Below are 59025 nucleotides of genomic sequence, written 5' to 3'. Positions count from 1 at the left end.
GGGGGAGATGCCCACAGGTTCTGGCCCGTGTGGCCATCTGCACAGCCCACGTGTCCTCCTGGCCACCTGCCTATCTGCTTTTCTGCCTGCCTCTCCCTGCCCGCCGGCCTGTCTGCTCAGCCACCTGTTTTCCCGGGACTGACCGGGACCTCTCTGATCTCTGCGTGTCTGTCCTTGCCTGCCTGGCTCGCATCCCCTCTATCTGCCTGCTGATTGTCCTGTCTGCTGGCCTGTGGCTGACCTGCTGCTGCCCACATGCTGGCCGCCTCTCTGCCCTCCTGTTGGTGTGAGATAGAGATCTGTCACCTTGGGAGGCACAGAGTGATCCTCAGATGAACCATGGGAAAGACAGGTCTTGATGGGAGGTCAGGGGTTGAGAGAGCCGGAGTCTCTGGGTGGGGCCTACGGGGGCCGGCATATTCAGGGCCTAATGCCAAGCCGACTGCTCCCCTCCCCAGCAGCCAACCTGGAGCTGGCCCCGCTGCTCTGCTCCTGACACTGGGGACTCACCAAGGGCTCCTACACCCAGCCTGTCCTCTAACTGCTGCCCCAGCACCCAGGACAGCTGCTGGGAGGAGGGCAGCCTGAGAGTTTACAGAATGAATAGTAATGGCTACTGAGGACACTCTCGGTACCTGACACTCTGCTAATGGCTGCGCTGCCAACCCCTCACAACCTCCCAGGAACCAGGTAGTTTGTAGGGTGACTCCATTTTACAGACGAGGATAGTGGGGTTCAGAGAGGTTGAGTCATATACGTGCAGTCACATGGGTGTCAGAGGTGGGGGGCCTTCCTTTGAACCTCAGAGCCCTGTTCCCAACCATCTTCACAGGTCACGGTTCTCCCGTCAGCCCCAGTGCTGCCTTGTCACGATCCTTTGTGCTGCCCCTTTTATGCTCCTGAATGAAACGTATGACTGATATACCCACCTCTACATCTAATTTATTTATTTTTTAAAAATATTTTTTATTTATTTTTCAGAGAGAGGAAGGGAGAGGGATAGAAAGTTAGAAACATCGATGAGAGAGAAACATCGACCAGCTGCCTCCTGCACACCCCCCACTTGGGATGTGCCCGCAACCAAGGTACATGCCCTTAACCGGAATTGAACCTGGGACCTTTCAGTCCGTAGGCTGAAACTCTATCCACTGAGCCAAACCGGTTTAGGAATCCACATCTAATTTAAAATGCACACGCATGCATGTCATAATACAAAAGAAACACAGGATAACGATACGTATCTGCGAAGGCGGCAGCTCTGAGTGTAGTCACTCCCACTGGGCTACTGTGGAGGTGGTAGTGTCGGAACGGTGAAGAATTCTTGGTAAAATTCTGAACAACAAGAAGTACAGACTTCTTCCACTCTGCCCAGTAGTTGCATTCCTCGAGAACTCAGTGTACGCTATGTACACACGAGGCCTTTGTGTGTTTATGTGTAAAGAGGAGTTAGATTCTTGGCTCTGGCGATTATAAACAAGTTTTCACCCATGTTGTGCAGGAGGTAGAATCTGCCTTTCTTGTAGGGTTGTCTGGAGTCCCTGCCCCCACCCTCTCAATGCCAGTGGCAACCTCCCCCTCCCCAAGTCACAGTGAGAGCCAGCCCCCCAAATCCCCAGCCCCACATGGACACACAGAGGAGAGTCCTGCCTGCCGGGAGCTCAGCACTGGAGCCCGGGAGACATACACTCACTAGTCGAATAGGTGATAGAATGTTGGGCTGTGCTGAGCACAAAGAAGAGTGAAGGAGGATAAAGGGCTACAGACCAGGTGTAGCTCTCTCACCAAACCCTGACCTCCCACCAAAATCTCTGAGGAGCTGACATTTTGAGCAGAAGGAAGTGAGGGAGGGAGCCATGCAAATCTCGGGGAAGAGCCTTCCAGAGAGAAGAGCCAATGAAAGGCCTTGTGGTGGAAGCGGGGCTTGGCTTGGTCAGAATCAGCAAGAAGGCCCCTGCGGCTGGGGCTCGGGTGGGGGGTGGGGCGTGAGGGGCTGAGAAGTTAGGGAGGAGGCCAGGTTAGAGCCTGGTGTTGTAGAGCTGTCTAAGCCTCAGACAGGCCTCTGGGTGGCCTGGGGCAGAGGCCATCAGGGGGGTGTGAGTAGAGGAGAAGAAAATAATCCCTTTAAAGGCACACTGACTGCTGGGTGGCTGGGCTGCCACAGGGCACTGGGAGGACAGGAAGTGAGAGAAGGGGCTCAGGCCTCAGATGGTGGTCGCAGGGAGGCCAGGGGGTGTGGGGGAGAGAGACCAGTGATCACAGCTGACGTGGTTTGGGAGCCTGAACAGCTCAGCTGTGGAGAGAGACGCCACCTCCTGACTTCCTTTCCCAGGGCAGCCGGCCGGCTTCTCTCAGAAACTGCTTCCCCCGAGGGCAGGAGACCAGGCAGTGACTTCAACTGGCAGAAGCTTCTCATTTTGTCTGATTTCTCAGGAGCATAAGAGAGTGTTGACCACACGGTTCTGGCGTGCGAGCTACGTGCCCTTCTAGGTGCTGGGATACAAGAGTGAGCAAGACAGTGCCTGACTGCCCTGGTGGGTTTGGCTCAGTGGGTAGAGCGTTGGTCTTCAGACTGAAGGGTCCCAGGTTCGATTCCGGCCAAGAGCTCATGCCCAGGTTGTGGGCTCAATCCCCAGCGGGGGATATGCAGGAGGCAGCCGATCAATGACTCCTTCATCATTCATGTTTCTCTCTCGCTCCCTCTCCCTTCCTCTCTGAAATCAATAAAGAAATATACATATAAAGACAGTGCCTGCCCTCATGCAGCCTGCCGTTTGGGAATTGCTGAAGGTAAGCCTGATGCTTGTAGGAGTTTAGGAGATACCAGGTACACAACAAAGGCTGACCAGGTGTGGACGGGAGGGAGGCTGAAATGTAGCTAAGGTCGGGGTGGCAGCTGGCAGTGCTGGGCTGGGAGGGAGGTACGGCCAGGGCAGCTCGGCAGGTAGATGGGGGGCAGGTAGATGTGGGCCAGGTGAAGTGGGCAAAGTTCCCATCCATGCGGGAGGGGACAGGAGGATGGGAGCCACGTGGGTGTGGGGCTGTGGGTGTGGAGGAGGCCTGGGCGTCTGCTCTGAAGCGTTCGCAGGGTCTTCTCACATCTTGGAGAGGTGCCCCTCTGGCTGTGTGGACAGACTGGGAAGAGGCTTCTCCTGCGAGGACCTCTGCTCCTGCTGTGACCCGGGCCTGGGCCTGGGCCTGGGCCTGGGCCTGTGTGGATCCTGGACACAAAGGTAAGTCTGCCTGGGCCCAGTGGTGGCCCAGGGAGGGGCCAGACTACCTCTAGCTTCACGTGCCAGTGCTCAATCTGTAAAGTCTAAATTTAAGCAAAGGAAGGAAGGAAAGAAGAGAGGAAGGAAGCCCCTTGGCTCCGAGGGAGGGGAAGGAGCGGGTGGTTCAGGAAAGGGCCTGGCCTGGCCCTTATTACCCCAGCTGCCCTGGGAGGGCATGTGGGCACATAAGTGGTCTCTGTCTGGGTAAGTCCTCCCCGTCCTAGATGGGGGCTTGGCAGGGGGAGAGGATCAATCCTCTGCAAGCAGCAGGCACGCCTACTTCCTGCACAGGTCCGGGGCCGAGCCAGGCCAGGTGGGGAGCTCCCCTTGGGCACTTTGGGGGAGGCTGGGCCAGCCTGTGGGAGAAAGCTCGGCAGTTCTGGCCCTTCCCCCATCCAAGCCAGTGAGGGCCTGTGGCCAGTGGCTGCTGTGGTGGTGGGGGTGGGGCGCCTATCCAGCGCACCTGGTGGCAGAGCCAGGAGCTGCAGGAATCCTGTCCCTCCTGCTGGGATGGAGGGAGAACGGCTGGCGGGAGACACGCAGGTGAGGAGGGCAAGAACAGCACGCGGTACAGCCACGGTGGCTCCAGATCAGGAAGTTTTATTGCTGACATGCAGGAAGAGTCCCCATGTAGTACAAAAATACGTCTTTATACAAATTTTTTTGTGACTTTTTCTGTTTTGTTTCTTTACAATTGGACTTCTCTCAGCGTGTGACAGTCAGTGAGGGCAGACCCAACCTCCTCTTGTCTGCTTTGCTAGCAATGCAATCAGCCATGCGGCTGAACTCTGTCTGAGAGGGCTTCGTAGACCTGGAGGATATTGCTTTGAAGAGGAGGAGAAAGACCACACGTGGCCAGCAGCCCAGAGGGCACAGCTGAGCCCTCACAGGAGGGAGTCCCAGGGCAGGCGCCCTGGACTGGACTGCATTTCTACTCCCGTAGGAGACTTCTTTTTGAAATAAATATAGAAGGAGGGCATCCGACCCACAGCAGGACACCCTGGTTCTCAGCGACAGCTGAGAGGGCAGAGCCTGGTGCCCACGGGGAGTGAGTGCGGGGCTCAGCGGGCTCCCTCAGACCCACTGAGGCAGAGGCACGAGATGCCCAAGTGCTGGGAGAAGGGTATGGGGAGGAAGGGGCATGGGTGGCCCTGCTACTGCTGGCAAGAGGTGGCCCCATTTTTTCCAGATGGGGAAACTGAGGCACGAGGAGGTTTGGGAACTTGCCCAAGTCACTCACAGTGAGTCAGCTTTTGGGAGAGGGCAGCTCACACTGGGAGACAAGGTCGCACAGACCTTGCACAGACCTTGCACTTCCCATCGGGGAGCAAGGACAGGCAGGAAGGGCCCGAGGGCCAGGGCTGCCCGGAGGGGGACACTTGGCCTTTCCAGGGGGGATGGTGGGGAGGCCGGGGAAGGTCTGCTTGGCACTGGGCAGGGCCAAGTCCAGTGAGGGAGCATGGGACGGGGGCATTCTGGTGAGAACAGCATTTCTGGCAAGACAGGCATCCACTTCAAAATCTCGGCTCAAAAAGGGCAGCAGGGCTGTTCTCAAGCCAGACAGGGCCCCCAGTTCCCACAATTCTTCCCAAGAGGCCTGCAGCCCCAGGGAGGACCCTGGCCGGAGTCTGCTGTTAGGAGGCAAGGGCAGGAGGAGCGATGTCCCCACATTCTCTGAGCAGAGTGGGTGTGGGGAGCGAGAGGGCGTGCCCGCAGGGCGCCTGTCCTGGACAGCCCTGCGCACCCTCCCAGCTGCCCGGCCCCTCGTTCACATCTGTGTTGGCGTGACCTCGGTACCGCGCGGAGGGTGGGGAAGGAAACCAGGGTTAATGCGAGTGTCAGCACCTCAGAGCAGCTACTGAGATGGGAGAGAGAGAGCCAAGCCGAGAAAGGCCTCCCATCACCAGAAGCGAGGAGGGACTGGTGGGAGGAGGTGGAGAGGGGCTGGCAAGAAGGGGCTTCTGAGCCTCGGGGTGAGGAGGGCCCACCTGTGAGCTGTGGGCGCCCTGCTGTCTAGCCAGGCCGGGGGCAGGGAGTAACCATGGCCGAGCCACCTGACGATGGGAGAGAAGTTGGTTTCAGTATAAAAATAAATATATTTGAATTTCACTGAAGATGAGGTGAAGGTTTTCCAAGTTTGGCCTGAGGGGCCTGGGGTCCGAGGGGAGGGAGGACAGTGGCCGGGGGAGGGGCCGGGAGGGCGGTGGGGAGTGGGCATTCGTTCGGAGAGCCAGCAGCGAGCTGCACTTCCAGCTTATCGGACTGTGGGGAGCAGCGGCCGGGCGGCGGCTGGCGGGCTCCCTCCTCCTCCTCTCAGTCCAGAGACAGCATGGTTGGAGAGACAGAGGTAGATTAAAATGTCATGATTAAAAGCAGATTAGTTATCTAGGCTTCTCTGATTAAAAAACCAAACAATCAAGCAATCATTCCAAAAGGTAGCTTCGTGGTACCTCTGCTGACCCCATGTGTGACCTGGGCTGTCCTGGCGGCCCTGTGCCAGCCCGGAGAGTTCGGCCCTCCAGGGCCCGCCCCAGCAGGGCACGGGCTGGGGCCGGGGAGAGGTGGTGGTGGTGCCGGTGCCCAGCCTGGGGCTATTTCCGCAGGCAGCGCTGTGCCAGGATGGCTGCGTCCAAGGGGTTCATGGGCTGCGCGTCGTGGCCCAGCCGGCGCACCAGCGGCGCGCTGCCGAACTGCCGCTTGGGCACCCAGCTCCGGGCCTCGTGGATGGAGCTCTTCTCCTCGGCCAGCAGCAGCTGCTGCCGCATGTAGTTCTCGAACTCGTACTGGGAGCACTCCTCTGTCACCTTCGCCTGCGAGGCACAGAGACAGAGACAGACAGAGAGAGGAGGGGGCGATGGGCAGAGAAGAGCAGGGAGTGTGTCAGATCACCGGGCTCAGAGGTCCGTCCCCAGGCCCCACACCCTTGGACCCCATCCAGCTGAGGCAGAGTGTGGGCCCCTGAAGCCCCCAGCCGACCTGGACCTCGCCTTGCTGGCCACCCTGGGTGTCACTCCAGCTGAAGCAGACCTGGCACCTGAGCCATATCCCCCACACTGACTCCAAAACCTTGGCTTCCTCGCCTGCGAAGTGGACAGTAAGCTCCCCTCAGAGATTGTCAAGAGCCTGGGAGGGGCCAGTGCAGGGCGAGTGTTAAAAAAGAGGCCTCGGGCTGGCTGGTATGGCTCAATGGCTGGAGCATCAGCCTGTGCACCGTAGGGCTGCAGGTCCGATTTCCGCTCAAGGGCACATACCTGGGTTGTAGGTTTGATCCCCAGCCCTGGTCCAGGCATGTGCAGGAGGCAACCAATCTGTGTCTCTCTCATATCAATGTTTCTCCCCCCCCACCGCCCCCCTTCTCCCTTCCACTCTCTCTAAAAAATACTCTCAATGAGGATTAACAAAAAAGGAGGCCTGGGGCAGCTGTGCTTCTTTATCCTGCCCCACACCGAGCCCCCAGAGTGGCCCAGGCAGACAGGGACCGACTGAAGTGGAAGGTTCTGGTGCTAATCAGCTGAGGGGGAAAGCAGGGCTATGGAGTCAACTTGGGTTCAAGGCTCAGCTCCACTACTTCCAAGCTGTGTGACTTTGGGAAACCTATTTACCTCTCTGAACCCCAGTTCCCACTTGTGAGACGCGGATGAGAGCGTGGCCACACAGGACTGAGGGAGACGTGCCGTGGGCATTCCGCGTGTGCCCTGGTCATCACCTCAGCTGCTGAGCATGGTGGGCCGGTGGGAGCTGGGGGGCAGCCTGGGGCTCTCTTCCCAGGGCCAGGAGGCTCTGTTGTGGCCCCAGGCTGGTGCCTCCCGGTGCTCCCTGCCCAGTGTACCCCTCCTAAGGGCCTAGCCAAGCTCTGTCCTCCAGGGGGCACCCTAAGATCATCCAATCGCTGCTGCCTGTGCCCAGTCTCTGCCCTCTGGGCCCAGCACTTTCTCCAGTGTGGGGAACAGAGGAAGAGAGAAAACGGGGAGAAAATGAATCATTTGGAAAATGAAAAGCAGGAAGGCTGAGAGAGAACCATGTGAGTCAGAGGGGCAGAGAAATGTGACTGTTTAAAGGGCCAGCCCGTGGCAGGAAGGGGAAGCTGAGGGAGGGCCAGGCAGGGCCAGGCAGGGCCGCTGTGGGGCCTCCACCTCAGCCGCCCTTTCTCAGGCCACAGAACCTCCAACTGAGCTGCACACGGGGCAGGCCCAGGCAGCACAGGCCTGAGGTCTCCCTTTCCCACTCTAAGAGCTGGGCACAAAGCTGAAAAGGCCCTGCAGCCTGCTGGGAGCTGCCACCTCTGTCCCTGCCTGGCTTGCCTTCCTTGCAGGCTGGACCCCCAGGACTTGGGCAGCAGCCTGTCTGTCCTTCCCAACTCACCTCCTGGGAGCTGTCCGCATTGCCCATTTGGTCGTCGATGTCAGGGACCACCTGCAGAGGCCCGCTCAGAGACGACAGGGACTGCCTGCAGGGGAGGCAGGCGCGTCACACGTCAGCTCGGCTCCAAGCCGCCCAGCCCCTGCTCCCCGGTCCTCACTGCTCTGAAACTTGGTTGGAGTCAAAAGACCTGGGTTGGGTCCCAACTCAGTCCCTTCCTGATGTGATCAACTCTGCTTCTCCAAGCCTCCGTTTTCTCATCCAATAATGGGGGACAATTTCCACCTCACAGGCTGTGTGTGGTTAAGAACTCAGTGAGATAACATCTGGCATCAATGGCGGACAGGAGGTGCTAGAGCCAAGTGCTGCCAGGACCCTCCCAATCTTGCCCCAGGGGAAAATCTGGAAACTGGACTCTGCCTGGCGGAGAAACAGGCCCACCCTCAGGCTTCTTTCCTGGCAGGATGGGCAGAACCCAGCCGGCACCAGTCCACTCACCACGAAGCGATGATGGCACTGAGGGCTTCCAGGACGTCGGCGGCAGCCAGGCGCTGCTGGGGGTCGAGGACCAGCAGTTTCCGGATGAGACACACGGTGCTCTCAGAAACCCGCCCGTCCCTGGTGCAGGAGGGGAAGAGGGGGAGGCCCAGGTGGGTGAGCTGGGCCGAGCTCGGACCCAGGATTCCAGGCCTCGTTGTGTTGTCTCTCCCATAAGCCTCAGCGGCAGAGCCCCCCTCCCCTCCCCGGGGACCAGGACTCACTCCGGGATGGTGTACTCGGCGGCCTTGATCTTGCGGAAGAGCTCCTGGGGGATGCTGTCGTAGAAGGGGAACTGGCCGTAGAGCATGGTGAACAGCACCACGCCCAGCGCCCACATGTCACTCGGCTTGCCCCGGTACGGCCGGCCTGTGGGCACACAGAGGCACCACTTAGCACACACCCCAGAGAGAGACTGCCCTGCGCCTCCCACCGCTTACCAGCTACCTGCTGAAACCTATCCAGGGACCCCTCGACCTTGCCACCTTCTTTCCCTTCCGGTCACCCTGCCCCCTTTCTCCCAGAGCGGGCTCTTACCCAGTCTCCACCTCCCCTCCCTCCCCCCACTGCCCGTCTCTTCAGGCGGATTCAGCTCTTGCTCTGGAGACCCAGCTGGGGGGGAGGAAGGGGGAATGGACGGTGATATCCCACCTCGGGAGTGCCTCCTGCCTCTTCCTCAAAGCACCAGCCGGGCTGCCAGCTCTCGGCCCAGCTCCTAGCAGAGCGGCTCACAGAGCAGGAGGGCCATGTGTGTGGCCCTGGACAAAGCTGCGCGGCTCTGGACAGTCAGCCACACCCATCACGATTCCCTCATAGCACTGAGCTCTGAAGGACCCCCTTCTTTGTCTGTTCCCCGTCTCCCCATGGGAAGGCACACTTTCACATGCAGGGGCTTCTGCTTCGCTCCCTGCTGAGCCCTGCACCCAGCACGCACTCTCATTGGCTGAGCCCTGCACCCAGCACGCGCTCTCATTGGCTGAGCCCTGCACCCAGCACGTGCTCTCATTGGCTGTGCCCTGCACCCAGCATGCACTCTCATTGGCTGAGCCCTGCACCCAGCACGTGCTCTCATTGGCTGTGCCCTGCACCCAGCACGCACTCTCATTGGCTGTCCAGTTGGGTCAACTCTCAGGGCTAACACTGGAAGAAACACTTCCATCTCATTAACCCTCTACCACAGCTCTGTGGGTTAGATATTTTCTCTTTGTCCACAGAGTAAACGAGGCCCAGGGATGTGATCTGTCCAGGGTCACACGGCTGATGGAAAAGCGCTGCTTCTCCCATTGCCTGGGAATCTGTGCATCCACCCTCAGCAGCAGAGCTCCTCCCACGCGCAGCCGCTGCCTGACTGCACACCTAGGATGTGGGATCGACGCCAGCCTCGGAAAGCCCTGCTGCCAGTGCCCAGGACACCAGCAGGCCCCGCGGCCCCAGGTTCCCTGGACACAACTCAGCCCTCTGTGGAAGAGACGTTGCTGGGCACCAGGTCAACCTCCGCTGGGTCCCCCAGCCTCCTGGGTGGCTGGAGGACACTGGTTCCCAAGGGCCCCCCTGGCCCACTGAAGGTCAAGAAGCTTAAGGGGTGGGACTGTGCACGGAGGCGCTGTCAGACCTCAGCCTGTGCTTCAGAAGGTATCACGGACCTCCATCACCAAGCCTGTGACTTCTCTAAGTGGGGGAGAGAGACAGCGACCCCATGAGGCCCCTGAGGCTGGCGAGGCAGGCAGTTGTGTGATGAGCTTCTGCCCAGCTCTTTCCCGGAGGCAGCATGGCCCCGCCCTTTTCTAACCCCGGATGCTGACCTTTGCTCCAGGCCCTGCTCCACGTGGGAAAGCAATAGAGTTCACTGGGCCACTGTGCTTAGCTCTGTGCGGCTCCACAGGAGGTACTGCCTCTCCTGCAGCAGCAGGAAGGGGGTCCCCACCAAGATGCCCCGGATGGAGCCTCAGCCAAGGAGGGAGGGAACTGTGCCAGCCCGAGCTGCCCCGCAGGAAGAGCAGGACCTTCCGCTCTGCCCTGGACAGAGATGACAGCTGGGCGCCGCCTCCAGCAGACAAGCTCTGGCCATCAGGCGACCTTTCCCTGCACTTTGCCTTCTGGGAAAACACTAATCTTGAAGCTTTCCTTTAGTAATGATGATGCCAGCTAATGTTTACTGAGCCAGACTCGAGGTTAAGGCCTCATCTAATCCCACAGGGACCCAATGAAGTAGATGTTATTAGCTTCCCAACTTTACAGATGAGAAAGTAGAGGTCCAGAGAGGTAACTCTCCCAAGGTCCCAATTATTAACCAGACCATAAACTCTACGAGGGCAAGGCCAACACTGCCTTCATTCAGCTCCAAGGCCTAGGCTGTGCTTGGCACACACAATACACTGAGTGGCCACATTATTATAATCTCTGAACACATAATAATCTGGCCACTCATACACACACACACACACACACTAGAGGCCTAGTGCATGAATTCGTGCATGGGTAGGGTCCGGCCAGCCTGGCCAAGGGGAGGGGACATGGATAGTTGGCCGGCCTGACTGCTGGTCGAACCCCTGGTCAAGGGGACAATTTGCATATTAGCCTTTTATTATATAGGATATACACTGAGTGGCCAGATTATTATGCATTCTGAGATCATAATAATCTGGCCACTCAGTGTAAAAGGAGCAGCAGACCTGAGACCAGAACCCACATGCAGGCTGTACTTAAGCATCACACTTCATCCTCTGAACAATGTGGGAGGCAGGACCGTTTCCGTGAGGAGACTGAGGCTCAGGGAGGGGGTGAAGGCCAAGTCACACAGCTGATTAGTTAGCAATGCCAGTGTCAGAGCCCGGGCCCTGGTCTCCCAGCCTGGGTCTCTTTCTGGGGCAATGGTGTCTCTGTTTCATCCTACAAGATGGGGATACGTCTGGAAGGACCAGAGAGAGAAGCCACAGGCAGCAGCCAGTGGCTGCACGTGGAGGCCACCTTAGCCTGGCATTGCTAAGGACAGTCCTGACTAAGAGCCCTGTCACCCTCAGGCCTACACACACCACAGAGCTGGTTCTCCCTCCTGGCTCCTTTCATCTAGAGATGCTTTGGGGATTCTCATGGAGGGTGCCCAGCTGGACTGGGGGTTGCCCAGAGAGTCCTCCAGCAGAGGCCAAAGGGATTCCAAACCTCCCATCCCCCCATTCCCCAATCTGGGGAATGGTACCACTACCCTCTACGGACGGGTAGCCCTGGCATTCCAGCACAAGCCTGGGCTGGGGAGGCCTCCGAGAGGACTACAGATGCTATGGTCAATTACAGCAGCCAGCTTCCCAGGAAGGCAAGCACGACTCTGTGACTGCGAGGAGGGTACACCTGTGTGTGCTGGTGGGTACACACCCCGGGGACAATCCTGGGCCTTCTTCACATGGGAGAGACTCCGCTGACATAAGCCCTTGATCCCCTACGGGATCAGGAGAGACCCAATTTGGTAAAGAATGAGTGGGAAAAGGAAAGAAAACCTGGTGAAACAGGAGCCTGGGCGTGGGCAGGAGGCAGCCCTGGGGTCCAGCCTTCGGGTTTACAATTAGCTATGACTTTGGACAGAGGCTGAATCTCTCTGAGCCTTGGTTTTCTCATCTGTAAAAAGGAATACCAGCAGGATGAGTGAATGCATGACGGAACCAAGGGAGTTAAATCTGTAATGCAAATCTCATCCTGGCACCCTCATCAAGACCTGTTCAATGGCGTCCTTTTGCACTTGAAATAAAGGATGGCGTTTGTTTCTCAATGAGGCCTCCATCAGCCCTTTCCCGGTCTGGCCCCCGCCCACCTCTCTGGCCTTGAGCCAGGCTCACTTTCTGAGCAACAGCCACAGGGGCCCTCAGTGGTTCTCCTGCAATGTGCTGTGCTGCCTCCACCCAGTCACACTCCCCAGGATTCCCACTTATCCTTCCCATCTCAGTTCAAACGTCACTTCCTTGGGGAAGTCCAAGTGCCTTATTTACATGAACAGAAATCCTCCCTGCCAAGCACTGATCTCAGAGATTGACGAAATGTGCACTGGTGTGGCACTGCTGTCTTCGTCCTCCATGAGGCCCCGAGGACAGTACTGGCCGAAGCCATCAGGAAGCCCACAGGCAGGGTCTGCGGAAGGAGCGAACTGCTGGGTGCCTGGCTGTGTGCTGGCCGGCCCACTGCCTGCGCACCGCACCTACCGCTGAGCACGTCGGGACTGATGTAGGCGGGGCTGCCCCTCTGGTCCTTCAGCAGGTCCCCCTCGCTCACGAGGTGCTTTCCGAGGCAGAAGTTGGTGATGGTTATCCGATGCGTCCTGGGAGTGGGAGGCAGAGAGTGAACACACCTTGGTTCCCATGGCACCACTGCTGCCCGCACCTCCTGTCCAGGGAGCAGAGGACTCATGCCACATCCGCTCTGCTCCCCGGCCCTCGCTGCCTTCCCGGGGCTGTGTGGAGAGTGCTTGTGGGGCTCACTCTGGCCATTCACTCTGGTTGCCACCTGCTGAGCCGTCCAGGCAGGGATCTGAGTCATTCTGACCTGGTGAGTGTTTAAGGGGGGGGGCTCCCCTGAACCTGCTGCCCTAGCTGAGTCTCAAGGGGGACAGCTTGGGGTTTGGGACAATTTGCAGGGAGTCCCCAAACAACCTCACATCACACCTAGATTGGGAGTGACCGGGATAGTTCAATTCCCGCATTTCCACATGAGGAAAAGCCAGCAGGGCTGCGAAGCCCACCCTTAGGTGCTACTTTGGTCTCCTTTTGCTGAGCCCTCTGGTCACCCCCATGTCATTATCAATCCGCATCATGGCCTCAGTGCCTGGTGATTACTGTTTTCATTCACACGCCGAGGAGGGATTTCAAAGACAATGAAACTAAGGCACAGAGAAGTGCAGGGACTTGTCCAGGGTCACACAGCTAGTGTGGAGAGAACAGGATCCAAACCTGGGTCTGTCTGACTCTAGAGCCTGCCCTGTAGACTAACATACCCAGGTGCCCACTGTGTCCTGGTCAACCCCAGTCCCTAACTTTCTCATTCCCCGCCTTGCCCTTCAGATTCTCCCCTGACCTAGAAAGCCATGGATCCGCCCATTGGAGTTGTGACTGAGAGCAGCTCTGGCTCTGATCCTTTCTCGGAGCTTCACAGTGTGAGCAATTGGCCCAGAGAGGACACCTCACATCACATGGGGCGGGGGTTTCGGGGGGCAGTCCCCTTCCAAAAGGCCGGGAAAGGCTTCTTTGCCCCTGCGGGGACGGCCAGTGAGGAAGGGTCTACTGCCTGGCTCCGATGCCAGCCGCCGGCAGGGAAGCACACGAGGGGCTGTGGGCCGCCTCTCCAGGATGGAGGGGAGTCGGCTCAGTGCAGGTCGTATGGGACTGAGGGCGGAATTCCCCAGAAGCTGCGTCCAAAAGTCTCCCGAGCCTTTCAGCTCTCTGGGGAATTCTGCTGGCACAGGGCTTGGTGCAAAACAAAGGCCAGTCTGTGCTCTGCATTCCGAATGGAAATGTCGACTCTCCTCTCCACACAGGCCCGCCCGTCAAATGCCACAGAAGTCGGACTGGTGGCCCTAGGGCAGCTGGAGCCCGAGAGAGCAGGCAAAGGGTCCAGGCAGGGATCACAGCACATCAAGCCGTGGACCGCTCCCCTCTGAACCACCATGTCACTGTCCTGAACTTGGGACTGCTCAACCTCTCAAGTGCACGGTCCCCAGAGCAGAGGCACTGGGTTCCTCTCCGCTCAGAGATGGCTCGGCAGCTGCAGCGCCTCCTGCGGCGCTCTCCGAGGCTTGGGACCCTGGGGGAGGACAGTGCGGCGGGCAGTTTGGTGGGCTTGGGAGTCAGATCCTGGGTCCATTCCTGGCTTTGCCACTTCCTGGTTGTGTGGTCCTGGGCATGTTATTTAGCCTCTTGCTAAATCTCAATTTCCTCATCTGTGAAACAGGGAGGATATTAGCACCTAACTCCCAGGATGTGTTAGTGTTTAACAAGATAAGAACTTAATCCCAGGGAAAGCACTGGCCCAGGGCCTGGCGAACAGGCACTGATTACTAACTGCGAGCTCAGATGAGCATGTCATCCCCCGACAGTGGGCAGAAGCTGCCAGAGGAGAACGCTGGGAAAGGCACCGTGTCTGAGGGGGCAGGAGAGAGGTGCCACTTTGTGTCCACAGGCCCTGAGCCCACGTGCCTCGGCCAGCCCTCTATTAGTATGCGTGGGGCGGGGTGGGAGGGCCGGAGGAAAACGCGCCAGGGACTGCAGGGCGGGCAGCAGGGTCCACTTGGCTCGCACTGCTCTGCCCGCCGAGGACCCTGGAGCCTCTCCCACAGGAAACCACATGGTCAGCGCCAAGACCTCCTGAAACTTGGCGGCGCTCCCTGCCGGGCCACCACCTCCCAAGTTGGCTGGGTGGTGCACAGATCCCTGGGAGCCCAGACCCCCCAGGCTCGTCAGTCCTGGCAGAGGGGCGAGGGAAGTGAGGGATGAAGGGAGCTCTGTGTCAGCAGGATCCCTCTGAGTGAGTCACTCTTCAGCTATGGCCCTTTGGGCTACCACAGTGTTATTCTCTTTTTCTAGGAACTTGGTGTGCAACTTGACTACCCAAAAAGAAAGGAGGAAGAGGAACCTACAGCAAACCTCACATAACCCCAAGAGGGGATTTCAGATTTCAGCCCGTGCCTTTCATCCACAGAAGGGCGGACTTGCCACTGTGCTGCCTGGCAGACACTCCTCCCGTTTCCTCCCCCGGGAGCACCCTCTGCCGTGAGGGCCCGGCAAGGCCTCCAGCTTGTGGGCCTGCCTCTCCAGCTGGAGTTAGGGCCTGGCCTGAGGGGCATGGAGGGGTGGAAGCACCTCCAGGTTGACTTTGAAAGGATGAAAGCAAGGTCTGGAGAGGAGAGGGGCGGGCCCTGGACTCTCAGTGTGGGTCTCTCTGCACCTCACCACTCTGCCCTCTTCCAGAACAGCTGGGAGTCAGGGAGAGGGGCCAGAACCTCTGTCTGCCCAGCACAGAAGGGATTGTCAGATTAAAGGACTGCAGCCAAGACGAAGGGTCTGAATGAGGTAGTGGTGCTCTGCAATCGGAGGAAACACACACACACACAGGCATTACTCAAGGGAGGTGTGACCTTCGGATTACCTTCCCTGACTAAAGGGGCCTAGAGAACGAAGAGGAGGAAGCAAATCCATCGCGGAGACTAAGAGGCTTGAGGCGCCGGGGTGGTCACGGTGCAGGAGCCCTGACAGCGTTCCTGCCACCCTCGGGTGAACCACCAGACCCCTTCCAAGACCAAGGCACTCTCTCCGGCTGCCGGGAGTGTTGGTTTCTGACTACTCGTGGCTGTGTCCTCTCTGGGAAGTGCCCTTACCAAAGGAGACTTATGCCCACCCCGGGCATGGGCCACATTCAGTGTCTGTGGGTGCAGGCCCCTGTGCCCCTTGCCTCGATCTGGGATCTCTGAAGGGCCACCTGGCTCTCAAGCTTTCCAGGATGAGACCATGTCAGGACCGCACCAGAGTTCAGCGTCTCCTCTGCCTGATCCCGCCCCTCCTCCCTGAGAGCTCTCCCCAGTAAAACTGCACACACATCTGAGTCTGCTTCCTGGGACCTAGACCTATTTTGTTCATCTATAATTCCTTCACCCATGTGTCCTTTTTTTTACAGTTACTTACTGAGCACCCACCAGAAATGGCCAGTGAATGGACCAGGGAGGGTCTCTGCACTCCTTCCCAGAGCTCTGTCTGTGGCCTTGAAGCCTCCTTCCTCATATTCTATGCAGCAAGAAAATCTAAGCGGGCATCGCACCCCCACCACTGGGATTCCTGGGAGAAGTGGGCACGGGAGTCCTGAGGGCATGGGACAGCTGGTGGCTGCAGCACGTAGCCTGCTCCAACCCCTCGGTTACCTCCTGAAGGAAGAAAAGCAGGGCTCACCTTTTATTGAGCACCATGTTCCCGAGCTTCAGGTCTCTGTGCACGATGTTTTTCTGGAAGACAACAAAATGGTTTGCACCAAAAAGGTGAGTGAGGGCTGGGGGCAGGCCCAGCCTGTAAGGTGTTTGGGAAGGTAGGATAAAACTCTGTGACATGCCTTTTAAGGCTCTGCCTTGATTTGTAAGCCAAGGCAGACCAGGACCATTGTAAGACCTCATCAGCCATGTGTATGGATGGGGTAATAGGTGAGCCCAGGCAATCGTTGCCCCATCCAGGCGGCTTCCCAGCTTTCTCTCCTCAGGGCAGCAGCCAGTGGGAAAACCCAGTCCTCTCTCCACCTCCATCAAACATCTTATTGAAAAGCAACAACAAAAAACTAAGCCTCTGCCTGGAGCCGGAGTCAGAGATGAACTCTCCTGACTCTGGAGACCAAGTTGCAGGCTTGGCTCACAGAAGATGTGAGCCTGCAAGAGGCTCTCCTAACCTGGGCATTGGGGTACCTGACACCCCCAATCTTAGGAAAAGCTCAGAGGTAGGCTGTGGCCCCAGTGGATAGCTCACAGTCATCACCAAAGATGGGAGGCTCATGTTTAGTTCCTCACCCGAGAGGGATCCCTGCTCTGTGCCCAGTACAGCACCCTGCCCCCCAAACTCCCGGATGGTGGGCTGAGGCCTGCAGCACTGTGCCTCCCCAGGCATACTTGTCATCTGGCCACTTTCCTTCTGCACACTTCCAGCTGTTCCAGCTGCACAGCACACTGGGTGAGGGCGGGACAGAGCTGCTGCCGTCAGCAGCAGCAGGAAGGGTGGCGTTCTGTGGCTTGCGGGCCCAGGACGCTCTCGGCCAGAGGAGGGGCTGCAGAGGGGCGCAGCCTCACCTGGTGCAGGGCTTCCACCACGCGCACCACGTCGTAGAAGATGACCACGGTCTCCCGCTCGCTGAGCCTCTTCTCCTTGATGACATAGTGCTGCAGGTTGATCAGGTCGGCGGTCTTGTCGCTGAAGTCGTGCGCACAGAGGCAGTCCAGAACGAGGCAGATGCGCTTCTTCGTCTTCTTAACCATTCGGCTGGATTCTGCGTCCTCAACGATTTCACAGGTTCGGTCCTGAGAGGCAAGGGGCTGATGGAGCTTTGGGACTCTCCTCTGGAGCCCAACACACAGAGCAATGAGGGAGCCTGGGAGAAGCCTGCATGTGTGCAGGCGATGAAGGCCTGAGACCTGGGCAGCATGGACTATGGGGCAATGCCTGGCTTCCCATGTACCAGGGCGAGGCTGAGCAGGGATGAGGTTATAGTAGCTCAGGTACAAGCTTCATGCTTTGACTCTAATACTAAGGGCTTGGATCAGGGCTGAGCATTTAAAGCCAAACCGTCCTCTGAGTCCAGAGTCCAGGCTGTAAACCAGGACCCTGGACACCTTCCCCTCCGTGGCACTCCAGGGCTCCCAGCAACAGCCACAGCACACTTCCTCCAACGTCCAAGTGGTGGCTGTCAAGTGTTTTGTGTGTTCCAGACAACTGATTCACATGGGCAGCCACGGAACACTGGGTAAGAGTATGGCTGTGGACCTGGGGCAGCCTCTGGCTCCTCACCTGCAAATGGGAGCCGGTAGCCCCTGCCTCACAGGTCCCTGGAAGTAAGACAACCAGACTGAGTGCTAGACCCCCCTCTCCCCTCTCCCCGCCAGGGCTCAGTAGGTGGGCCCTCCTACCAACACTGTACAACTTGCGATTGCAAGTTCTGGACCCACTCCCTTGCTGAAAAGGCATTTCAAGAAAGAAAAAAACAGGCACAACACGGGACCTTTATCCTATCGGCTTGAGGAGGCCCTCGGTGTCATCCAGCCCCTGAGAGCTCCTGGGACTGAACATCCACACCTCTTGTTCTCCCTTCCCCAGAGACCCATCAGGGTCTGGCACAGAGACAATTCTAGAAACACTAATCACCCAGGTTCTCTTGTCTACAATGATAGGAGCCAAGGCCAAGCTTTGGAAGCTGGCAGAAATGAAGTACTAAGAAATCACAATCTCCCTCAGTTCTACTTCATGCTTAAGGGAAACACTAGTTTTCAGAGTTGCCTAATGATACTGAGTTGCCTGTACTTGTGCACCTCAGAATGAAGACCTTAGTGGGGTGTATGTGTGCGGCTGAGAGGCATTCTAATTTATTTTATTTCGGGAAATCAAGCCGACAACGAGGTTTTACTGCCTGAAATAACAGCCACGATGAGTGCAAACGGCGCAGCTCAGTGCTTTGCACACTCACTCATCTTCCCACCACCAAACAAGGTGGGCATCACTGTCCTTATGCCCAGGTCAAAGATGAGGAATCTGAGACTAGGGGACCTGAGTGACTTGCCCGAGGTCACACAACCTGACCCCAGGACTGCTGGCTCCAAAACTTGTGTGCACCACCCCCTGCCACCACGCTGCCTCTCCTGTACCAGGTCCATCGGAGCAAGAAGGGGCCCTGGCCAGTGCGTCTGGCTAAGGGCACGGCAGAGGCCCTGCTGAGTCCTGAGTAGGCGGCCTCCTGGGCATCTGAGCTGCTTTTCCACTTCTGAAGACACAATTTCAGTTCCACCCGAGGGCTCTTTTCAGGGTACACATTGCTAATTAGCACCTTTCCTGAGGGACCTGGGACATCGGATCATGGGCTCAGGGACGCTTGTTGAACAAACTGGAATGCCTGGGCGGACAGGACTGCTGGCACCAGAACAACTGAGGTGGCTCAAAGGGCCCGTTCTTCCTCACAGCCCTCCCTTCTACCCTGGCTGGGCCAAATCCTGACAAAACAGTAGAAAGAGCCTGTATCTTTAAATGACTTCCTGCTTTCTTCTTTTCTCAGAAAATCAGCTTTTCAAAGAAAGGCTGTAAGATGTGAACTGTGTGCCTTCCTGCTAGGGTGTGATCATCACAGCAGGACTGTGGGGCTGACCCAGTCTGACCTCTAGCCTAGTGGTCACCAACAGGCGGTGGTGGCCCGTGAGGTCCGAAATGTTGGTGACTGCTGCTTTAGCCTGCCCAGCCCAGAAAGTCATGATGCACCCAGCATACAGGGGTCACAAGGATGAGCTGCTCCAAGGACAGGTGTGGCCCTAGCAAGGACCCGCCCAGGGTGGGGGGTGTCAGGGAAAAGAGGGGACAGGCAGCCACTCACCTGGAAGAGCCCGTGGTGGTGAACCACGCCATCCTGTGTGTGGAGGAGGGAGAGCAGAGAGTACTCGGTGTGTAACAGCATCTTGCCTTGCCTCTCCTCTTGGCTTTCTATTCCTTGGTCCCCCCTCTCCTCAAGGGTAAGGATCTTTAGGAAGGCACACACACAGAAAAAAGGAAAACAACCCAAAAAACCTTACTTTACAGAGCAGAGTGACCAGATCAGGGAAAGCAGGTCACATTCTCCCATGCAATACTTGCACATACCCGCCCCACCCCCCCCTACGAAGTGCAACAGTTTTTCTTAATGTGATGGCAACGTAATTTATGCACAGATAAAGCTCGTTAAATCAAGAGCTGTTCAGAGAGAGGCTGTGAACCTGATTGCTTCTCAGGAAGAAATGGTGCCACTCTTGCTCACAAGTGGTGCAGGTGCGCAGGGAGAGGAAAGGGAGCGGGGCGGCAGGATGGCCCGGGTCCCCGGTACCCTGCCCCCGGTGCCTCACTTACCTTCAGCTGATAGAAGTCATCTGTGCCATCTTTCCTCGCCAGACACTGCACTATGCTTGGCACCGGTGAGTTGCCCAGACGGGGACCTGTGGCATAGACAGCAGCTGGCTTACTGCTCAAAAGCCTATCTATAGTGGCACCATCACCACATGGTCTCTGGCTAGTCAGTGGGCCCCACTGAACTCACCCACAACAGCTCTCCTGGGGGAGAGTTTTCATGGTCTTCCCTCCAAAAATGGAGGGTATGTGTGCATGTGCCTGAGGTACACTGGGCTTTCATAGTCCCATTCTAAAAAAGAGGGGTTTTCAGCCGTGGGTGCAGGCTGGACTCTCTGAGGAGCATGTTGTCAAGAAGAGCTCCTGGCTGCAACGTGCCCCTTGGAATCAGCAACTCCAGGATGAGAATCCAGGAAACCACAGCTCTGACAGGTTCCCACGGTAGCCTGATATAGCCACCTGGCCCCAGTCCAAGGACTGGCTTTTGGGAACTTGGGATTTCTGGAGAAGTGTACCGCTTGTCCTGTGACAGCACCCTGCCTGAGCCTTCTGCTACAGCAGATGATATCACCATGTCACTGCTCTGCTAACAACTCACAACAGTGCTCCACAGCTCGTACTATGCAATCTTTTGTCCAAACTCCTTTTTGGACATCCAAGGTCTTGCATGATTTGGTTCCTGCTCATCTTTCTAACTGGTTGTATTTCTCCACTCCACTCTAGCTACACTGGCTTCTTAATTCCTAAGACAGTAAGCCCTTTTCTGCCTCTGGGCTTTTGCATTTGCTGTTCCTTCTGTTGAGAATGCTCTACCCCTGCTTTTCACATGGTTGGCTCCTTCTTCTCCTCAGGTATCAGCTCAGTGTCATCTCCTCACACAGAACTTTCCTGGTCTATACTATCTCCCGCCCTTCTTGCTCTCACATCACCGTGTTTACTTCCCTAAAGGCGCCTGCCAGGCCTCCCAGTGATGACCTTGTGTTGTTTACTGTTTCTTTTTGCAACTAGAGTGCTAAGTTCTGTGAGGGCAGGGACTGGTCTGTCTCATTCACTGCTGCACCCCTGCAAACTGCACAGGCCTCGCCCAGAGGGAGCACCACTGACTCACTGAATGCCTGCAGCTGGAACTCTCCTAGATCCTAAGTCCAGATGCTGTTCCCCCAGCAAAACTCCCACCCAGCCTCTGGGTGCTGGGGAGTCAGGGTCCCCAGAGCCCACCCCACCTGCAATCCTGAGCATGAACAACCGGGACTTGCTGGACCTCTAACATCACACAGAAGGCCCAGCTGCTCCTCTGGACCACTGGGAATACCCAATTCTACAGGATTTCTGTGCCAACTTTACAATAAGTTTTAGGGACTATATTGAACACTTTGTGAAATTAATCGCGCTCTCCAAGAGTGGTCCACAAAGTGCCTCATGGCCCTTGGGATTCGATGCAGCTGTGTGTCTCCTGTGGGTGACATCGTAGGGGAACATATAGGCTAGCTCTCAGCTAAGACTGATCCAAGGTTGGTGCCTCTACAACAAAGGTGACAATTCTTGGTACAGGGTGACCTAAAGCTCTGGATCTTCCACTGGCATAAACAGACTCTAGTTAGGGCGGTGAGGCTGGGCCAGACCCAGGGTTGGTAAGGATCCCACACTGTGGTGGGTGTGTCACTTGGGTCAGACTGTGCCTGCCAGTGTGCCCTGCTCCTGCCCCAGCACCCGCCCACCCAGAGGGGAGACGCTTACCTAGGATGAATGGTCCAGCTCTCTTCGCGTTATTTCCAGAAATCCCACTTCCTAGAGCCTTCGCCCTGGCCGACGTTTCCCCAGCCCCTCTGTCGGATGCTCTCCGCTTCATCCTCAGCTCTAGACAAGACAGAAAGAGCCCCTCTCACTGAGCAAGCCAGCGCGTTTGCTTATGCTAACCCAGCCTCCAAGTCTCTGACTCGGGGATGCGTCACACAGCTGCTGCTGCTGCTGCTGCTGTCGCTGCCACCTCCTCCCCCTCCCAGAGGAGAACTGAAGGTTCCCGGTGACAAAGAGCCAGGGCTCCTTTACTTGGGATTAATTAGGGGCTTGAGGGAGTGTACTGGTTACAGAGGTGGGCTGCCAGCTTGCCTGAAAGAGGCTGCTAAAATGCAGAGAACACCGGCTTTGTGCAGATGCAAATTGGGTTCCCCAAGAGATCACCACAGAGAGGGAGCTGGCTGGGAATTTACTATTCCCAAAGTAAGGCCTTCCCCCAATTTCCTATAGCCAGTGGCTTGACATGCTGATTCCTGGGTCCCACTCCACCCCCAATGTTATGACCTCTGTGGTGTGGTTGGGTGTGGGCCCCAGGAAATGGTGAACATGAGGCCCAGGGGTTCTTATGCCCAGAAAGTTACTACTGTTATTACTGTTACTACTGTTAGTATACAGGTTACTACTGAGAATCTCCTCTCTCCAACTCCCCTTGACCCTTAAGTCCTCTCAGATGGAAGAACATCCCAAAGTTGTCAATGGGGGGAAAGGGGGAATTTCAGAAAGCAAAGGAGAGGGAGAGAGAAATAAAATCAATTATGAGAGAGAACCTCATTGATTGATTGGCTGCCTCCTGTACGCCCCACTGGGAATTGATCCCACAACCTGGTCATGTGCCCTGACTGGGAATCAAACCGTGACCTCCTGGTTCATAGGTTGATGCTCACTGAGCCTCACGGGGCGGGCTAGAATGGATTTAAAAAAAGGAGTCACTCCTTCTAGCTCTCTATAGTTTACACCTTGGGAAGGCAGCTGGGGCTTCCAAAGGGTGGGGCGAGGAAACAGATGCACACAAATAAGTTCCACAGAGCGGGTGAGGGCCACAGGGATGCCCAGGGAGGCCGGCTGCCCAATCCGAGGAGAGGCTCTGGCCCAGGATAGCTGAGGGGGCTCAGGGGAAACTTCTCTGAGGAGGTGGTACTGGAATGGGCCAGGCAGAGGAACCTGGGTGAGCAAACGTACGAAGGTAAGAAATGGCACATAAGCAGCCAACTCCAGGCAGTTTGTGTCACTGGAGTGCACAGTGTGCAGCAGGGAGTGGGGAGAGGTGACCAGAGGGACCAGGACCACATTTTGGGGACCTGATGGCCATGTCAGGAGTAATTGGCATTTCCTGCAGAACACTAGAAAGTACAGATACACAAAAATAAGAAAGTAAGATACCGGTGACCTCACCACCCAGATGAAATCGCTGTTAACAGTCAAGCAGACTTTCCTGGGCGTGTTTGTAAGGTGTGTGCTTACAGTGTTCATTACAAAAGTTTGGACCATTCTGCCGTACTATTTGTAAGCTTCATTTCTCCTACTAAAAATACATTACAAGGGTGAATTTTATGGTATGTAAACTCACTAAAGCTGTAAACAAACTACAATAAAACACCATATTAACATCCCTGCATGACAATATTCTTCTGTAGCATCATTGGAAATAGCTGTACAGTCTCCATGGTAAGAATATATCATGATTTATTGGACCACACCCCTATTCATGGACATCCACTCTTTCCATTTTAAAAAAAATATATTCTTTATTGATTTTTTACAGAGAGGAAGGGAGAGAGATAGAGAGCTAGAAACGTCGATGAGAGAGAAACATTGACCAGCTGCCTCTTGCACACCCCCTACCGGGGATGTGCCCGCAACCAATGTACATGCCCTTGACCGGAATCAAACCTGGGACCTTTCAGTCCGCAGACCGACGCTCTACCACTGAGCCAAACCGGCTTCGGCTACTCTTTCCATTTTTAAATATTTTTGTTAATAGCCATACACCTACATCTTGGCATACCGGTACTTGTCTCTCCCCCTCAAGATAAACTCTAAGAAGTAGAAATGCAGGGTCAAAAGGGGAGCATGTTTTAAGGGTGTTTCACATACACTGCCAGGCTGCTCTCAGGGAGGCTGGGCCAATTTATATCCCATCAGCGGTGTGGGTGAGGAAGGCCCAGGAACTGCCCAGGACTATGTCCTTATTTTTAAAAATATTTTATTGATTTTCCACAGAGAGGAAGAGAGAGGGATAGAGAGTTAGAAACACTGATGAGAGAGAATCATCGATCAGCTGCTCCCTGCACACCCCCTACGGGGGGATGTGCCCGCAACCAAGGTACATGCCCTTGACCGGAATCGAACCTGGGAACCTTCAGTCTGCAGGCCAACGCTCTACCCACTGAGACAAACCGGTTTTGGCTGTGCTTATTTTAAAGACTGCCAATTTGATGGGCAATAAAAAGTATATAATTGTTTAAATTAATAATTCCTTAGTTATTCATGAGGTTGAACTTATTTCACATGCTTACTGGTTGTATGTATTTTTTTTTTTAAATGAATTTCCAGTTCATATTTTTCTACTTTTTTTTATTGCTGTGTATTAATTACACTGGTTTTTAGAAACTATTCATTAAGACTATAACTGGGAACAACAGGGGAGAGGTCAATGGGGGGGGGGGAAGGAGACATATGTAATAAATACTTTAAACAATAAAGAATTTTAAAAAAGAATATAACTGGCAAAGGATGTCGTTTTTCTTAATCTTTTAACTTTTTAAAATGAAAAAAAGGTTAAATATTTATGTGATTAAACAGTTCTCTTTTCCTTTAGCTTGTTTTTGCTGTTATTCCTAGAAGACTGTCTCTACTGTGAGAACAGGTGAGGATCCTCTAGTCAGGTTACTTTAACTCTTTATATGTGGTCCTTCTGGTCCTTCTAAACCCCAGGAGACTGACTGCAACAGTGAACTGGAAGTAGGAGAGATGGCCTAATGTACTTCTAGCCCCTCTCAGGTTGGCTTCCCGTCAAGCCCGTTTGTTTCAGAGCTGTGTCACTGAGGAGCAGTCCCAGGGTTTCATTCTGAGAAGCTGGAACCATGTAACTCAGTAGGCCCTGACAGTCCACAGATGGAGAAGCCTTGACTTCTGCCAAAGCTCATGCTGGGGAAACAGATTCAAAATCATTCACACAAAAGCAGGGAAAAATAAAACAGCTTCTAGACTTCATAGGTGGGCACATGTGTCTAGAACAGTGATCCTGTTCTTTGCCTGGCTAACTTCTATGCATCTTTCTCAATTTAAGTGTCATTTCCTCAGAGAAGCCTTCCTGGTCAGCCCCACCACTAGTGGGTCCCAGTTAGTCTCACTTGGCACCCTGCAGCACTTTCCGAATATATACATATTTTATATATTTATTTATGTGTTTATATGCTTAATGTCTTACTCCCACCACTAGGCAAAAAATTCCATAAGAAAAAAACACACCTTTAGACCCCAAGTGCCTGGCCCCGCAGATACTCCACGACGGCTGGATGCCCTCCCTCCAGGAGAGGGTGGTTCTCACAGGTCAGCAGCCCTGAGCTGGAGCTGCCCCTGTCCTGGTAGATAAGCTGGTTTCATGCCATTGTGGCCTTGTCCCCTTTCTAACAGAGCACTAAGCCTCCCCTTTCCCTGGTTCCCTGGAGAGCACCTCAGAGCCCTCATCATATCTGTACAGACGCTGCTGAGGCGCCTACGCACAGGCATGGTCTAGACTAGACAACAGTTTGCTGCGAGCAGCTGCAGCACAGACAATGAGTGGGCTCAGCCTGACCCCACCCACCCCACTCAAGATTCAACTCAAGCAAATGGCATGGGAACTGCTCCAAAATGTAGGCAGACAGAAGGTTGGGAGCAGACGGGCAGAGAGAGGAAAAAGATGCTGCTGGCAGGGGAGGGGTAGCAAGGCTGCTTCCCTTCCTGAGCATCCCTTCTTGCCACGCAGAGCTGGCGGATGCAAAGGAAGCAGCGTGAGGAGGGGCGCCTGGGAAAGTGGAAGCTGCTGCAGGCTCACTAGAGGTGAGCAAAGACTGAGGACAGACCCTCGTGTCCCCCCGCAACTGATGCACAGGGAGGATGTGCCCCACTTTCAAATCCTCCTGATGCGTCCCCCTTCAGAGGCATACCTGCAAATGGTACCAATGCTGCCTGGGGGTATTCTGGCTTCACAGCAAGATCTGCAATGTGGAAGCTCTGGCTACTCTGGTCTCAGAAGGACTTGGGGCCAGGCTCCTCAGGTGAGGTGAAGAGCCCTGGCCCAGCCTGGCTAAGGGGTATCTGTTTGCTGGTGCTTCCTGGGTGCACTGCTCAGTTCCCCAGGAACTTAGCAATCTTGGCTTGGAAGTCTCTGGAGCTTTAAATCTGTCAACTATTTTTGTGGTATCCTCCCACTTCATGGCTGGTTCCTTTAGAACCTGGACTCAACAGGAAGCTCACGGAGGCAGCCATGGGGCTGAGGGGTGGAGGCTGGGAAGGAGGCCCTGAAAGAGAACCCAGTGTTGCAGCCCTGCCCCCTGCAGGCTGTGCTCCTCAACCTGGACAGTGGGAGCTCAGGGTGGGGGGTAGGGGGGCGGGCTGGGGGGATTGTTTGCTTGGCTCAGCCTAGGGAGCAAATTGTGAGCCTTAGAATAAGGGCCAACTCTGTGACAGCCATCATGGCATGCCCAGAAGAGGGGAGGCCTGCCGTACCCTGTCAGTTTGGGGTTAAGGTCATGTCACCCCATGCTCCCATGTGCAGAAAGTTCTGCACTCAACCTCATCCTAGGCTTCTTGCTCTGGCTTCCTGGAGAGATGTGTGACCTTGCAAACCAAACGGTAAAGGCGGAGTGCTCAGGCAGTCCCTGTGACCTCGGCCCAGGGCGGCACTTGCTGTGTGTGCATGTGCGACAACAGCAGCTGGTATCCACAGTTTGTCAGCAGCCTCTTTTTGTGCTCCTGCTAGGAGCCAAAGGACTGTGCCTACACTGCAGGATCAGGCTGAGCCAAAGTAATCAATGTTCAAGCCATTCCTATCAGCAGCCCCTATCCCTACTCCCGTGTTTCCTGGGTCAGTCAAAATAAAACAAACAAATAAACAAAAAGCTCCTGAGCTGTCCAGGCTTCTGTCCTTTGGACTGTACCTGGGGCAGGGCCTGCTGAAGCAGGGTCCATACTTCTGTCCAGCCCACTTGGCATGTGGAAATGCACACAGAACCCCCACCCATCCCTAGCCTCAATCCTACTTGCCATGGGTAAAGGGGCTGCGTGTCTAAACCCTCTAGAGGAGGCCAGAAAGAGTGTCTGCTCACAGGACACCAGGGCAGCAGAACAAAGTGGTTAGAGCAACATGTGCTGGTCTTTTACTTCTCAAACAAAGAGAAACTCGTATAGCACATGGGGGTGAAAGGACTGGGGGCTCCAGCGGTCCTGTGGGTGGCCCCGTCCTATGCCTCAGGCTGAAGGGATCACCATCTTGACCTACATAAGCCAACTGGATGGGAACCTCTGAGTCAGAGCAAGGGTTGGATGAGCCAAAACCTGGGTTCAAAGCCTAGCTCCATTACTTAGTAGTGATGAGATCTTGGACAAATTATTTGTTCTGTATCTGCAAAATGGTGTGCAATATCTACCTTCCAAGGTTGGTCTAAGGATGGAGAGAGATAGTTCACACAACTGGCTCAGCAGAGTACCTACTGGCACATTGTAAGCATTTGACGAAATGTGCTGTTTGCTTAAAACACAGTAGCTTTGAATTTCTCCTGCCCAAAGAGGAGATAGTTAAGTACTGAGTTAGGAAGGTGGGGAGCAGATGGAAGGTAACCAGATTAAAGGCTGAAAAGACCTTAAACCTGCTGTCTGCTGGCCTGAGACTACAGGCTGGGGGTCTGATGGCCAGCTGGAGTGACATGCTAACTCAGCGTGGGGGAGAGAGGCCTGGGCATGAACTGCGCTGCGGAAGACTAGAGCGCTTTGGGCAGGGCCAGTGCATTCTGTAGCAGAGGCAGAATACAGTTGCCTTGTGGGCCAAGGGGAGTGCCTACTCTTTTAGGCAGAGGCATACCTCATTGCATCGTCTTGTTTTGTTCATTGGTCTATGGGGAAGCAAAGGCTGGAGCACCAGCTAGCAATTACCAACTTGGGCACAGTAAGAGACCCCAGGAGGATGAGGCCATCTCAAATGGGTCCTTCATTATGATCCGGTGATGGAATTAAGACCTAGTGCCTCTAGTCCAAGATCTCCTGGAGCAGGACTGGGGGGGTGGGACAGAGCACATATACTGGGCCACAAAACTTATACTACCTAAGGACATAACTTTTGTCATTTTCTGCACTTGTCAAAATGACTGAATGGTACAATGAAAAGGTCTGTGAAAGTCACTGTGTGTAAATAAATTAATAAAAAAGCAAGCTGCAACCCTAACCAAATGATCAAAGTTAATACCATCAATAGCATAAACCACATCTGATCATGAGTTAAACCCAAATTGAAGAACATTGAACAACAGGCCTATATGCTTCAAAAACATCAATGTTGGGAAGGTTTTTAAAAGGCGGAAGAACTATTTGAGATTAAAGGAGACTAAAGACATATAACAAGTCAATGTGATGGGTCATCCTGGGGTGGGACTGGGGCGGAGGGAATTATAAATAATATGGTTCAGTAGCCCAAGTTTGTGGGTTTGATCCCAGATCAGGACACATATAAGAATCAACCAATGAATGCATAAATAAGTAGAACAACAAATTGACATTTCTCTTTCTCTCTCAAATTTTTAAAAATGAAAAAAAAAAAAGAATATGACAGGGCAACTGGAGAAATCTGAATGTGAACTGTGTATTAGATAACAGTATGTGTCAATGTTAAATTTCCTGAATTTGAAAATTGTACTGTGGAATAACACAGGAGATTGTCTTTGTTTTTTAGGCAACAGATGCTAGTGTATGGGGGTGAAGGGTCATGATGTAATTTACTTTCATTTCAAGTGCCTGGAGACAGAGGAGAAAGTGCAACCTGCTGAAAAAGCTCCCAGCTCTGGAGGAATAAATATGCTGTCCAGATTCACAGGTTCAAAGGGACTTCTGGTGGGTACACAGCCCACAGTGGCAGAACTTGGAATCTCATACTTGTTGGGCATAGCCAGCCCGGCATGAACAGAAGTTCTGTCTTGACTGTTCCCCTTCCTTCCCCACCCCAAACACTGTGCTAAAGGAACAGGGGTGGGGGTGGGGGTGGGAGATGCCTTTGGCAATCTCCAGGTCTGCCACCTGGTGGCGTCTTTCAGCAGCTCATCTTCAAAGGGTTTCTCTTGGCACCAGGATGGGGCCCTGCTCTCCAGGATGCTGATCAGGAAAGATGCAGGAATGACTCCATTAGAAGGCCCCACCTCAGCTGCCTATGTAATCGGGGTTGGACAAACAGATTCCAGCAGGCTGCACTTGGTCCCCTGCTTGGGGATCTGGGGCTGCAGTATCTGACTGCCTCTGCTGTGAGGGTCTTCCAATACTCCCATGGTCTCCAGGAAGAAACAAATTCCTCAATGAGCCTGGTTAGACCTAGGCTACCTCTCCAGCGTCACTGCCCTTATATGCCTCATACACAAGCTGCACCAAAGGACACAATTCCTTGAGTGTACAATGAACAGGCTTGCCTGCCCTATTCTTTCTGTCTGGTTTGTCTTTCTCCCTTAGTCCTCACTTGTCACCTTTTGCACCAAGTCCTCAATTCCTCCAGTTCCCAGTCCCCTCCTGCTGTGCTGTACCATCGGCTTACCTTCCTGATTGCCCCTACCCCAGGTGTGTGCAACCCTTTGGGAGCAACCCCAATTTATCTCTGCTTCTCTGCACCTCGCCCAGTGCCTGGAAAACTGCTGGGTGAGAAAACAAAGGGTGCAGAACTGTTTGTATACCCAGAAGGCACTAAAGCCCAAATGGGGAGGGGACAGAGCTTGAGATCACCCAACTAGAAGCCAGGGGTTGGAGTGGAACCCATAAGAAAGCATGGATGGTCTACCAGCTCATGGCAGGAGACAGAATCCAGGATCAGAGAGATGGGGGTTGAGGGGTCGACATAGTGGTAGGCAACTGGGCTGTAGTGGTGCTGGGAAGAGTCTGTCCAGGAAAAGTCTCATGTCAGAAATGTCTGGGTGCCTGAGGCAAGGCTTTCTAGGCTGGCCGATGGCCAGAGGCTGTGCTTAGACAGTGCTTGCGGCTGGAGAGCAGCCTCCACTGAGGAATAAAGCCCATTCACAGCATGCCTGCAGTTGGGCCCACCTCCTCACAGGCAGAAGGACAGACCAGCCCCCTTTTTGCTGAATTCAGCTAAAAGATCTGCTTTCCCACAGTAAGAAGTGGAACGGGAGAGTGACAGCCTGGCCTGCCCCTTCCACCAGTGACAGTCCTCCTGGCCACTCCAGGTTTGCAGTGTGAAGGCTCTTCTGCTGGTCAGAAAAATTCCTGCCACTCTTACTCCCCCCAGAAAAGAGAACTTCGGCCCAGCTCTGTGTTTAGCTGACTGTACCTGCGATGAATGATGAGACTTGAGGTGAGCAGGGTGAAACCTGAATACACGATCTGACTGAGATGATCTGTGGATCCATGCTTTATAGACCAGACGAGAGGGAAGAGTTCCCTCAAAAACTTCCTACGCCCCTTTCTGGATGGTGAATTTTGGGCTCAACCTACTGGGAAGCCCAACCTGACATGAACTAACTTTGTACAAGGCTTTGAAAGCTTACCAAGCACTTTCAGATACACCACTGTAACTGACTGGCCCCCGCCCCAGAATATATGTTCGAGAAAAAGAAAATGAAGCTCAGGAATGCTGGGATAGTCTCCTGGCTAGCTGTTGAAAGAGTTTACCTATGTGAACACAGGTTTTCCAATTCTGAATCCCACATATTTCTACGTGACCACACTGCTTCCTGAGCTGCTTTCTCCACCTGATGTCTGCTGTGGTTCTAGCATGCCAACCAGAGAGGACAGCACCCTCTGGACTTCCTTATAAGCTATTATTCTCCTGGAATCAGGGAGCTGTCAAGCCAGAAAGCTGCAAATGAGCAGGGAGAGGGGGGTCATGCTTGTCCCTGGAGGAGGTGCATTTCAGGGCGCCCCTAGAGAAAAGGGCTGGGTCCAAGGCAGGGTTACTGACACACCCTCCCACCAGCCAACAGGGCAGTGCCCCACACCGCTCCCTGACTCACACAGTCGGGGAGTCACCCCCACCGCACCTCAATATTCACGCATAGGTGCTTCTACCAGCGCCACCACCTTCCCTACAGGCCTGTTCTCCGTCGACAAAGCCAACCCAGAGAACCAAGAGGAATTCACAGAACCAAGTGTTTCAGATGATGGACCAGTTACTCACATGCCAGATGGAAAGCAAGGTGGATTTGGGGGTCAGGTAGGCCTGGTTTCAAATTTCAGTTTGCCTCATTCACTTGGTTTGTGACCCTGAAACAGTCACCAGTCCTCTGTGAGAGGCACCTCCACTCCGTGGGCCTCAGTTTCCTCATCTCTAAAGTGGGATGACTGAAGGCTCAGACAGGATGTTGTGGTTGGTGGTCTCGGGGGCTATGCTGGATGAAAGGTGAGCATCCCTGTTCCATGCTGAGTAACCTTCCTGGTGACAAGTCTCTAAGCAAATACCTTTTAAACTGTCATTTAATGGGCGTCTACTGCTTGCCAAGAACTGTCCTTAGTGTTCCTGAGATTTTCTTCAATTCTCACAACTTTATGAGGGAAAGATTCCCCCCTTTTACTGCTGACGAGTCAAAGCCCAGAGATCCTGGCCCAGCTCACCTGCTGTCTGTCCTCTACTCCGCTAGCTGCCTGGAAGGGGTCTCTGAGCGAGGGCTTTTTCTCTGAGTCTGAGTGACAGCCTTCTCTGAAGCAGGCGTGAACCTTTTCCCAGCAGCCTGAGGCTATATGCCATCTCCCCTGGAAGCCATTTGCTTCTGCGCTCAGGATGGATGCTGGGGGTGGGGAGGCGGATTAGTAGGCCCCAGGCTACAGCCAGGACTCCCTGATGACAAAGATTCACGCCTGTGCTGTCATCTTCACTGTTCCAAAACAGGGTGATGATTTTGTTCCTTTTTAAAATTCGGGATATGTATAGCTCCAATTTGTCAAGAATATATAACATCACATCATGCTTCCCTGCCTGAGGGTACGGAGTGCACTGCTGCGTTCAGCTAGAGTTCCCTCTTGTTGCTCAGGGTGAACCCCACCCCCTGAAGCCCTGCTCTCGGCCTGGGGGTGAGTACCTGCAGCAGCCAGAGAGGAAATGACTCAGCCAGTGGAAGTGGGAGGGGCAGTCAGAAAGAGGGCTCTGTGCCCAGCTGCTCCCCCTCAGTCCCCGGTCACTGCCTTTCCTCACAGGACTATAGCATGCTGAGTTCAGCAGTCCTGGGGGCCTGCAGGGCCTGCAGACCCCGCCGCTCACAGGAAGCCCGATGTCTGCTGCTCGCGGTCCAGCTCTAGTCTCCTCCAGGAGGCAAGGTTACGCACACAAGGAGACGCCGTAATCAGTGATGTCCGTCTTTACCCCACTGCCCAGAGAAGTCCTCACTGGGCTCCTCTGTGAGTTCCATGAAGGCTGGGGGGACAGACGGAGGCTAAAGGCCCCTGCCCAGGAGAACATGTCTCAGTGATTCTGGGAGAAAAGGCTCCAGGGCTGTGCACACAGAGGTGGACCCGTAGACCCCTCTGGGGAAAAGATAAACACTGTAAGAAACTAGTTCCTGCAGATGGGTCACAGGACCTCACCAGCAGCCACTCAAAAAGCCACCAGAGCAGAATCCAGGGCAGCATCACCAGCTCACCCCTCCCAGGGGCCTCCGGAAGCAGCTGATGTGACAACAAATAACCCGTCACCATGAGTGGGTGTCAGAAGAGGAAGGAACAGACTTAATAGCTCTTTCTGAGCTGTGCTGCCCTGGTATCTCCCCCACCAGCGAAGCAGCCTGGGAAACAGCGAAGAGCACTTTCTTGGGAGGCATTCCTGGCGGCCTCTTGGCTCTGAGGGGAGGGGGGCTTCTGCCATGAGCAGTGATGGCAGACTGAGCCACTTAGAGCCCTCACCAGCATGCCAGCCTCCCTTCAACTAGGGGACCTGGTATGAACAGATGACAGGGAGGTCCCTCAACTCAAACCATCACTTATTACTTTGGGCAGTGACTCAGCCCAGCCCAGCCTGCCTCAGGGTCCCATGTGGACTTCAGGTTCTTGCCACTCACAATGGTCCCAATCAGGCAGGAGAATATAGCAAGCGACTAAAGGAGGGCTGGCTGAGTCTGAGGGCCACCTTTGTGTCCACTGTGTGACCTGGACACGTGTTTCTCTGCTCCTGTCTCCCACCTAGAGAGAGAGACAGTGATGCTTCCCACAGGTTCCCTGAGGACTGCTGGGAGCCAGAGTGTGGGAGGCACTTGAAAAATGCTGAGTTTCCTTCTACCCCAGATTTCCAGGGAGACTTACGGGAGAGCCCAGGCCTGGCCTAGGTGCAACGATTCTCTCTTTTCTACTGTTTTTAATAGCAGAAATCACTACAATCATCCGGTGAGAAAGGCAATTAGGACTGGGGCCAGCAAGCTGCCTTTTCTTAACCGCCTCTATCAAAAATTAAATTCGATTAAACTCCACAATTTTGACAATGAACAATACAGTTCACTTTCTGTGGTTTTACTGAATGATGCTAGCGGTGGCTGCTCAGAGGGTAAGATTACAGAGGCAGACAGCAGGCCTGGCCATCAGAGTGCCCCTCAGTGGGCCGTTCAGAGGGATGGGCCGACACGAGGGCCTCACCTGCTCTGCCCCTGGGAGGCCAGCCATGGCCAATCCCAGGGGCCAGAAGCCTCCATGGACAGACACTGGCAAGCAAATGCTCCTTGAATGTCTGCTGCCTGTGTCTCTGGAGAGGGTGACACAGACAAGGCCTGGGGCCTTGTCTACCTAAGAGTCCTGCACAGGCCCAATAGGTGTGCAGAAGACATGCATGAAATAACAGCCGACAAAGTAAAAGAAAATACACACGCCTGGGGCCCAGCACTGCTAATTCTAGGGATTATCCTACAAATATACTCACACCAATTCACAAACATAATTGCTCCAGGGTCTTCATGTGTGGCAGTAAGAAAAAAAATCACACACACACACACACACACACCCTCAGACAGGTCCATCAAGAAGGGACTGGTTCACTACATGGTGTTCCATGCAAACAATGGAATACTATGTAGTCTTTAAGACTAAAGCCACACCTGCTGATAAAGATGTCTATGACACACCACATTTTTAAAAAGCAAAATACTGAACTATTTGTATAACACAATCCCATTTGATTAAAATATTATATACACCTCTAGCCGAAACCGGTTTGGCTCAATGGATAGAGCGTCGGTTTGGGGACTGAAAGGTCCCGGGTTCGATTCTGGTCAAGGGCATGTACCTTGGTTGCGGGCATATCCCCAGTAGGAGGTGTGCAAGAGGCAGCTGATCGATGACTCTCTCTCATCGATGTTTCTAACTCTCTATCTCTCTCCCTTCCTCTCTGTACAAAATCAATAAAATATATTTAAAAAATATTATATACACCTCTGAATATACATAGGAAATTTCTAGAAGAAACTTAACAATGGATACTTCCATGCAGTACTAGGGGCTTGAGGAGAGGAGAGAGAGTGCTGTTGTATATGCTTCCATAACTATTTTACCATAGACTACTATAATAGTAATGGAATAGCAGGAATGGAATCAGGGGAGGCGGGGCCTCCGAGAGGCACACAGAGGGAGTATGGCACGAGAACACGAGTGTGAGTGTAAGTGCCCTAAATGTACAGGTCTGTGTGCTGACCCCAGGCTACATCAGGAGAGCGGGGGTGGGAGGGACAAAATCACCACTGCTGGTACACTGAAGCTCTCCCAGGTAACTTGCAAACATAAGGAACTTCCTGCTTGCCACCTGGTATCCAAAAGGGCTGGGAGGCCCAGCAAACGGTTTAAACAGGATATCTGGAAGCCGGCTTATGACACGGCTTTTGGGACAGTTACACACCTGCCAGCGAAGAGCTCATCTGGGCCTCTCACTAGAGCTAACCCCTGGGTGCTGACTGCAGGCCAGACACTAGCTGAGCCTGCTGTAGACGGTAACACTCGTGTCTAATCCTCGTTACTACCTTAGCAGCAAGAAGCATTCTGTCCATTTTACAGAGGAGGAAACTGGGGCTGGAGATAGGAAATGACTTGTTCAAGGTCACTCATCTAGCAAGAGGCAGAACTGCTGGTTGACATGGTTGAAAGTCTCTTAACCCACGAGTCAAAGGGCTGGGCAGAGGTGTGTGTGTGGGGGGGTTTGTCTCCAGACAATGGCAGTTTCCATTTTCTGACAAAGAAGGGATTCCTTCAGCTTTGTCAAGGTCCCTTCCAGCTCTGCGGCTCTATGAGTCCAGGTTCCATGTGGCTGGCTCCCTGGGGCCAGAGTCTGGCTAGGATGGAGGAATGGGGTGGCATGAGTTCCAGAGTCACACAAGTGTGGGCTGGCTCTTCCTTGCTGGCTGTGTAACAGTGTACAGGTTACTTAACCCCTGTGTGCCTGGGGGTTGTCCTCTGTAAGAGAAACAACTCCTTCCTTAAATGTGAGAAGAATTCAATATGTACTGCAGAGTACTTAGCTAAGGACTGGAAGATGGTGGGGATCCTTTCTTTTTGGCTGTTTTCCTTTGTTCCTTCAGGAGAGACCACCTTGAGAGCAGAGTCAGAACAGAACACACCCTGTGGAACTTGCCCCAAACACAGTAATGCCAGGAGCTCATTATCAATTGCAAAATGGAGTAGGACTCTTGCCCCCAGAGTTGGCAGATGCCAGCAGTGGGGCTCCAAAAGCCCCACAGAATTTTGGGCGACAGCACTCCAAAGGTCTCCCAAGGGGATGAACCCGAACGAGCCTCTTCCCAAAGCACCTGCTGTTCCCTGACCACACTTCAGCCCAGCTCTGCCCTGAACTCAAAGACAAATGACGGGCACAGCAGTCCTGTTCTTGACACTTGCCATGGCAATGTCCAGGCGACTTTCTCTTCCACCTGGTACCTGGGGTCAGGGGCTCCCTAAAGGCTAGAGATCCTCTATCTCTTTTGCCAAGAAGACAGCAGTGTATCAACATATTTAGCGGGGACAGCTTCAAAAACAGAGACCTCAGTTTTGCTACCTCTATGCTTTCCATCAATTAGAGTTTCTTTGAATCATCAGGCCTGTATACTGCTATATTAGGGAGTCTAGACTCAAACCAAGGACAGACAGTCATTAGCCAAAAGAGAATGACTATTACTGGGCTGTAGCCCTCTTAGGAAGGAGGACTTCAACCCCGAAAGTTTACTTTTGCTTGCTGGGGGGAAAGCAGGCTGCTTCAGCTTATTAAAAGGGGCCCAGGGAGCATTTTCTCAACCCATTGAGATTTTGGTTCCTGGCAATTGTTGTTATTTTGGCTCAAATAAATTCTTAAAAATCCTTAAAAATGGGAGGAGGGTGACTAGAAATTCTATTAATAGCCTATATATATAAAAGACTAAGCGACCAGCAGACTCTCTGACAGTCCAATAGCTGTGACGCACACTGACCACCAGGGGGAAGACACTCAAGGCAGGGGGCGGAAACGACAGGCATGGAAACATAGAACAGACTGATGAATTTCAGAGGGAAAGGGGGCAGAGGGGAGGGTGGGAAGAGATTAACCGAAGATCTTATATGTATACTAGAGGTTCGGTGCACGAATTTGTGCACCAGTGAGGTCCCTTGGCCTGACCTGTGGGGATCAGGCCCAAACTGGCTCTCCAATATCCCCTGAGGGGTCCCGGACTGTGAGACCTCTTTGAAGTAGCAACTCCTCTTCTAGAATTTATCTTGCCGATATCTAAGCTGGGCAAGATCACACGTATACAGATAGTTACTTGAGCTTTGTTTGGAAAGCAAAAAGACAGAAAATAACCTAAGTACATCAGCAGAGAGCCTGTTGAATAAATGACACAGATGAAGACACAATGTAGCCTCAGATGATCCAGATGTGTATGTACCAAAGTGGAACCATCTCTAACATAGTAAGCAAATCAAAGCAAGCAATAGCATCCTTTCTCCTTTTGGGGATATTGATTACAGATCCCAGAGGATATGCAATGCTGCTGTGGGCCAGGTGACCTTCAAAGCTACAGTCTCACCTGAGCAGGTGGAGGAGAAAGATATGCTCCTATTCAGGCCACTTTCTTTTGTACGCCACAAATGCAAGAAGAAATAATGTGGAGAGCGCCACAATTCCAAAGGGCCTGTGTGAAGCCTTGCAGACCAGCACATCCTTCTCCAGAGCCCAATCCCATTCATGTCTAGCTCTGCACTCCCCTTGAGCTCAGGGGGATAAGGGCACTTCCTTTATGGCTGAGTGAGTCCCAGGGAGCCTCTGGCTGATACCTCTCCTTCCTGAGAGGAGGGACTGAGTCGGCTGACCCAGCCTCTGGAGCAAATGCAATCTCAGGGTCTCTTTCTGGATAAGATCTCCAGGGAGCCGGGAAAGCCATCCCTCCTAGGGGTAGCTGCTGTGCAAGGCCTCATCAGTCTGTCCTTTGCTGAATTGTCTGGATGGTGTTAGACTGAAGGGCCATTTGAAGGCAGAAGAAATTATGGGAGCTTTTTAGACTCAGCCACTTGAGTTTCTGAAACAGCCACTTGAGTTCACCTCCCCAGGCAAATCGGCATGGAGGGAAGGTGAAAGAAGGGAAGCTGCCCTTCTCTCAGGCACTGACTCATGCCAAACCAGAGGGAAGCCTGGCCCAAAGCCAGGCAGGGTGCCACAGGCTTCACAACTGATCCTGTCCCGTGAGAGTGTGCGCAGGGCTTGCTAAACAGAGCTGGCAGATTTCACTGGTCATTGTCTTCTCCCAGCCATCCTATCTCTACAGTATTATTCACTCTGTCACCCAAGCCAGGAACCTCTGAGTCACCTGCCACCATTGCTCCTCCCTTAATCATCACTTACAAATACTCCCAGAATCTAGTTGACTTCCCCCCAAACAGCCCTCTTTGTCTTTCCTCTCCATCCCAACTGCCTCTGCCCTGATCCAGGCCCGCACTGATCTTGCTTTGAATATTACAACAGCCTCTTATGGATACTCCAGACTTGTTTTCTCCCCAATCCATCCTCTACCCACAGCCAGGCAGCTCTTGGGAAGATGCAAGTCTAATGTTTCCTCCACTTAAAGCATCCCATCACCAAAAGAATAATTAGTTCAAGCAGGTTCGCCCTGGTGCCTACTCCTCCAGCATGTCCTACAGCCAGGCGCCTTCACACCCTGTGCTTGAACCACTGTGGTTCCTACAGTGCACACACACCAGCATACAGCCAGGCCTGTGCCCTGCTGCTCCCCTGCTTGGAGTGTTTCATGCACCCTCAGAAAACTCTGCTCACAAGATCCAATTTAAGCTCTAGGGGCTCTCCAAAGTTCTCCCCAATCTCCTCATCTTCCAGGGGAATCAGTCTTTCCTCTGGGTTCCCACTATATGCTGCACAGACTTCTGTGAGAGACTTGCCAAGCTCTATGCCAAGTGTTAACTGGTTAGGAGCTTGCCCTGTCCCTGCGGCCTACCACTCTGCTCTCCTTCTGCCCCCCCCCCCCCCCCCATCCTATGCCTAGCACATCCTCAGCAACACATGGGAGCCTGTGTGTGTGGAACTCAAGTTCTGGATTTTGAGCCATCACACACAGCAATATGTTTCCTGCTGATACTAATCCAGACACCAGACTAGGTCACTAATAGGGACACACATGGAAGAAATTCTAAATGCTTTTTCTCAGCATTCCTATTTCTATTTTAAAAAATGGTTCTTTTAAAGAGCCAGGCTGAATCATTCGAATGGCTCCTGTACAGACTGGGTAAACTCCCCACAGATTTTCTGTTCAGAAGGAATACAATAAAAGTCTGTGATTTTGTGATGCCTTAGGACACTTCTGACAGCTCAATGGGACACAGTTCTAGCTGCCACTAATTGCATTGACTAGTTCTTGGAAGTTCTTTTCTGCAGCCTGTAATAACAGCTAACACTCGGTGTGTGTTAAATGCGCAACCTGCCACATCTTACTAACCCTCACACCTGCCCTCCTAGGGAGGGGCTCTGACTGTCCCTTTTTCACAGATGAGAAAGTCAGGCATGGATAGAATAAGTAACCCTCTAGTGACTGGCAGGGCTGGCATTAGAACCCAGATATGATTGCAGAGCCAAATAGGATCTTAACCACTACAAACTGTTGCCTTCCCCAAACGTCAAATTAAAGGCCCATGGAGCAAATGCAGGACCCCCTACAACTGGCCTTCTGAGAGGGCAGCTTCCCTCTCCAGCTGCTCAAGCAACCTGCAATCCCAGGAAGAGAGGGCCACATGTACCAGGCACTTCTGTACTAGCAGAGCAGTCCAGGGCAGTGAAGGGAGCTTGTCAGCTGCCCCTGGTGGCATACAGTGCTTTCTCAGCAAAGACCAACCACCCTAGCACCAAGACTCCACTCTTAGAGGAGGTCTGCAGTCCTTCAGTCTCTCCTCCTCCTTCCTCTTCTGCTGGGACTCAAGGAGACAGTTCTAAAACTAGATCCAATTATGACACTCCTTAGCGTAAAACTTTCTCACAGGCTCCCCATAGCCCTTGGCACAAAGTCCCAAATTGTTAATGTGGTGTTTCTTGTCAACCTATACTGCTTTACCTTGCACCATGTTGACTTTCATGCCACCATATGGAACAGTCTGAGGTTTCTGGAATAAACTGTGAGTGTACTGGTCTTTCTCTAAGTAGAACACCTTGCTTCTTCCCTTGCACATGGCTAGCACTTCCCGTCCTTCTAGATACTGCTCCCACATATCATTTTGGCCAAACCTTCCCAAGACCCTCCCCCTACCCAGGGTGAGCGAGCAGCTTCCTCTGCTGGAATCCCACAAGCCTCTTGTTCCTGCTGCTACTGGCTTTTTCATACCACACTTCAACTATCTGTCTATAGGCAGTCTCCCTGTACCAGGCCATAGGCTTCTTCAAGTAAGAATAGCTAACATGTACGGAACTATTATTATGTGGTAGATGGTGGTTCTATGTGTTTTACATGTATTAACTTTTAAAAGCTTCCTAACAACTCTATGTTATCACCCGTTTTAGAAATGAGGCACAGAGAGGTTAAACAACATGTCCAAGGTCACACAACCAGAAAGCTGCAGAGCCAGAATTTGAGTTCAGGAAATATGGCTCCAGAGTAATCACTTAAAAAAAAAAAAAGTATTGACTGATTTTTTTTTTTTAAGAGAGAGAGAGAGAGAGAGAGAGAGAGAGATAAACATTGATTTGTTGTCCCACTTATTTATTCATTCCTTGGTTGCTCCTTGTATGTACCTGTCTGGAGCTTGAACCCACAACCTTGGCATATAATGAGGACACTCTAATCAACTATGCTACCTGGCCAGGGCTTCCAAAGTCCACTTTTAACCACTATATATAGGTTTCTTGCCTCTCTAGGCAAGGATACTGTCGTTGTCATATGGGAAATGAATGAATAAATGAATGAATGAATGAATGAATGAGGGCTATCTCCAGACTGTCTAGATCTAACCCACAAACAACTGGCACGGCAGGGCCATCAGAGCGCAGAAGCAGCTCACAAGCACTGTTTACAAACAATATTCTGCTCTTCCTTATCTCATGAAAGCTAAGCCAAGAGGGAAAGGGAGCCCAGCCCAGAGTGACTACCCTCTTCTCCGCTGCTCTCAAAACCGAGCAGAGCCAACCGGTTTCCTCCCGTGACTTAAAACAGAGCAAAGTCTATCCTGCCACAGGAGGCGGCTGTCATCTCTTCCTTCCGCCAACAAACCCGCATCCAACCTACTGGGTGGGGGTGCGCAGAGGAACCCAACGCCCCCACCTACTGGCTGGAAGGTGAGGCCGAGCGGCGTGGGAATGGGCGGGCCTGACCCGGCGAGACAGGTGAAAGAGTGACCGCAGCACTCTCCTTGACAAAGGCCGACCACAACACAGCGCTCGCCAGCAGGTAGCTCTGACCCGCACCTGAACGCCGCCCGGGAAGCGAAAATTCCCCAGTAGCGACGGTGCCCGTGCCAACGGGTGAGCGCTGCCGGAGGAAGCCCTGACTGGCTCACCCTGGGGACTCGTCCTAACTTTCAAGTCACTCTCGGATCGGGGAGCGAAGCATGGAAAGGTAGAGGATCTCTTGGGGGAAACCTGACTGGTTCAAACGCCGGTGCCTTCACGTACGGGCGGAGTGACTCCGGGCGAGCCGGGCAGTGCCCACCTCCCAGGGCTTCCGCAGGACGAGGGTCCCCGAGGCCCCCGGCCCCGGCGCGCGGCAGCTCCCGCCCCCGCAGCCCGGGCACGGCGGACCCCAGCAGACGAGGGGGCATTCTCTGTTGCCATTTCTGTCACAGCCAGACGGCCTCGGGCTGTCACCACAGTCCCATCACCACAGCCACGGAGGCCCGCCCAGAAAACCCGCACCCTCCGCCCGGCTCCCCGCTCCCGGACCCCCGCCCTCACCTTCCCCCGCTGCTCAGCGCTGCTCGCCCATAGTCCGTAGCCCGGAGCCGGGACTGCTCGGAGCTCCGTCGCGGGGGGCCGGGCCGGGGCCGGGCCGGGGGCGTGGGACCCGCTCACCGCCGCCTCCCAGCGCAGCAGCCCGAGCTGCCGCCGCCGCCGCCTCGCTCCATGGCTGCGGCGCCGCCACCTGACAACGGAAGTGACGCACAGCCCCCTCCTCCCTGCCCCAACCGCAGCCCCGCCCCCTCTCCGGGCCCCGCCCCTCGGCCGTGTCTTCGGCCTCGCGACGTTGTGATTGGACAACCATCTGGACGATGAGCGGAAGCCTCCGGGCTAGAGGCCAGATTCCAGATGCGGATTGGTTCGGGGTGGGGTCCGGCCGAGACCTGTGAAACCATTGGAGGCGGAGATGCTAAGGGGGCGGTACTTACCGCTTATCTGAGTCTGCGGAGAGGCTCGGCCTGAGGCACCGCCCCCGCCCCGACTCCACCGCACCTCGCGTGCCCTACAGTCTCGCCCTGCCAGGTTTGGAGAAGTCTCCGGGAGTTGGAAGATCGGCCAGTGGTAGTGTATCTATCAGGAAAATGGGTATTCCTAGATCCCCATGTCTCGGTTTCTGGAGTTCTGTGCGGAGAGCGCTGCGGCGATCAGATTCAATAAATGACAGGAATTCCTGTAGAAGCCCTCACAATTCCTTTCCCTCGGGGCCCCTCGCTTTTGTTGAAACCCCGCTTCAACCTGAAGTCCCTGAAGTCTTGACCAGGGAGGTTTACAGTGAACAGTTCTATTCATGATTCCAGTCATCTAACCTCAGCCCCTCCTGCTGCAGTTTCGGTCCCTTTCTCCTCCTCCTCCTCCAGCAACCACGCCCTCCATGAATCAGCTTCTTACACCAGCAGAGGAGCCCTTTAAAGGGATTGATTGCATCAGGCTGGTGACTCACTGGGGCCTTCGGAGAGCCTGGCTTCCCTCCCCTGGCATGCAGAAGCAACTAAAAGGGCTCAGTGGCAGCAGCATCCGCGACCACGGCCGTCACTCCTTTGTTTCAGAGGTGTGAGCCGGGGAGCTTGCTGCATATGACTGCCTGATTCCTGGGTGTCTTGCCAGCTGTCCCTTGGGTCGCTCTGCATTCATGTGTGGGCACACGTGTCAAAACCTGTGTGTACTGCTGGGCTTTCCGAGGCATGTGGCCAGGCACTTACCTGTATGTGCATTTATCATCTCTATTCGGGTAGTGCGAGGACCTGAGAGCTGGTGTAGAAATCTGACTGCCTCCTCCTGTGTCTATCTGAATGCCTGGTGTTCACAGCGGATGGGGCTGAATAACAACAGTCATCCAAACAGCTCCCGCTGGGGGGTCACAACCCGTGTGGAGCGCTTTAGAGACAGCAGGTGAGGAGTCTATTTACAGAAGAAGAATCTAGATCTCTGAGACGGGAAATAACCTGTTCAAAGACAACACAGCTTATAATGGCAGGGCTGTGATCTGAACCAATCTGGCAGGTTGTGAAAAGATTGGATTTGAATCCTTACTTCACTCCTTACAAGCTGACTGATGAGTGTAAGTTCCTCATCCTTTTCCACCTGTCAAAACAGGGATAACACTTCACAGGATCCTGTGAGCATTCAGTGTGTGGAAACAGCTTCTCACAGGATCTGGCGAGGAAGAGTGCTTTACATGCCCCTCAGTCACAGAGCTCTGATGACAGAAAGCCAGGCACAAAGAAGCCAGCCCCTGCCCCCAAAGCTCTCCTCTCTGACAGAGGGAAAAGCCTAGGGATTCCGGAAGCCCTGACTCTGACAGGAATGAGTTTTGGGTTTTCCAGCTCTAATCATCAGCTAGATGAATCACTAGGAGTTGACACTCCCCACCCCCCTTCCTCCATCCCCAGGAGACTTTCAGCTGATTCAAAATATAGGATTTTAACAAAGGAGAGAAGGAGGAAGAGAAAGTGGGGAGGAGAAGGGGTAGTGAATAGAAACTAAAGGTGCCAGCCAGAGGAAATGAAAGGATATCAACACGAGACTGCTCTCTCTCTCTCTCTCTCTCTCTCTCACACACACACACACACACACACCCATGATGACATAATCTCCAACTCTGGGCACACCGCTAGACAATGCTGCCAAAACAAAGTGACGCCTGAGACAATAGCATGAGGTGGTTGCTTGATGAGGTATAGGCAGGTCTGCCTAACACAGAAGCAGAGGAGGAGACCTTCAACCCCAAGGAGCTTACTCAGCCTCCTTAAACCCAGCAAATCCTTCTCACTGGCTGGCTTCTGGCTTCTCTTTGTGGCCAAGCCCCAAGGCCTGGGTATGGCAAGTTTTGAGTGACTGGGAACCAGCACTGAGATGAGCAGGGCACTGTCATCTGTGTGATGTCAGGGGTGCTGGGGAGCAGAATAATGTAGTGTAGTATCACAGAGCTTGAGTAATACAGACATGAGTTCAAATCCCCACTTGGCTGTTCACTAGTTCTTCGACTTTGAGCAAGTCACTTAACCTCTCTGGGTCTGTTTCCTCATCTGTGAAATGAGGCTATTAATATATACCTCCAGGGTTGTTATAATGATGTAATGAGATTATTCTTTCATTCCACAAAGATTTGCGGAGGGGCTGCTAGGTACAAAGCACAGAGCCAGATACTGGTGATCCAGTGGGACCAAACAGACTACCTACAGCTCTGCTCTCCTGTAGCACCTAGGGCCCTGGCACAGGGCCTGGCACCCAGTGAGACTCAACAATCCATAGCTACTTATGATGATCATCTTGGCATTCTGCCATTAACTTAATCGTGGGAGCTGAGGAGAGTCCCTTCCCCTGAGGAAACTAGGCCTGTTTCTTCAACTATGAAATGACAGGGCTGCCCACAGGAAATACTGAGGTGAGGTGCCTACCTGCCAGTGTGGGTAACAGGGTCAGAGTTAACACACTGGAGTCTCAAGAATGTGAATGGCCCGGCTGGTGAGGCTCAGTGGTTGAGCATCAACCCATGAACCAGGAGGTCATAGTTTGATTCCCAGTCAGGGCACATGCCAGGGTGGCCGGCTCGATCCCCGGTAGGGGGTGCACAGGAGGCAGCTGATCGATGATTCTCATTATTGATGTTTCTGTTTCTATCCCTTTCCCCCTCTCCCTTCTTCTCTCTGAAATCAATTAAAATAACATAAAGCAAAATTAACTGCATCTGCTAGGTTCAAAGTATAAGAACAGTCTCATTCTTTTAAAAAAAAATAAGAATATATTTTATTGATTTCAGAGAGGAAAGGAGAGGAAAGATATTGATGGGCTGCCTCCTGCACACACTGGGGATCGAGCCTGAAACACAGGCATGTGCCCTGACTGAGAATCAAACCGTGACCTCCTGGTTTGATACTAGTAACTACTGAGCTAGACCGGCTGGGCATGCAGTTAATCTTTTAAAGCTATTTCCTTCTGTAGTACTTGCTTCTGGGTATTGTTAAAGTTTAGGTTGAGAAAATATGTAAAGCTACATTGAGCATCTATTACACACACATACACACACACACACACACACTCACACACATGACAGAGTCAGACAGGATCAGTGGTTTCCAACCTTCTCACTTCAAAGCTTCTTTTAGTATTTTCTCTCCACAAGAGCCTCACTTTTGGCAAGATTTTGTCTCCTGTACAACCAGCCTGCAGTAAGCCATTCCTCCCTTTTCATTAATAAAAGCCTCGTATCACAGCCATGAGAGTTTGTGGTCATGAGGAGCAAGCCAGGTGACCACCATATTATTGGTGGAATTCCAGCCCAGAGCAGAGAGTGAGCCAACTTGGCTACTTGTCACGTACTCTGTACTGTTTCTCTGGGCCCCTCTGGAGCATTGATAAGAACTCAAGGGACCCTTACTGCCCTCAGGGATCCTTCAGCCAGGGATGCCAGGCTGGAACTCACTGAACTGGATGTTCTCCTTCAAGTCCCCTCCAGCTGAGAGCTGGAGCTGTTGTATCAGAGAGATGTGAATGTCAAGCTGTCTGCCCACCCAGCTCTCCTCTGAGCCATGGTAATTGGAGTTATTTTGGACAATTGTGGTAATGGTCCCCTCCTGCCAATGAGAGAGAGACCCCTGTACTCTTCTCTCCAGGAACAGGAGGAGAGGGAGGGGACATGCTGTACCACCCGAACGCTCAGAATTCCCGAGGATTGTCATCAACGAGGACCCCCACATTGATGTACATGTGGGCTTGCACAGAAGCTACAACATGTCGCACAAAAACCAAACTCCAGCCGGGACTGGTTTGGCTCAGTGGATAGAGCATTGGCCTGCGGATTGAAAGGTCCCAGGTTCGATTCCGGTCAAGGGCATGTACCTTGGTTGCGGGCACATCCCCCAGTAGGGGGTGTGCAAGAGGCAGCTGATCGATGATTCTCTCTCATCGATGTTTCTAACTCTCTATCCCTCTCTCTTCCTCTCTGTGAAAAATCAATAAAATATATTAAAAACACACACACACACACAAAAAAAAACCCCACCAAACTCAAGTGGGGTGATGACATTTGAAATATGTCTTTTATCTTTTCCTCGGTGTCCCTGGGCCTTGCCTTTATGCAGATAGCTAGGTTAATCTGCATTCCTTATGTCAGGAAACAACTGATACAACAGAATGCAGAGTCCATTTTTAGCTTCTGAATTCTAAAGGCCTAGCCTTCAGGGAGGAATGGGAAGAATTTCTGAGCAGATACAAATTTAGAAAACCATGTAACAGGGGCTCTGGGAGACTGACTTGGGGGCAGTAGTCCCTGAGAATAAAGATTCTCCTCAGCCTCGTTGCTGGAGGGGATCAGCTAGGTCTCAGAGACGGGAAAGCAGAAAAAGTTGTGCCCCTTTTCCTGGTGGGGTGCCAAGAAGTAACAAAACCCTCTCAAGAAACAGCTGAATGTTGCATTTGGGCAAACAGGGCCTAACTAACCCGAGACCTTAAGAATTTAGGCCTGGGGGCGGTGGGGGGGGGGCCTGGGAGGATAAGGACACATATATAATACCTTAATCAGTAAAGAAAGAAAAAAAGAATTTAGGCCTGGCTGGCCTGGGAAAAGTAGGATAAAAATCTGAACATTGAGAGGGGGATGGGTTACCCTTGAAGGGGAAGTCGGGAGATCTTTTGGTCAGGGAGGAGCCACCTGAGTGGGCTGGTGACAAAGCACCAGAACAGAACCCTGTGGATTTATGCAACCTGAGTGCATCGAGAACGAAAGGCCAGAACAACACGGGCCATCGCAGTGGATGTCAGCGTGACGGGGTGACCACCAGATCAGACTACCTTTCCCATGCTTTGGCATCTTGAAAGGAAGTGCCCTAGAATTCAACCAATTCCGAGAAAAGTGGTGGTAGTGGTGTGTGTGTGTGTGTGTGTGTGTGTGTGTGTCGTTCTGATGAGGTAGTCCAAGGACAACACTTTGACCAAGACTGTGCTGGAATGGGCTGCCCTGACCTTGGGCTGTTAGTGCCCAAATGAACACTCCTATCAAATCTCCCTCAAGAAATGACAGTATCCTAAGGTGAAGGGCCCTGCCTTACTCAACTCAGACTGGATTTCAGTTTTGTGGTTCTTGACCACCTCTTCCATCTATATGTGTAAAAGTGACTGTTTGACCAGTAGCTATGACTCACACTGACTACCAGGGGGCAGACGTTCAACACACAGGCATGGAAACATGGCACAGACTGATGAATCTCAGATTTGTGCACCGGTGGGGTCCCTCGGCCTGGCCTGTAGGGATTGGGCCAAATCTGTGCACCAGGTCTCTGACATCCCCCAAAAGGGGTCCCAGATTGTGAGAAGGCACAGGTCAGGCTGAAGGACCCCACCGGCACATGAATCCGTGCACTGGGCCTCTAGTTAGATTATAAGCTCCTTTCCCGAAAGGACCGCATCTTACTGTCAATGTGTGCTCGGCATAAGGCCTGGCCCACAGCAGCTGCGCTGATGTTTGTTTGATGAAGACAAACCTGCTAGCGCCACAGGACAGAGCTGCCTTTGCTGAGATGGTGTTAGCCTGTGGGAGGGCTGGTATGGTTGCAAAGCAGTGACAATAAGGACTTGGGTTCTAATTCCCAGAACCCCTTCTTCCCTGAAGACCCAAAGATGCTCAGAATTGGAGCCTAATTTCGTGCTGTTGTTGGATGAGTTCCCACACTGGAGAAGGGCTCAGGATTACTCCAATGACTCCATCTCAGGAAACAGCAATGAGACTAACAGCTCCCTCAGCAGGGAATCTGAACAGAAAAGCCACTTTCTATCTAACCAGACTGAGGGACTCTCCTATCACAACTCTCAGACTGCTGACTGCTAGTACTGTGTGAGAAACCCCATGCCTAGACCATCCCCATACCAATGGAAATCCGAATGGGACAGGTGATTCCAATGTGCAGTCAAGATTGAGACCCTGCACCCTAGGACACAGGACCAACAGGGAGCCCATACATCAAGAAGTACATGAGGCGCACACTAATTTTTGTCTAAGTTTAATTTAATATGAAAAAGGACACAATTGCAAGAAAAATGGGGTCACTTAGGGTGGTTGAGGTTGAGCACATTTTAATAATCCTCACTGGGAGAGGGTTGAAAACAATTGGACAGATTCCCTGAATCAGCAAATCATCGACTCGGATGCAAATGGTCAAAAGGCGGGGATTGTCATCTACCCCAAGGCCACAGATAAACAGGATTGTGGATCCCAGGGTGAGTCTGGGAGGAGTAACCCTGTGAAAGGCAGCTGTGATAGGTGTTGCCTGCAAGATACCAGTTTCTGGGCTGGCCCAACTCCCTTCCCAGGTTCTGGGCAGGGATGGAGGGCAGGCAGTTGGCTCGGTAGAACTCCGGAGGAACCTGAGTGGTGACTAGGGCTTGCCGAAAGGGACAGGCTTATTTGTGCTTCTTGGTGGGAAACTCCCGCCGGCCCTGCCCCAGGCTGCCGAAGTTGCGCACACGATGGATGATCTGCAGCTGCCGCTCAATGGTCTCGGTGATGTTCACGTCATCGGGGATGTGGACGTAGCGGACGTTACGGCCGGTGACAAAGAGGTCATCCAGCTCAGCCTGACGCCCCCAACGGTCGGTGTAGGTGACGTTGGCGAGGCGGATGTTCATGAAAGCATCGACGTTGTCGACGCGTCCGCGGGCCACGCTCTCATCCCGCAGGTCCACGGTGGTCACCTGGCCCTGGAGGCCCTGCAGCAGGATGATCAGGCTGTTCTCGGAGATTGTCCGCTCCTTCATCGAGTGGCTCACTGCCATTTTCCCACACGGCTGGCTGCTGTGGGGAGGAGCACACAGACGGGAGCTTTAGCAGGAGAGAGGGGTGCGGTTTGCCAAATCACCTCCATCAGGTTGTAGTCTAAAATCCCCAGCACAGATTTCCCCAAGTTTGCCCACCTTCCCAATTTTTGAGTCTAGAGCACCCTTATGAGCCAGGTGCTTCATGTGCACCCCTCATCCCCTTGCAAGCCAAGGATTACTTATATTCATTTTATAAATAAGGAAAATGTGGCCAGGAGAGGTTGCGTCACTTACCCAAGGTCAAACAGTTGATAAATGGAGGTGCTAGGATTCAAACCCATCGCTACCCTATTCCAAAACACACAGGGGTTCTGAACCCTCAACATAGCTTAGAATCACCCGTGGGTTTTGACCTAGCCTCTACACCCCAGAGGTTCTGATTCATTGGGTCAGGGGTGGGTGGCCAGTATCCTATCTTTTTAAAAGCTCCCCAGGTAATTCTAATGTGCACCCAAGTTTAAAAACCACTGCTCTGAGATGTAGTTTATACTCTGGCTATTCAAAACACGGGTCCATGGACCAGCAGTTTCAGCATTACCCAGACATTTGTTAGAAATGCAGAACCTCCAGTCTCTCCTAAGCCCTTCTGACTTTCATTTTAACATGAACCCTGGGTGAAATCACCAGTAGGTCTCAAACATCAGAATCACCTGGAGGACTTATTCAAACAAAGTGCCACCTCCAATTTCTAGCGCAGAGGGTCTGAGGTGGGGCCCAAGAATGTGCATTTCTAAGAGGTCCTCAGGTCTACATAATGCAGCTGCCATATATGTAGAAATTTAGCTCATTAATTTTATTTTTAAATATATTTTATTGACTTTTTACAGAGAGGAAAGAAGAGGGATAGTCAGAAACATTGATGAGAGAGAAACATCGATCAGCTGCCTCCTGCACACCTCCCACTGGAGATGTGCCCACAACCAAGGTACATGCCCTTGACCGGAATCAAACCCGGGACCCTTCAGTCTGCAGGCCGGCGCTCTATCCATTGAGCCAAACCGGTCAGGGCTAGCTCATTAATTTAAAAAAAGTGCATAGAAAGCACAGGTTTTGAAGGCAGAGAAACAAAACCTAGGTTGGAATCTCCACTCCACCCACAAACTCTGTAAACCTACCGTGTTTCCCCGAAAATAAGATCTAGCGCATGGAAAGATAAGACATCCCCTGAAAATAAGACCTAGCGCAACTTTGGGAGAAAAAATTAATATAAGACACTGTCCTATTTTCGGGGAAACAGGGTACGACTGTTAATGTCTCTGAACACCCGTTTCCACATCTATTTTTTGTTGTTAATCCTCACCCAAGGCTATTTTCCATTGATTTTTTAGAGAGAATGGAAGAGAGAGGGAAAGAGAAACTTCGATATGAGAGAAACACATTGATTGGTTGCTTCCTGCAAGCCCCCTGACCCATGAGGAGCCTGCAACCAAGGAAGTAACCTTGACCAGAATCGAATCTGGGGCCCTTTGGCTCTATCGACTGAGCCACACCGGCTAGGGCTGTTCCCACATCTATTAAACAGTAGGCTAAATGGGGCTAACTGAATCTCATCACATTGAATGCACTTGCGTTTGCTTTCAACATGCCCTGATAGTTTATTAATGTAACTTTGCCTTACTTATCCTTACATTCAGACTCTGAGTGGAAGGTGGTGGAACTTTAAGACCTTGTTCAGAATCCAGACAGGGCTGACAGGGTGGCACTGGGTGGCAAGCCAGCCCCCGCCGCAGACGGGGTGGGCGTGGAGCCGGGCGGGAAGGGTCTAGCGTCCCATCAGCTTCGCCAGGAGCATGGCCACGCACTCAGCCCGGGCTGCACGGTGACTGCGGTCAGGCATGGCTCTGAGACGGGCTCAGCCGCTTTCTGGAAGGGAGACCTCTCTCAAGCCATTAGGTTCAAGCTTTTAGCCCACTGATACATGGGGATGGTGAAGAGCCTTTACTCACAGAGCCTTGGGAGCGGACTGGGGGGGACTACGCTCCGCAAATCGGCAAGACGGTGCTTCCGCTGCTCCCCACGGCCCTCCGCGGTTCCGTAAACCCTCCCCCCGGCCCCGCCCCGGGTCCCCCGGACGCACCGCGCGGGATTCTTTCCGTTTCCCGGTCCGAGTCGTAGCGGAAGCTAGCGGGCGCCTAGCTGGGCGGCCTTACTCCGGCGGCGGGATTTAGAAACCATAGCAACAACCAGGCCGCTGTGGCTCCGGGGAGCATACATAGCGCTCAGTGCGCAGGTCCACCACCCCTGGCGAAACCTGAACTACAATCCCCAGAATGCCCCGCGAGCGCCGCGAGACTCGCGCTTTTGCAATCCCCGCCCTACTTCATTGAAAGGTCTCCTTCATTGGAGTCATTCATTCATTCATTCATTCATTCATTCATTCATTCATTCATTCATTCATTCATTCATTCATCCATCCATCCATCCATCCATCCACCCACCCACCCACCCACCCACCCACCCACCCATCCATCCATCCATCCATCCATCCATCCATCCATCCATCCAACTAATATTCATTGAGCCTTTACCCTGTGTAAGGCTCTTTTCAAGGCTCCGGACATAGCCGTGACAAAAGAGACAAGCTTCCTGATCTGTTGATGCTTAAATCTACTGGCGGTGGCAGGTAGGGATGTCAATTAGAAAACAAGGACATTATGATAAAAGTCCTTCAGAGCATTGAAAAAGGGTAATGTGATAGAAATTAGGTGGCTTTAAAAAAACACATATATTTTATTGACTTTTTACAGAGAGAAAGGGAGAGAGAGTTAGAAACATCAATGAGAGAGAAACTTCGATCAGCTGCCTCCTGCACACCTCCTACTGGGGATGTGCCCACAACCTTGACCAGAATCGAATTTGTGACCTTTCAGTCAGCAGGCCAATGCTCTATCCACTGAGCCAAACCGGTTAGGGCTAGGTTGCCTTTTATTGGATGGTCAGGCATGTCCTAAGAAGGTGACATCTGAATTGAGATGAATGACACAAAGTCAACCTGGTGAAAACTAGCAGAGGAAACCATTTATGTGAAGACTGGAGAAATGAGTTTGCCAACTTGGAAAAATGGAAAGGCCGGTAAGACTGGGGAGAGTGGTGTGACAGAGATCACAGAGGAAGACAAGAGCCAGGTATTCAGGATTTGTAAGCCAAGGTAAGGAGTTTGGCTTTCTTGTTAGGCACGTAGGTTCTGGAGGCAGTGCCAGGGTTCAAATGTGCTCTTTGCAAATGGACTTCAGACAAGTTAATTATTCTCTCTGTGCCCTGCTTTCTTCATCTATTTCTAGAGGTGCAATGATAGGCTATCAAAGGGGAGTTACATGACCTGATTTACATTTTTGAAAGGTTACTCTGTATAGCCTTGAAAAGTTTCTGTCTTCTCTCAGCCTCAACTTTCTCATTAGGGGGAAAAAAAAATTGATTTCAGAGAACTGTAAGGTTTGAGTGGCCTTCATTAACGTGTGACAGCACCTGGCACATAGGAGAAATTCAATGAGTTAGGCTTGTTTGATTTTTTCACTCTCATACAGAAGCTTCACCATAAGCATGGAAGCTGGCTGCTGCATATAATGCTGAAAGCCAGCTTTGAGCTACAAGAAATGCCTGTCTTAACCCTGGGTGTTAATGAAGACAAAGACAGTCTGGTTGAAAAGGTCAAAGAATTTTTGAGCACTTTGTGATCTTTCTGAAGACTACTGGCAGCAAAATGATTCCAGATACTTCAGCTTTGTGTATCTTCCCAGCTGTATATTCATACAAGTCTCTTTAGAAAACTCAAGTTTTTAACCATTTTTGTGAGGAAGACAGAAACATCAATTATGAGAATCAATGACTGGCTGCCTCCTGCACATTCTCTACTGGGGGTCAAATCTGCAACCCAGGCACGTGCCCTTGACCGGAATCGAATCTGGGAGCCTTCAATCCACAGGCCAACTGAGCAAAACCAGCTAGGGCTAAGAGAAATTATTAATAAAAATGATCTTGCTTTATATGCTATATATCTCCAAGGCATTATCATTTAAAATATATATTAGAGCCGAAACCGGTTTGGCTCAATGGATAGAGCGTCGGCCTACAGACTGAAAGGTCCCAGGTTGGATTCCGGTCAGGGGCATGTGAATTGGTTGTGGGCACATCCTCGGTGGGGGGTGTGCAGGAGGTAGCTGGTCGATGTTTCTCTCTCATCGACGTTTCTAGCTCTCTATCCCTCTTCCTTCCTCTCTGTGGAAAATCAATAAAATATATTAAAAAATAAAATATGTATTAGAAAATATATTAATGAAAAAGACAAAAGGGTAAAATAGTTGTAATTTTAAAAAATCTGCATGGATTCATTTTAATTTTATATATAATGAAATATTTTTTTCAAGTTTGTTTGGAAAAAAAAAAGTGCTGAAGCACATATGAGACTCTAGCTGTCTTCTACCGTATGACAGACCTTAAAGAGACTTGCAAAATATATAAACAATATCACTTCTTACTCAATTTTTTTGGAGAAAACATAGTTATTTCTAGTATAAAATGTGAAAATGAGTTTCTTATTGTTATTTTAAACGCAATGAAGGTTTTTGGAGTTTCCAATATATTTTAAGATTACAAAGGGTTTCTGACATGGAAAAGTTTGAGAACTGCTGTTTTAGTCTGAGGATTTTCACATACTTTCTCAACTCACTGTAATCTGGCTTCTGTTCCCAAAGTTCCACTAATTTCTCTGGCAAAGATTACTAATGATTCTGTGTTCATAAAATTGTTAGCTCCTTTTTTAGATCTTATTTCCATGATTCTCCCCATTGCTTGGCCATATTGCCCATCCTCCTCCTCCTTGATTTTTTTTTTCTGGGGCATTGTATCATTCTGTCCCCCCAACCACCCCCATTTCCTGATGGTTTCTTCTCCATTTTTTTCTCTCTTTACCCCACCCCCCTCCACTTCATTCTCCTGCTCCCAAATGTGCTTTCTCTGGGGCTGTATTCCCAGCCCAGATGTCTTCATGGTCACATCTATCTCCATGCCATTTGGAGATAGATGTGAGTCCCTTGTCTAGGTCTCCAGCCCAGACTGCTCCACTGAGCGCCATTTTCCATCTGTCTGTTACCTATTCCCATCTGTCTTACTGGAACTTGAAACTCAGCATGTCTACAGGCACATTCACCAAGGCCTTCCCAAATAGCTTGCTGCTCTGGATTTTTTTTTTTTTTTTTTTTTTTTTTTTTTTTTTTTTTTTTTTTTTAATCTTTATGGTTGCTACCACCATTTTTTAGCTATCCATGTTGGGCACCTTGAATAAACTTGGCAACTTCTACCAGTTCCTGATTCCCCCACACCTGTTATAGCCACTGAACCCTGCAGATTCTTTGAAGCCTATCTCCTACTCTTCACCTGCCTTCTTATTCTGACTGCCACCATACTAGTTGAGATCCTTTTTTCCCTTATTTTGATCATTATAAAAACCATCTTACTGGCCTTTGTGTCTCATGAACCTCTGCCAACAGATTCAAAGTACATAGGTATGATCTTATCATTTATCAGCCCGCAGAATAAAACTTTTGATACTGACATGTAAGGCTTTCCATGATTTGAGTCCACCATACCTTGCAGCTGGATCTGCTTTAGGTTTTCTGCACAAACTCTCCAGTGTTTTTCTTTCTTTCTTTTTCTTTTTCTTTTTTTAAATTATGTTTTCAGACCTCGCCGGCATGGCTCAGTGGATAGAGCATCACCCTGCGGACTGAAAGGTCCCAGGTTCGATTCCGGTCAAGGGCATGTACCTTGGTTGTGGGCACATCCCCAGTAGGAGGTGTGCAGGAGGCAGCTGATCGATGTTTCTCTCTCATCGATGTTTCTAACTCTCTATCCTTCCCCCTTCCTCTCTGTAAAAAATCAATAAAATATATATTTTAAAAAATTATGTTTTTATTGATTTTAGAGAAAGGAAGGGAGGAGATAGAAACATTGATGAGATGAGAAACATCGATTAGCTGCCTCCTGTACGACTCCTGCTGAGGATCCAGCCTGCAACCCGGGCATGTGCCCTGACCAGAAATCAAACTGTGACTTCCTGGTTCATAGATCGACTCAACCACTGAGCCATACCAGCCGGGTTTAACTAATGTTTCTTATAGTGTGGACTGGGAACCAGTTGCCTCATTGTTACCTGGAAAAGCTTTTAAACCCAACGCCGGACCTTCAGAATCAGAAGTGGAGCCCGGGGAATTCGCACATCTAACAGTACGCACAAAATTTGAGACTCACTGTCCTACGCTCTGGTCAGACTCAGCCACTCAGCAACCTCCCCAGACCCTACACTCTTGTCTCTGCCTTTGCTGTCCTGCCTCCTCCATCTGCCTCGAGTCCTCTCTCCTTTATCTTTGGATCTTAAGTCCAATCCCTCCTTCAAATCCTGCCTGTCTCAATTGCTACACTTTTCTGAAATCTTCACTGCTTACTCCAATTGGGAGTGATATCTCTTCTATGAGCCTTGAGTTTATTGCTTGCTACCTGTTTGCTTGTTGCATGCAGATTCTTTTTTTTTTAAAATATATTTTTTATTGATTTTATACAGAGAGGAAGGGAGAGAGATAGAGTTAGAAACATCAATGAGAGAGAGTCATTGATCAGCTGCCTCTTGCACACCCCCTACTGGGGATATGCCCACAACCAAGGTACATGCCCTTGACCGGAATTGAACCCGGGACCCTTCAGTCCCCAAGCCAACGCTCTATCCATTGAGCCAAACCGGTCCAGGCTGCATGCAGATTCTTGATAGTTATTTGCATAAATCTTACCTCCCCTATTGGCATCCTGGGTGTTGGGGCAGAGAAGCCGAGGAGGCCTCATAGATGTGCTTCATACTACAAACCACAGTTGCATGAGAAACCCTGGTTTTATGAATGTGGAGAGAAGATAGGGATCTGAATGAAGTCAGCAGTGGGAATGGAAAAAAGGGATGGATGTTACAGATACTGAAAACAGCTAATCAGTGTGGGTGGTAAGAGAAGGGATCAGTGATTTAAATGGTAACCCTGGGTATCCGAGGAGATGGCAGCCCATTGACAGGAGTGAGAGGGTTGGGGTGGGATGGGGGTCATGCCTGTGGAGGAGACCTCGTTTTTTGGCTACTCAGCCACTGAATTCCTTTCCCCATGTTTGAGGAAATCAGACATTCTGTGAATTTCGGTGGCAGGTGAGAATTGACTTCTCACTAAAGATGATTTAAAGGTAAGGTGTTGTCTCTGATTCTTGTGAAGAAGACCATGTGATCTAAACTCAGACGTTATCTGACTTTCAATCGGAAGCACATGGCACCAACCAGCAGGGACTGTTCAGCTCTGTCCTGGTGTCTGAGTCATGCAGGGCCTCGTCCCGGGAAGGGGGCTGCTTGTGCTGGAGTCCTTCCCTCTCTGCCTGCCACCCCCTGGTTTCTGGCCATTTTCTCATGGCTCTCCAGTCTTCCCAACAACTCTGTGGGCTGCCCGATCCCTTTCCAGCAAACTCCTTCTCTACTGAAGTAGCCAGAATTGGTTTTAATTTTTGTAACTGGCCACCCAGACCAGGACAAGGCCCACCTGAACTCAGTTCACTCCGGGAGACTGAATTTCTCTTTCCCTTTATATTAACTCAGTGGTGCTTCCGTTCCCAAAGGTCAGGATCCTGAATTAGGGAGGCTCCCAGGTCTCCTGTTTCAGCTTGCCACCCAGCGCCCAAATTCCCTCTCCAGCACCCGTGATACCACTACCTGATCTGCTCCAGCGACCACAACTCATTTCTTGGCTGGGTCATTGACTCCATTGTTAGGAAGTCTTTGGTATCCATCACTTTCAGTTCCTCTCAATGGAAAACTGTGATATTTCCTATCATATTGAGGTTCTTTCGTGCATTTTGAAAGTGAAGTAAATGTACTAAATAAAGATGACACTGATGTGTGAGGGGATAGGGCACATCCCAGGGAAAGTGAGCCTGCAGCCCAGGTGAGGGGGGTGCAGGGATTTGAGAGTCAATAGTTAAGGCCTCACTGGGGAGCGGGGAGGGGGGAAGGGATGCAAAACAATTTGCAGGAAAATGCAAACTAAGCACTGAGGGGCACAAAAAACATCTGGGCAGTGGTGGGGTCAGAGTGAGGGAGAGGGTGAGGGTGAGGAATGGAGTGGGAGTGAGAGATGAGATCAGGGTGAGGAAGAGGAAGAAAGCCAGGGTTGGGGTGGGATGGGGGTCAATAAAGGTCATCTGGCAAATGACCCGGCCTTTTTTTTTTTTTTTTTTTTAAATATATTTTATTGATTTTATTAAGAGAGAGGGATAGAGAGTTAGAAACATCGATGAGAGAGAATCATCGATCAGCTGCCTCTTGCACACCCCCTACTGGGGATGTGTCCGCAACCACGGTACATGCCCTTGACCTGAATCGAACCCAGGACCTTTCAGTCCTCAGGCTTACGCTCTATCCACTGAGCCAAACCGGTTTTGGCTGACCCGGCCTTTTGACAGGCTTTTAAAAATGGCTACATCAACATCTTTATCGTACAGGGCAACCCTCACTCAGAAGCCAGTGAGGAAGGGAAGGGAAGTGCATTCAGAAAGCCGTATGATGAGAGCACCAGGGCCGAAGGGTGAGAGGGTTTTAGAAAGACAGGTTGTTTGGCAGGGCCAGGGCCTTAAAAAAGCCAGGAGAACGGGAGGAGGAAAGGCTGTGGGGTCTAGTAGAGTCAGGGCCTGGAGACCACAGAACTGGGGTCTGTGTGGTGACAGGAGCTCTGGGGTGTAGGAGGGAGGGAGGGGGAGGCAGCAAGGACCCTGGAGTGCTGGTGAGTGGAGGGAGAGGGACACTGAGCAGCCAGAGTGAGGATGGAGGGGAGCAGAGGTTGAAGGTGCAGGTGAGGGTTGGGAGGAAGAGAGCCACTGGATCAATATCTGAGGTGCAGAAAGAAGGCTGGTGCGACTGAGGAGGGGAAGGGTGTAAAAAAATTATGCTGAGGCAGGGAGATGAGGGAGATCACACAAAACAAGTGTTACCTTCTCCATGATACAGGAACCCGACAGGTCTTTGGGATATCCGGACACCTGGGTCAAACGTTCTCTGCGGACACCATGACTCCCCAGAGGGCAAACCTGAAACCGCGGAGGCCCAGAGCTTCGGAAGGAAGGGAGGGAGGGAGTTTTATAAAGAGGAGGCAGAGCCATCTGAGACAACCATGCACATTCAGGGTTAGGAGCCCTGGGCTCTGCCCTGCTCTTCCGGGCTGTGCTGGTGGTGCAGGTCCATGCAGTTTGGGGACCTAACAGAGAAGGCAACGATTTTTGTTAGCAGAGGCACCACTGCCCAGAAACAAAAAGACTGTAGGGTGTGTGTGTGTGTGTGTGTGTGTGTGTGTGTGTGTATGGGGGAGTGGAGGTGAGGGGAATGGAGGTGGAGTGGGGGGGGGGGTGGTTAAGGTAATCAAATAACCCACAGTAATTCCCTTGGTCCTTGGGCATCTTGACATTCTCATTTGAAAAGGGGCGAGTTACTTCTCACCAAATGCCAAAACTGTACAGAGCTTCCTGGCCCAGCCGCTCCCTGTGAGCTCTGTGATCAGCCACCCAGGAAGTGAGCACCGGAGGTGCCCTTATCCAGGCATTATGTAAAGGGACTTAGGGGTGGGTAATGGTAGTATTCGTTTTCAGATTTTCATTTGGGTCTTTAACATTAGTTATGGTGATCAATCTTTTCTAAAATTTGCATTTCTCTTTCTGCCGTTTCCTGTGGCTGGAGTTGGTCTCACGGGATGCAAACCAGAGTGATAAACAGATGAAGTGGGTGAGGGAGCCTGATCCTGGTCTGGTGATTGTGCCGAGGTTCGTTCCTTGCCCACCAGCATCTAGATCCGTGTGGCGCAAAAAGTGAGTTCACTTTAAAAACCGTTAGGTGCCTATGTGAGCTACATGGGGTGACTTGCCTCTTACAACTGAGGGCTACACACACTTTGCCCCCTTTTGTATTCCCTCTTCAGTCTCAGTTTTTATTACGTCTTTCTTCTGGGAGTCATTACAGAACATTCCGAAGGCTTTTCTAGAGTTTTGCCTGCTAATCTGTAGGGCATTCCAACATGGAGCGCCACAGTTTGGAATTTTGTTGAGAAGAGATTGGGCACAGAGGAGCTGAGAGAGCAGACAAACCCCCGAAGCATGGCGCTGGGGCCAGCAGGGGTAAGCATCCCAATTCCCAGGCCCCACCCGGGCCAGGGCCTAGGAGACTACAGTCAGTGACTTACGTGGGTGAGCCTGCTTCAGCCTGTGAACTAGCTCCTTCTCATTCTCAGGGAGGGTCACTGCCTAGTGAATGGGGGCAGGAATGGAACCCGGACCCAGTGTCCTGCCTCTGACCACAGCCTGCTCCCTCTGAAGGGCACTGGGCACTGTGTGTGACACCCTCGTTCCTCGCGGCCTGTTTTAAACCAACACTGATGTATGGTTGGTCCTTGGTCCGCACAGTTGCCAGTATCTCCATCTCCTTTCTTCTTTGCCTCCTCCCGACTCCCCTGCGCTTTCTGGATGCCCTGAACCGCCATGCCAATCAACTTGTTTGTCTCAATATTTGTGCAAGTCTAGAGACATGAAACGCGGATTGCCTCATCACCGGGCT

At 52.3% G+C, this 59025-nt stretch overlaps 2 protein-coding genes across 7 annotated transcripts; both read right to left on the bottom strand.

Moving 5' to 3' along the window:
• Nucleotides 1-3848: 3848 nt before the first annotated feature.
• On the bottom strand, nt 3849-41903 carry STK40 (serine/threonine kinase 40). 2 transcript variants are annotated; one of them, XM_084871952.1, is made up of 11 exons: nt 41534-41903; nt 21482-21601; nt 19748-19833; nt 19242-19385; nt 16960-17187; nt 16082-16134; nt 12353-12468; nt 8390-8534; nt 8127-8246; nt 7632-7716; nt 3849-6079 (listed from the first exon to the last, which is right to left on the bottom strand). In XM_084871952.1, the coding sequence occupies exons 2-11, from the start codon at nt 21591-21593 to the stop codon at nt 5861-5863; spliced, it is 1308 nt and encodes a 435-aa protein (XP_084728078.1). In that variant the 5' UTR covers nt 21594-21601; nt 41534-41903; the 3' UTR covers nt 3849-5860. The 2 variants fall into 2 exon arrangements, with proteins under 2 accessions (XP_084728078.1, XP_084728077.1); XM_084871951.1 differs by lacking the exon at nt 41534-41903 and adding an exon at nt 41103-41314.
• A 5680-nt stretch (nt 41904-47583) lies between these two features.
• LSM10 (LSM10, U7 small nuclear RNA associated) lies at nt 47584-50656 on the bottom strand. Of its 5 annotated transcripts, none has more exons than XM_084874350.1 (2): nt 50042-50656; nt 47584-48390 (listed from the first exon to the last, which is right to left on the bottom strand). In XM_084874350.1, the coding sequence occupies exon 2, from the start codon at nt 48369-48371 to the stop codon at nt 48000-48002; it is 372 nt and encodes a 123-aa protein (XP_084730476.1). In that variant the 5' UTR covers nt 48372-48390; nt 50042-50656; the 3' UTR covers nt 47584-47999. The 5 variants fall into 5 exon arrangements, with proteins under 5 accessions (XP_084730476.1, XP_084730475.1, XP_084730474.1 ...); XM_084874349.1 differs by having other exon boundaries at nt 50360-50656; XM_084874348.1 differs by having other exon boundaries at nt 50491-50656.
• Between the last annotated feature and the right edge of the window lie 8369 nt (nt 50657-59025).

The sequence above is a fragment of the Pipistrellus hanaki genome, assembly GCF_964339955.1.
Source record: "Pipistrellus hanaki genome assembly, chromosome: 2".
In the NCBI taxonomy this organism is placed as follows: domain Eukaryota; kingdom Metazoa; phylum Chordata; class Mammalia; order Chiroptera; family Vespertilionidae; genus Pipistrellus; species Pipistrellus hanaki.
The sequence above is the reverse complement of the archived record's forward strand: the minus strand, read 5'-3'. Positions and strand labels throughout refer to the sequence as shown.

Bases quoted from the DNA above. Each gene is read 5' to 3' on its own strand.
- STK40 (XM_084871952.1), bottom strand. From the start codon at position 21,593: ATGAAGCGGAGAGCATCCGACAGAGGGGCTGGGGAAACGTCGGCCAGG. The intron at 8,535-12,352 runs GTAGGTGCGGTG...GTGTGCCCACAG, and splicing joins CAGTCCCGACGTGCTCAGCG to GCCGGCCGTACCGGGGCAAG. The intron at 7,717-8,126 runs GTGAGTGGACTG...CCTCCCCTGCAG, and splicing joins AGTGCCATCATCGCTTCGTG to GCAGTCCCTGTCGTCTCTGA.
- LSM10 (XM_084874350.1), bottom strand. From the start codon at position 48,371: ATGGCAGTGAGCCACTCGATGAAGGAGCGGACAATCTCCGAGAACAGC.